A 72089-nucleotide genomic window follows, 5' to 3' on the forward strand; every position below is an offset into this window, starting at 1 on the left:
TATTTTTCTTTCCAAGTCTCAGATGCTTTATCTGTAGACTGGCGTAACAATCCTTATGCATTTATAGCATTTATAATCATGGCTGGCACATGACAAATGATAATCATTATTATTGTTAATTACTATTAATCATTATCTTGGACAAAGTTCTGCCATGTTTCCCTAGATATGGAGCTGAACTAGATGATATTTAAGGTACCTATAAGTTATAATCTTGGATTCTGGATGTATCTATTCAGATGGTTTGTAAATGAAAAGAAGATAGACTCATCAATGCATGCTGCTTTATAACTCCACATCCTAATTCTCTAAATACCCTTTGTAACTGAAAGCTGAATTAGCAGTTCTATCAATATAGGTGAAGTTCCTCTGTATCTCAGAAGCAGCTACAATATATAGGAAAACACTAGATATTGAATTAGAAAATGAGTCCAATTAAGGATGGAAGTTGACATTATTAGTTAAGATGGAGTCTGCTAGTTAACTTGGGTTGAAGTTGTGTTTCCGTGGTAGAGATGGTTTACCTTGACCCAGCCATGCAACCTTGAATGGACCCCATGGGGACAATTATGGTAGATGGAGGGCTGAGTGAGGGGTAAGAGTTGGGATGATGGAGATGAGCAGAGTGGGGCAGAGCAGAGTAGGGAAAAGAATCACCTTTAGCAGCCCTTGGCAATTCCATTCTAGCAGATAGAAATTGACTAGCATAGCTCCGGGGTTCTCCCTAATATGTGGTTAGCAGTTCAATTGCAGGATTAACCCTAGATTTCTCACCTGTAAAGTGAGGATAATAATTCCCAACTCCTGTAATTACTGAGCAACTTTAACAAGACCATACATTTTAAAAAGCTTTATAAATAAAAAAATGCTATTCAGATGTATTTTATTTATGAATATCTAAAATGGAAAACAGTGAGTAGTAAGTGGAGGTGGGGTTATCATGTTTATACAAAACATATACAAAGGTCAATGATGTGGTCCAATGCATGAGTGTGGCAGAAGAGAACCTTGCTTTCTACCATGTTTAGGAAATCTTGGGACCACTGGGACAAACCCTTTACTAACTCAGGAAATAGAAGATGAATAGGGGTCTAGATTCAGCAAGGCTGGTAACTAATCACAAACTTGCTTCTCTCAGATAAGAGCCTCTGTTAATTAACATTTTAAATTTTAATGTGTCAATAATTTAGGATCCAGTTGCTTGGGTTATGATTTTGTTTCTTTCTCCAATGAAGAATAATTTTGCAAGGGTAAAATCACTGGGCAGGACATTCCTGTAAAGTTCATTAGGAAGGAAAGTTGAGGTTAATTTGTCTCAGATGTCCATTGTTTTGTTGCAAAGGCTGGATTCTGATTTTTATTTTAATACTAGTGCTATATGATTCAGGGTGATGAATCTGATCCTCAAATTGCTTGAAATTGGTACTATCTCTGAAAACAGTAAAATGCAAATAAGAGGTTTCGCTGTTCAATTATTGCCCAGGTTAGTGCATTTAGATTGCACCTAAAATTAACCAGTGTAGTCATTTGGAAGGTGACAATATCAATGAGCTCTTTGTTTCATCTAGGTCGGTTAACTATAGCTCGTGAGCCAAATCCAGCCCTCTGCCTGTCTATAAATAAAAGTTTTATTGGAACAGATTTATGCCCTTTGTTTACTTGTTGTCTAAGGCTGCTTTTGCACTACAACAGCAAAGTTGAGTAATTGTGGCAAGACTGCACGACTCTCAAGCCCTAAAATATTTGCGGTCTGACCCTTTACAGAAAAAGTTTACCAACAGAAAACTTGAGATAATTTCAGGTGTTTTAAAGCAGTTTTATTTTTCGTAGTTATAGGTTTATCTTAATATATACTAGAAAAAAAGAGAAAACTGCCAAATATGTATTTTGGCATATTTTGTTGTTTTGGACAAACTAAAGAATAGAGAGAGAAAAAACTTCAAGTTAATATAAGGAAAAATACTAAATTAATAATACAATTAAAAAATTATGGTTATAGGTAAAATTCTGATATTTGAAAAACACAGACACAATAAGCACTAAAATTTTTTATTTGATTTTTATATTTCCCTGATTCTAAAAATTTGGCCTAAGAGAGATTTTTAACAAATACATTTTTAACATATACTGTACTTTAGTCTTAAAATAATTGGGGGCAGTAATTAAACAGGTAATAATAACGACTTTATACATATGAAGATGAGACATAGATGAACTCTTCATTTGTATTCACACAGTCATAAGCAAATCTCTTTTGGAGGGAAGAGACAGAATAGAGTTTTCTGGGGAAAAAAACCTTAATTCTATACTTCAGCTCATCAGAAAATGATCTTGACTTACTGGAAAGATCCATAAGGCCTGATATCAGAGAGTTCTTTAGCTCTGTCATGTGACCATGGACACAAGATTCAAACTGATCTGGCCTCACCACCTATGGTCAGATACAAAGGCTCAAATAAAAACCACAATGAGATCTCACCTCACACATGTCAGAATAGCTAAAATCAAAAACATAAGAAATAACAAGCATTGACAAGGATGTGGAGAAAAAGGTATGCTCATGCTCTGTTGGTAGAAATGCAAACTGGTGCAGGCACTGCCGAAAATAGTATGGAAGTTCCTCAAAAATTACAAATGGAATTACCACATCATCCAGTAATTCCACTACGGGTGTTTACCAAAAGAATATAAAAACACTAATTAGAAAACATATATGTACCCTTATGTTTATTGCAGCATTATTTGCAACGGCCAAAATATAGAAGCAACCCAAGCATCCATCAATACATATATGTGTGTGTGTGTATATATATATATATGTATATATAAATTATGTATAATGGAATATTACTCAGTCATAAAAAGAATGAGATCTTGCCATTTGCAACTACATGGATGGATCTAGAGAGTATAGTGCTAAACAAAATAAGCCAGTCAGAGAAAGACAAATATCTTTCAATTTTCACTCATATGTGGAATTTAGAATTTGTAGAGAACAAACTGGTGGTTTCCAGAGGGGAGGAGGGAAGGAAAATGAGTGAAATGGGTGAAGGGGACTGAGAGTACACTCATGAGGTGCCTGGGTGGCTCAGTTATATGTCTACCTTAGGCTTAGGTAGTGATCTCAGGGTCCTGGGATTGAGCCATGCATCAGACTTCCTGCTCAGGTGGGAGTCTGCTTCTCTCTCCACCCCTCCCCACTGCTTGTGCACTCTCTCTCCCTCTCTCTCTCTCAAATAAATAAACACAATCTTTAAAAAAAAGAGTATATTTATGGTGATGAGCCCTGAGTAATGTATAGAAGTGTTGAATCATTGTATTGTACACCTAAAAGTAATATAACACTGTATGTTAATTATACTGAAATTAAAAATAATAACACATTAATATTTCAATGTATACACTAGTATATATTTGTAGGGTTTGATTTTTTTAGTAATTTGGTGACCAAATAATCTTAAGAAAGAAAACTGATTTCAACAGATTTGAACCTGTTCAAATTTACTGCAGGATTTTTCAAGATCTGCATAGAAATGGAGGACACAACTTTGCTCAAACCTACCAGACCAAACAACTCTTTTCCCATGGAGTATTTTGAAAAATACCACTTTTAAGGATCTAGACAAAGGTGGTCATAATCAGAATGGACATCAATATGATTCAGAGTCTAGAATTTATTTCATTTTCATATTTTTTTGGAATTCCTCCCTTTTGGGTATATCAATTTAATGGAGACAAGTTTCATGATAGTGGCTGGTACAACTTAAAACCATGGAAGAACTTGTGTGAAAGAATATTTTGGAACTTTGGGATGCTCAGATGGCTCAGAGGTTCAGATGCCTTCCAACCAGGGCATGATCCTGGAGTCCTGGGATCGAGTCCCACGTTGGGCTCCCTGCATGGAGCCTGCTTCTCTCTCTGCCTATGTCTCTGCCTCTCTCTCTTTCTCTGTGTCTCTCATGAATAAATAAATTAAAATTTTTAAAAAAGAATCTTTTGGAACTTTGAAAAACAGTCTGTGCTAAAACTTATAGGAGGCTGATTAAAAATAAATACCAACATTCTTTAAAATGTACATTATCGGGATCCCTGGGTGGCGCAGCGGTTTGGCGCCTGCCTTTGGCCCAGGGCGCGATCCTGGAGACCCGGGATCGAATCCCACATCGGGCTCCCGGTGCATGGAGCCTGCTTCTCCCTCTGCCTTTGTTTCTGGCTCTCTCTGTCTCTCAGTCTTTCATGAATAAATAAATAAATAAAATCTTTAAAAAAAAAAAAAGATTTAAAAAAAAAAAAAAAAAAAAAAAAATAAAATGTACATTATCTTTTTGTAAGAAATTCTATTTTTACAAATTTATCCTTTGGAAAAATCAGAGATATGTGCATAAGGAATTTACTGAGAATGATTTATAATACTAAAAAATTGGAAACAATTTAAATGTTCAATAATAGAAGATTGTTAGGAGGGCTTAAATATATTGGAATATTAAGCAATAAAAATTATATTACAAAAGAGTACTTATTGACATAGTAAATTGTTCATGATATATATCTGAGAATAAAATACTATTAAATAGTATTCACAGTATCCTACTTTTATCTTTTATAAAATTATATAAATGAATATACATAAAGAACATTAAAAACACAGGAAGTATAAACAGTGGGATTATTTTGGGTGATGGAATTATAGAAGAAGCTTTCCTTCTTTGTGCTGAAATGTTTCCCAACTTCCCTGCACTGAGCTTATATAGGGGGAAAAAAGACTCAATTATAGCAGAAAATCCTATAGAAAACAGACAGCTTTCTCCTTATATAACTTTTTCCGAAAGAATTTATGACATGACACATTTTGCAAATACACTAAACCATGTATTGCTAGAAGCAGATAGGATTTTTTCCCAGGTGCAAGTTTGGTTAAGGATGATACCAGAACCCTGGAGACTTCAAGCACTCTTCTTATTTCATTCTGTTCAGAAACATGTCAATGTGAGGAATGGCTGTGCCAGCATCGCAAGAAATGACCTGTGGTTTATAATCCAGGTGAACAATTTCCCTGCAGCACATCAAAGCCTTGACTCAGCTTACCCTGTATATCTGTTCCACTTATATATAGTCAAGATCTCCATGGTCTTGTCACTTTCTTCCCCATCCCTGTTCCTTCTAACCCAATAATGCCAAAAGTAAAGTATCTGAGTCAGAGCTGATGGGGTAGGGAGTTCCTTAAACTGGAGAGTGTTCCAACCAGGACAGTTGCTTCTACATAAGGTAGTTAGCTCTTTCTTCACCTTCTTGAAAAGAATTAAACCAACATGCACAAATCTCTGTCCATGGAATATTTAAAAATTCTCCCAGTGTCACGTATTATATAAATTTGTGTTCCTGCTGCATGCCACTGTCCTAAGGTACTCTGCCATGAATTCACTGTGTGAACTTGGGTGGAAGTCTCCCAATTCTGGATCTCAATTCCCTTACCTATTTAATAAAGTGACCTTACTTACTCAACAAACATTTACTGCGTTTTCTACTCTGGGGTTAAAATCCATAAGCCAGATAGAGCCCTACTCTTCATGGAGCCTACAATTCGGTAAAATGGGCACGTTTATACATGCGTATGTCCCTTATACATATGTGGGATTTTTTCTAGCAAATCCAAAGGAATGTGGAAAGTATTTCAGAGGAGAAAGTATAGAGATTCTTCTGGATCCACAGAAGGGGTATCTAAGCCGGACTCATAAAGCTAAGGACAACTTCCTAGAGCTAGTGACATCTAAGAAAAGAGATCCAGAAGACATACCGAAATATGAGTAAGAGTTAGTGAAAGAGAAATAATGGAAGGAAGGAAGCCCACCCAAATCTCAACAACTAAAGGGTGAGTGAGTAATTCAAGAAATTAAAGGAAATTCATATGGCAAAAATGAGGGTGCAAGATGGAAAAAGAGCAAGATGGAGCAAGCCATGTTCAAGAATTTAGATCAGCACTGTCCAAGATACATAATGTTAGTTGTGAGCTGCCTATGTAATTTTAAATCTTTTAGTAGCTGCATTTTAAAAAGTAAAAAAGAGCTGAAGTTAAATTTAACAATATATTTTAGTTAACCCAATATATCTCAAATATTATTTCAATATGTAATCAATACAAAATTATTAATATAATATTTTATATCCTTTTTCCCTACTAAATCATTGTTGGTTTTTTAAAAGATTTTATTTATTTATTCATGGGAGACACAGAGAAAGTCATAGAGACATAGGCAGAGGGAAACGTAGGCTCCCTGCAGGGAGCCCAATCCAGGACTTGATCCTGGAACTCTGGGATCAAGACCTGAGACAAAGGCAGATGCTCAACTACTGAGCTACCCAGGTGCCCCACCTACTAAATCTTTGAAATATGATGTTTACATTTATAGCTCATTTCAATTCAAATTCATCACATCTCAACTGCTCAATAGACACGTGTGGCTGGTGACTATTATAATGGATTACACAGGTGTAGACTTTATCTTTATGCAAAGCCACCATGAAGCTATAATGAGGGATGGGATATGAAATCACCCAGGCTGTTCTGTGGATAATGGGAAAAAATGGAAAGTAGGGAAACCAGAAAGGAGGATATCATAGAATCTATAGGAGACATTAGGGTAATGGCAGGGAGAATAAATAGACCTCAGTGGAGTCATTTAGGAGATAAACTTAACCATTTGGACATACACATTAGCTTATGGAGCACATCTACTCAAGAGATACTTCACAAGGCATCAAGATGTATTCACTTTTTCTTCTCTGACCTCTTCAAGGTGGAAGCCCCAGACCTGTGTGAAAAGTCACGAAAGCCAAATGGGTTTCCTAGGAGTCATGCAAGGAATGGTTTGGGTGAATAGTTTGTACGCTGTTTCGACCCTTCTCTGTTCAGAGTGAGATAGAAGAATCATCTAGAAAGCTTGAGTGTCTTGAGTGTTGTTGCTCCCCCCCACCCCCATTGCCACTGTTGCTGACACACTAAATCTAGAGACAGAGGAGGAGAGGAAGAGACAGATGGAGAAAACTGCTTTTTAAGGGTGATTATAGTCAGAAAAGGGCTTGAAAAGACATTCTTGGGCCCCATATTTCTTTTGCCACCAGTAACTTCCAAATCAAATGAGCTCAAGCTGCAGATCAAAATGAGATTTTTCTTATTGACTTCCCTGAAAGCTTAGCAGGCTCTGCAAATCGAGTCATGTGTATCCTGCATCATCATCAACCATTGCCGATTGCAGGGATGTCGGAACTGGGCTGATGTTGGCAAATATGTCACTGATGCATGAGGCCAGGGAAAATCCAGCTCTTATTGGCCTGGCAGTGCTGACCTGGTTTGTCCATAAATGAAGAGCAAATGCAATTTGCAAAACACATAGAACTGATAAGGGGTTACAACAAGGTGGGGCTGAAGTCACATTTCTAAGAACAGGCATGCTTGAAAAGAAGACAAAGGATTTCAAGCTCAAAATTGGACAGGCAGTGTTTCTTAAAGTCTGTTCTGTATACCACCTTTCTTATAATCACCCGAGGAGTTTGTTAAAAATACACATACCTGGGTCTAACTCCAGGCCTGCTGAAAGAGAGTGTCTGGGGGCTGGGCCTGGGGCACTCCATGTTTAACAAGCTCCTGGAACATTCTTATTCTTGTTAAAGATTAAGAATTCCTTGAGGAAAGAAAATAGGACAAGAGTATTTCTATTTGTTTTTTGGAAAAAGCACTGAACTTAGAATCAGTCTACCTGGTCCCTCAACCAGACTCTGCTGCCAACTGGCTGGATGACATCATGGTAAGGGGAAAGAACACAGGATGTGAAATCAGAAGGGACACAAGCCTACCTCCTTTGCAAGAACTGTGTTATGATGGTTAATAGCTGAGCTAAGCCTCGCTGTCACCACTGGAAAATATAGACATGGGCTCAGGTGACCCTGAAAAATCAAGCTATGACATTCTAGCTCTGACATTCTATTTCTTTAAATCATCTAACCTCAATTTCTTCGTCTGTAAAATGGGCTCCATTAGGCTATGCTATTTTGGGAATCCAGTGAAACTCTGTTTATATGTACATATTTTTTAAATTTCAAAAAGTTGACACAAATATGAACTGGTAGTATGAACCCTTAATAGAATTATCTCTACTGAGAATTTTATTTGTCTTTAGATTATTTCTATACTGAAAACGTCCCCTTAAAAGCACAGTATTTTATTATTTTAACAAAGCATGAAACAAAGTACAAAAGGATAATTTTGCTTATTTTTAAAAAGATTTTATTTATTTATTTATTTATTCATGAGAGACACAAGGAGAGAGAGAGGCAGAGACACAGGCAGAGGGAGAAGCAGGCCCCATGCAGGGAGCCAGATGCAGGACCTGATCCCAGGATCCCAGGATCACGCCCTGAGCCAATGGCAGGCGCTAAACCACTAAGCCACCCAGGGATCCCCTAATTTTGCTTATTTATTATGAATTACACTAATATGAAATGGGCCAAATTAACCTCTGCTGATTGTCTCTTTAACACTACCACTAGCCTTGCAGAGGACAAAGGGACTCACCCCAAGATAGTTGAGGTTTTCTATGTATACAAAAAACACCCTCATTAATGGCTGTTCCTTAACTTGGCATTCAAGTTTACAAATAATTTGGCCACTATCTCTTTATATGTAGCCAACACTAGCAAAATTTGATTATTTGATGAAATGTCTTGTGCTTTTCTACTTTACAACTTTGCATTTATTTCATTCCATATCCCTGGATTAAAATGTCTCACTTCTCACCAAACATCCTCCTGTCAGACTCCTACCTATAAAAATATCATGGATTTATGCAAATATTTAACTTGAGATGTTGAGTTTGAGGCTGCATATAAAAGTAAAACAAGGGCAGCCCCGGTGGTGCAGCGGTTTGGTGCCTCCTGCAGCCTGGGGTGTGATCCTGGAGACCCGGGATCGAGTCCCACATCGGGCTTCCTGCATGGTGTCTGCTTCTGTCTCTGCCTGTGTCTCTGCCTTTCTCTCTCTCTGAGTAGATAAATAAATCTTTAAAAAAAAAAAACCATAAAAGTAGAACAAATACACAAAAACACAGTTGATGACCAAAATATCCAATGGTGAGGGATTGATTAAATAATAGAGTTATACTATAGGATACTATACACCAGTCATATACTGTTGTAAAAAATATTTAATTGCATTGAAGGATGGTCATGATATACGGTTAAGTGAAAGTACTATTTAAAAAACCATCAGTAGGTACAATATAGAACATATAAAGAGGACACACTGTGTTGGTCAGTCTCTAATTTTTTATCATATTATAGGAAATTTATTGTATAGCACATAAAGAAGAAAGGAAGAGCAAGAAAAATCTCAGCATTGACACAGCCAGACTTCATAGGGAACTGAACCCCCTACTGACTGTTTCAAAACTGTGATAATGTTCTGAAAGAGGTAGTCAGATAGTCCAGGGATTGATATAATGAATGCAGCTTCTCTCAGCCTCTGCTGATCTCTCAGTGTCTTTCTACTGTCATTTGTGTGTCTCAAATTCAAAACATGAATGGGAGGGTCTGACTCACTCACTTAGTCATCACCCAATATGGAGCCCATGCACTGGGAAGAGCTATCAGGTGAGGCCATTTCATGGCTAGTGGTCTGCTCAGCCAATAGACAGGTGCCTGTAGCCTTGATCCAATTATTCATGTGCAGGGTGGCATGATCACATAACACAAACCTGGAATGTACATGCCAGGTGCTGCTATGGCTGCGGTTCTCAGAAGCTTCTGAAAGCATGGAAGGCACTCAAAGACTCATGTCTCCCCTCCAGTACATCCATCAAATAATACTGGTTGCCTGAATAGTGAGGGAGAAATGAATCTGTTAGGATTAGATCTGGCTCCCTGTGACAGAAAACCAAAAATTACAATAATTTAAACATGTAGGGGTGCATTCATTCAAGTGGAAGAAATCAGGATTGGTATAATTCTCAAAGTCATTAGGAATTCAGGAGCATTCCAACTTTTCTACTCCTTATCTTAGCACATAGTACAGAAGTCATTATTTTTAGTTACTAATAGCCTTTTCTTCTATCATTTCAAGCACATGGTAGGATTGCACTTCCCTCCTCCTTTGAATTTTGGAGAGACACATAACTTGCTTTACAAATGAACTGTGAGGAGAAGTGGCATGTATTCCTTGCATGCAGAAGCTTTAAGGGCTAGTGCACAATTCTTTACATATGCCCTTCCACATACTGTTGTGATTTTTTAAAAGCACAAGTCAAGAGGAGGCTTCCTCCACCAGCCAGTGACAGCCCACTGTCAGCCCTTCAGTCTTTGCTGAAGTCTATTAGACATTTATGTGTGGAAGAAGTATAAAGCCACTGAGATTTGGGGATTGTTCTTATTGTAGCATAAACGAGTCTATTCTGACTAATATATATGGAAGTCCTCAAAGTGAATTCCTGGTCTACCTTGACTGCTGGAGATTTAACCATCACTTTTATATTCCAGGTGTCAAGAAAGAAAAATGGGTCAGGGCAAGAAGGCCTAATCTCCCAGTGAAGTCATTTCTCTTAAGGATCCTTCCTGGAGGTTCCACACCTTTTCACTTATATCTCATTGGCCAGAATTTAATTTCATGGATAATATGTCTGTCACAATTATTTCTGGGTAGTATAGTCTTTTTGGGGGGATACATTGCCACCTTGAATGTAATCAAGGCTATGTAATTAGAAGGAGAGAAAAGATATTGGGGTAATTGCATCTAACACAAAACATGACTCACTTTCTTCTTCTTTTATGATTTTATTTACTTATTTGAGAGAGAGAGATAAGGAGAAAGAGACAGAGCAAGGGGAAGGAGTAGAGAGTAAGGGACAGGGAAGGGGAAAGAATCTCTGGTAGACTCTGCACTGAGCACAGAGCCCAACGTGGGGCTCGATCTCACAATCCTGAGATCATGACCTGAGTCAAAACTAAGAGTCAGATGCTCAACAAAATGAGCCACACAGGCATATATATCTCACTTTCCTCTTTTATTTACATTTCCCTATTTTTTTTCTATAAGACCTGTGGTAATTTCGTATGAGAAAAAAAAAATATTGGCAACCTCTCATTTATCCATTAGTACAGCTCAAAAACCACCTGCTTCATGAAGGCATCCTTTATCAACCCAGTAGAAGCCCAGTCTCCCTCCCATGAGTTCTCCCTAAATCTAAATCTTGCTTGTGCTATCCCTCTTTTTTTCACATTTGCCTTCGTCTTCTTTTCTTTTAAGATTGTATTTTAATTGTTAGAGAGAGAGAGAGAGAGAGAGAGAGAGAGAGAGAACCAGTGAGCACAAGCAGGTGGAGTGGCAGGCAGAGGGAGAGGAAGAAGCAGACTTTCCACTGAGCAGGGAGCCTGATGTAAGGCTCCATCCCAGGACCCTGGGATCATGACGTGAGCCAAAGGCAAATGCCCACTTGACTGAGCTACCCAGGCATCTCTCACATTTGCCTTTGTATCATAGCTACCATCATGAGTGCATGCCAAATTCCCTACCTGATCATAGTTTCCTTGAGGGCGGGGTCCAGTTCTTATTCTCTTCCATCTTCCAAGATGTTTCATGGATGGTAGGTGTTCTATATTGGAAAACGTGGAAAAAAAGAAGGAAAGAAGGCTTGTCAAATACTATTTATTTTCTTTTAAATCCCAAATTGGAACAGAAATGAGCTAATCCTTTCTCCAGAGTAGCCTCATTAAGGAAGTACCTCAGTGCAAATCACCAAGTTCAAGTCAAAAAGAATTTAGACAGGAAGTGAACTCCACAGACATGCAAGAAGGAAAATGAACTGGTTGAATTTAGGTATGATCAAACTTAGGAAGCACATGGGTAGGTTGTGTTGACAGCTAAATGTCATACAGTATAGTACATGAATGTCCTCTAGAGGATCCTGTAGTTTCCCTCCACACTGCCCATGCCTCCTGGTCACTTTGCATGTGAAACCTTTTTATAATTAAGTGCATGGTATTTGTCAGTGACTAAAGACTCTGATATTTTACCTAAGTAAATGTTCATACAAAACTCTAATATACAACAAAGAGTACTGTGGGAAGAAGCTGATGTACTGGCATTATCATCTGGGCAAAAATGTTTTAAGGGATGCTCACAGATTAGAAGAAAAAATATTGTTAAAATGTCTATACTACCCAAAGCAATCCTCATATTTAATACAATTCCTATCAACATACCACTAGGAGGAATGCCTGGGTGGTTCAGTGGTTGAGCATCTACCTTCAGCTCAGGGCGTGATTCCAAAGTTACAGAATCAAGCCCTGCTTCAGACTCTCCACAGGGAGCCTGCTTCTCCCTCTGCCTTTGTCTCTGCCTCTCTCTTTCTGTATCTCTCAGGAATAAATAAATTAAAAAAGAATTCCACCAGCATTTTTCGCAAAGCTAGAACAAACAATCCTAAAATTCGTATGGAACCACAAAAGACCTCAAATAGCCAAAGCCATATTAAAAAAGAAAAGCAAAGCTGAAGGCACAATTCCAGACTTCAAGCTATTCCACAAAACTGTAGTCATCAAGACAGTATGGTTCTGGCACAAAAAAAGACACATAAATCAGTGGAACAGAACAGAGAACCCAGAAATAGACCCACAACTATATGGTCAACTAATCTTCGACAAAGCAGGAAAGAATATCCAATGGAAAAAAGACAGTCTCTTCAACAAATGGTGTTGGGAAAATCGAACAGTAACATAAAAAGAATGAAACTGGACCACTTTCTCATACCATGCACAAAATAAATTAAAATGGATGAAAGACATAAATGTGAGACAGGAAACCATCAAAATCCTAGAGGAGAACTTAGGCAGCAACCTCTTTGACCTCAGCTGTAGCAATTTCTTACTAGACATGTCTCCAGAGGCAAGGAAAACAAAAGCAAATATTAATTATTGGAACTTCATCAAGATAAAAGGCTTTGACACAGTGAAGGAAACAAGCAACAAAACTAAAAGGTAACTTTTGGAATAGGAGAAGATATTTGTGAATGACATATTTGATAAAGAGTTTCCAAAATCTCTAAAGAACTAATCAAACTCAACAGCCCCAAAATAAATAACTCAGTTAAGAAATGAGCAAAAGAATGAAAGGACATTTTTCCAATGAAGACATACAGATAGACAACAGACACATGAAAAGATGCTCAACATCACTCATCATTAGGGAAATACAAATCAAAACCATAAGACACCACCTCACACCTGTCAGAATGGCTAAAATTAACAACACAGGGAACTAGAATTGTTGGCCAGGATGTGGATAAAAGGGAACCCTCTTACATTGTTGGAATGCAAACTGGTACAGCCACTCTGGAAAACAGATGGACATTCCTCAGAAAGTTAAAAATAGCACTACCCTATGACCCAACAATTGCACTACTAGGTACTTACCCAAAGGATACAAAAATACTGATTCGAAGGAGCACGTGTACCCTGATGTTATAGTAGCAGCATCAACAATACCCAAATTATGGAAAGCACCCAAATATCCATCAACTGATAAATAGATAAATAAGTTGGGTATATATATACAAGGGAATGTTATTTAGGCATAAAAAAAAATTCTTGCCATTTGCAATGATGTGTATGAAACTAGAGGGTATTATGTTAAGTGAAATTACTTGGTAAATATTCAAAGTTTCTCAAGATCTCCAGTGTCCAAGTCCAAAGTTCTAAGTTTGTTTTTTTTTTATCTTTTTTTTAAGATTTTTATTTATTTATTCATGAGAGACACACAGAGAGAGAGAGAGAGAGAGAGAGAGGCAGAGACATAGGAAGAGGGAGAAGCAGGTTCCCTGCAGAGAACCTGAGGTGGGACTCCATCCCAGATCTCCAGGATCATGCCCTGGGAGGAAGGTGGCGCTAAACTGCTAAGCCACCCCGGCTGCCCTCTAAGTTCAGTTCTGAGGTTTCAATGAACAAGTCCAGGTCTCTGGACCCTGGTCTTCTTTATCATTTTTTTTCTCCAAATTTTTATTTAAATTCCAAATAGTTAACATACAGTATAATATTAGTTGGGAAATCAGAAACTTCTTTCCTGAGGACATGATACCTGAGTTGAGGCATGAACAATAAGGAGACCAAGAATTCTGTAGTGAGCAGTGAGCATAAGCAAAAGCATAAATGCAAGAAGCAGCAGGGTGTACAGGAGAACAAGGGGGTGGCTAGAGAACACAGGGAGGAAAACAGAGGAGCTAGAGATAAGCCTGGAAAGGCAAGTCAGGGAGATTATGGGAAGGGCCTAGAGACCATGCTGAGTCTGCCTGTGATGTGGAATCAGCAAGTGCTTAAGCAGAGATGTACAATTGTTTGGCCTTTGCCATCTCATGACTGGCACTAGTTAGTTGCTTAGGCCAAAAATCTGAGTCAACCTTATACTTTTCATTATTCATCATTGCTTGTATATCACATCCATTAAACAATCCTATAGATTCTACCTCTAATATCTGGCCACTTGTCTTCCCCATGCCTGCCTCCACCCTCCTCATAGCTCCCACCACCTGTCACCTGAGATGGTCTCCTAACAGCTCCCTGCTTCCAGTCTTACATATCATCTCTTCTCCCCACTGCAGAGCCATCTTTCCTAAACAAGAATCAAAATCTATCTCTTCTCTACTTCCAACTTTTTGAAACAATCCAAGCTCCTCATCATGCCCTACAATAATCTATGTGATCTGGCCTCTGCATACCCTTTGAGCTTATTTCCTTGTACTTTCTCCCGTGCCCACCTCAGCCTATCCATGCTAGAGGCCTTGCTGCTCTCTCAACAAGGAAAGCTTATGACTATCCCACCACTTTTGCCCTTGAGCTTTTCTCTCAGATTTTCCCATGATGCTCTCTCTTTCATTCAGATTTTCCTCAGATGACTCCCCCTCATAGAGTCTTTATCTAAAAGACCACTTTTCCCATTCCTCCTCCCCACAACTAATCTCTGTCTTCTTGTCTTGTGTCACTCTTTTTTAAAATACTTATCAAAATCTTGTTTCTGTGTTACTCTTATTCTCTATCTCTTCTTCTAGAATCTTACATTTATTTGTTACTCCCTCATTCTCTATCTACCTTTCTAGAATACTCTATTCAAAAGAGAGCAACAAATATGTCTGTCTAGTTCACTCTATCCCTATATCCTAGAACCACAATCTGAGCTCATAAGAGGAGTTAAAAAAATATTTGTGAAGCTAGAGGATACAGAAAATGAGCATGTTTGAGGCAAGATTATTTTGTAGACTGGTTGAGGTATCTAAGAATTGGTTTCCATAGCTGGATTCAATCTTTCCTTAATCTTCTGCACCCATGTTTCTCCCTCATCCCCATGTTTCCTCCCAGATCCTGAGACCACTTTCTAAGGTCTTTAAAAAGAAGAGCTTTACCTGTATGAATCCCACCTACAAAATAGGAGTATTGAGACTCCCTTAAAAATTAGTTGAAAAGATCAAATAAGAGAATGTAAGTGAAAACTACTACCTAGAACTTGATGACAAATTTAGACTCCAGGGAATAGATTATTACAAGAAGCTTGAATTCAATGCATACACAAATACTATTATATAATATTCTGATATGTAATATTTATTTAATTTCATGTTTAAAATTTTTCTGCTAGACTATAGAGACCAATTTCTATTCTTTCTTGTACTTCCCTAGACCCCCCACCCCAATGCCTAACACAGTATCTGCTGTCCATTGATTTCACAGAAAACAAACAGCTTTTGCTCCAGAATTAGGCACATCTGGAATTCTCTGCTTGCTAGAACAATGAACTACCAGGATACACTGATTCCCTAACTGAATGACCTCTAAGATCTGATTACTCCTCCCTATCTTGCTGGTCTTCTTTTCCCAGGCATCCCTTCTTGTGACTATAATAATTTTTTAAATCTTTCATCTTGTCTACTACTTTCTAGAATATATGATTGTAGGGGTATGCATGTCTAGCTATCCATACCCATGTTGACGCTTTCCTAGGCTGAAGTCAAATTCATGTACACTCTTATTTTCCAATGTACACACGTACATGAACCCTTTTTAAAAAGTTAGAACAAAATATCTGCATACAACGTGTGAATTGTTGATTTTTTAACTTCATAGAGCACATAAATTATTTTTTATCATGACTTATATACAGAAGACAATTTTTTCATAGTATGCTACCCCTGAATTTACTTAATAGGCCTTCTACCAATGTATTTTGGTTATTTCTAGATTCACTATTCAAAGATCAGGAGACTACATGTGTGTGGACATGACTGTTGAGTGACTTTGTACACAAAGACTGGCAAATGTATGCTACAAATTTTTATTTATGTTATCCAAAGTTGCACCAGTTTATATTCCAAGCAATTGCATATGCATATCTGTTTCCCTGGTGTTATCAAGTTTTTTATCTTCATGAATCTGTCAAGTGAAAAATGAAATCTAATTTTTGAAAATTTGTACTTCTTTAATTGTAAGGCTAAGCATTTTCTTAAATGCTAAAGACATTTATGTTTCTCTTTCTTTGAACCTATTGTTAATATTTTTGGTTCATTTTTCTTTTGATTGATGATTTTGTTTCTTTATTTGCAAACACTGAAGAATTAAGGAGATATAGTATAGTATTTTTTTCCATGTTGAATTTTAAACACTTTATGTGGTCAAATTTGTCAGTCTTTGTGTGTGTGTGTGTGTGTGTATGGTTTTGTGGATTTATTTCTTCTTTAGAAGTATCGTTTGCACTTCAAGATTACAAAAGCATTCCACTACATTTTCTTTTAGTTATTTGTATGTTTTATTTCTTTCCTTTTTATAATTAATCCATTAGTCCATATGGAACTGTGTTAGTTTTCCATTGCTGGATAACAAATTACCACAAACTTAGCAGCTTAAAACAACACACATTTATTATCTTACAGCTTCTGTGGATCAGGAGTTGGGCATTATTTAACTGGATTATTTGTTTAGAGTTTATAGCCTCTGATGAAGGTTTTGGCCAGAAACCAAAACCTGTGTTCTGTGTTCTCATCAGAAGCTCAACTGGGGAAAGATTCACTTGCAAGCCCCCTCAGACTATTGTCCAAATTCATTTCCTGATGCTATAGGATTCATGGCATCCTCTCTCATCAAAGTAAAAAAGAGAGAGACTCTAGCAAGAGGAGCATTACATCATTATGTAATTACACATTCGTGATCACATACAATCCATCTTTATCACATTCCAATGGTTAGAAGAAAGCCACTGATCCTTCCAAAGGGATTACCCAAAGGTATGAGTACCAAGAGACAAGGATCTTAAGGACCATTCCAATCTCTGTGCTCCACAAATTTATTTTGGTGAAAGGAGTGAGATAGGGATATACATTTCTTTACATGGTTACCCAAGGTCTTAATATCACTTATTAAATTATCTAACTTTCCCTTAACTAATTAGAAGTTTTACTTATTTCTGTTTTCCTCAACAGATAAAGTTTATATATCTCAAACTAGGTCATTTCTCCTTTTCTCATCTTATGTGCAGCATCTGCCATATAGGAAATACAGTTTGTCAATTCCACAATTAGTTTATTGAGCATAAAAAGAGCACATTTCAGGTTCTCTCCCCAAAGGCAGTCATCATTGTCAGTTTCTATGATGTTCTTTCATGTGTATGTAAAACTATATCTTTATTCATATTTATTTCCATATCCATGTCTATCTAGCTATATATAAAGATTAAAATAATAAAATGAAGAAAGTCCATTCATCATCCTCACAAGAGGTGCTTATTTGCAACAGAGCCCAGACAACCTCAAGCAAATCCAAGTATATGCTAGGAAACACTAAATCAGTTAGTAAAGCCAATAGCTGACACTAATCATGCTCATAAATGAGCCAAACTCAGGATCATGACAAGGAAGTGGGCATGACTGGGACATTTCTGAGGATATAAGCATATCCCAAAGAAGACTACATAGATAACAAAGAAGGAGAGAATGGTAGGAAAACCCAGCTGCTAGCAAGTTCCATGCACTTGAATTGCCATTGTATCCACTTGGTGCTTTGTGGATAAGATCCTATTGAGTTTGATAATAAAAATTAATAATTTCTGTGACTATGTTCTGTTTCATACTAAAATCTGTGACCATCCATTGAAGCCAACATAATTGTCCATCAGAAGCATGTGGTGGAAAGATGATGAAGCACCTACTAGCTACGGCATTTCCTAAAAATTGTCCACCCTCTTTACTATTATGACAACTCATTCCTACCCTACTACTACCTTTTTGGAAGAGGCAATTTCCTATGAATTAGAATTTGTTGTTGTTGTTGTTGTTGTTTTTGGGTTTTCTTAGATTTTATTATTTATTTATTTATTTATTTATTTATTTATTTATTTTTATTCATGAGAGAGAGAGAGAGGCAGAGACACAGGCAGAGGGAGAAATAGGCTTCAAGCAGGGACCCCAAGTTGGACTCGATCCCAGGTCTCCAGGATCATGCCCTGGACGGAAGACCCCACCAAACCACTGAGCCAGCGGGGCTGCCCAAGGTTTTATTTATTTACCCATGAGAAACAGAGAAAGAGAGAGAGGCAGAGACACAGGTGGAGGGAGAAGCAGGCTCCATGAAGGGAGCCAGACATGGGACTCGATCCAGGGTCTCCAGGATCATGCCCTGGCCCGAAGGTGGCACTAAACTTCTGAGCCACCCAAGCTGCCCAGTTGTTTTTTTAGAATTGCATTTATTTTGAATGGAAAATATATACATGTGGTAAAAAATTCAAATGTTACCAAATACACATGAAAGAAAAAGTACATTTCCCCCATTTCTGTCCTTAGTTCTCCAGGCTCCAGCTTCTTCCAAGAGAGAGTTGCCAATGTTAATTTTTCATTTCACATTCTTCCAGAGATTGTATCTTACATATCATTATATATTTTATTTAAATAGGGCATAATTTATATATCATATGTATTTATATGGTATGTATAGTATGTATATATCATGCTTTAAAAAATAAAACAGCAGCATGCTTTACACAATTTTCTGCACTCTTTTTTTTTACTTAATGATGTATTTTAGCATGTGTTTCATGTTAGTACTGTAGATAGAGTTCCCTCATTTTTAATAGCTACATAGTATTGTTTGGCTGTAATATAATTTATGTAGCCATCTCTTATTAGTAAATATCTAGTCTCCCATCTTTTGTTTTTAGAATAATTCTTTAATAAATAACTTCATACTTTATAATACCATTTTAATTCACAGTCCTTTTGAAGATCAGTAAGAGATTATTTATAACATAATTTACATTGTTTCTACCGTTGATCTCCATCTATCAAAAAGTTGTACTATAGTAGTTGTCAAACAGAGGTCTCTATTGATAGCCACTGGCTAAAAGTAACATAAAGACATGTCGTGTTTTTGTCCAGATGATAATTTTTCATAATGGAATGAATTTTCAGCACTAAAATTGTCAGAACTGGGATGTGATTTTGAGAAAAAACACCAAAATTGAGATTTAGGGTGCTTTTAAATAACTAAATATTTACGAAGCTGCCCTCACATTCTTGACCAACAATAGCTGGTCAGAGCTAAATAAAAGCTATTCAATTCAGTTGTGGCATGGACTTCTTCAGTCTACCATATAACCAAGATCAGAACCAAGATTGCTCCACATCTCTGAGGTTGCGCTAATTGTCATTTATCATCATACATTCTTTATTTTCCCTTCCAGAACAGAGTTAAGAAAAAAGTGAAACACTTTTTTATTCAAATGTCTTCTCATAGTTGTAAAAAAATAGACCCATAGTCACCCCTATTCCCTATTGCCTCACACCCAGATGCTCCCTCACTCATTTACATAACTACCATGGCCTCTCCAAAATATCTGAGTTTGCAATCCCGTGTTTAAAATAAACAGACTTTCCCCAGGGTCAAACATATTTTCAGAAACAGTCCAATAAAGATCTATTATCTATCTCTTCTTTTTATTTAAACCCTCCTTCCATTTGTCAACTTTTTGGACAGGTTTGACCTAGAAAGGATTATTTATTTTTTAATACCATTTCTTTAAAAAAAAAAAAAAAAAAACTCAGACTGTCCAATGGACTTTGCAGCTACAGTGGCCAATCCATTAATTCTGGAGGAAGAAGAGCAGCTGGCAAAACTAATCAGTGTTGGACATTTGCATTTTTTCCCTTTTTAATGGTCTCCCCTGGTGCTGGGAGATTGGTTTTCTGTGTTGGAAGAAGAGCATAGAGAGCAGCTGCTGCCTCCCAGTCTACTGCGTAGTAAAGGAAAGAGCGTGGTGCAGAATTCATCTACCAAATATCCCAACAGGTTAACCAGTTCTGGAGCGAGGAAGTCACAGCTTGCTTTTGAAGGTTCTTTGTATTGAGTATAAAAGATTTTATGTTTAAGGGAATAAGATGTCTCTCTTCAAATTCTCTCTCTGTATATATACTCTAGGCAGTAAGATGATGCTTCTAAGGCTTGAGAATCTTCTATTGATGAGAGGCTGCCAAAAAAAAAAATTAAATACAAGTAGGAACTTGAAAAAATAAGCATAAGCATGTTCCTAAAATCAGGCAGAAATGTGACGCTCACTGTAAATTATTGAGTGCTTCCTATTGAGTGCTTCCAGGCATTATCAATGCTGTACATGCATTATCTCATTTAATTTTCTCAATACTCAAAGACATGTGCTATTGTTAACCCTGTTTTATAGTTGGAGAAACTAAAAATCAAAAAAGCATAGGGGTTTTTACAAGGGCTCTAAACTTGTAAAAGGCAGACTTGATATTCATCTAGGTCTTTCTGACTTGTACCCTTAGCTAAACCCTTATTTGCTTCCTCCACAGAACAAGCAGTCTATAAGGCGGTTGGTGGAGTATTTTCAGTGAGGACCACCGAGTATATTCCCTTTGGAATCTATAATGCTGCTCTGGATAATCACTCAAGGAAGAACATTTTCATTCTACTCTTTATGGGATTTTTTTCCTTCCCTATCTTCTTCATAAGAATCAATCTGTCATTGGCCCCTTTCTCGTCAAACAATTCACAACTGAAGTAGCTACACTATGACCTCACTTCTATTCTGAAAGATTATTTCTTTTATTGGCCACTTCTCTTCCTGGCATTCCTAAGTGCTCCTTGATGCCCTAAAAAGTTAAATCACTATTTACTAGCTCTTGTTACTGACAGCAAACCACTCACTGCAACTACTTGGTCAAGCCATACCTAACCAAGGTCAGCTGTCCCCTAACCCATGAAACTTCAAGCTTCATACCCTGTTTCTCTCTAAATAGATCTGTAGTGATACTATTTTTTTCAAATAGTTACTTACAATTTGCATGCAATAAAATACACTCTTTGTGGTATATAGTACTATGTGTTTTAATAAAGCCATATAGGTGTATACCCACTACAACAATCAAGATAAAAGCACTTCCATCCTCCCCCCACAAATTCTCTCATGCCAACCCATTGTTGTCACCCACTCCTAACTCCTAAATTCTGACACAGATCATTCTCTGTTCCTATTAATTTACCTTTTTCTATAATGTCATATAAAATGCAATCATATCATGTGTATTCCTTCAAGTCTTCTTTCACTTAGCATAATGCATTTGAAATTCATCCATGTTTTTGTGTGTCTCACTAATACATTCTTTTTTTTCTGATGAATAATATTCTGTTGTAGAGATGTTCTACAGTTTGTTAATCCATTTACCAGCTGAGGGGCATTTGGATTGTTTCCAGTTTTTGATGACTATGAATAAAACTGCTATCAACCTTTGTGTACAGTACTTTTGTGAATACGGATTTTTATTTCAGTTATGTAAATACCTAGGAATAGAATTGCTGGGTCATACAGTAAATTTAATTTTATGAGAAACTGCCAAACTATTTTCCAATGTGACTGTAACATGTGCATTTTTGCTAGCAACATATGATAGTTCCAGCTATTCCACATCCTTGTCAGCACTTGATATTGTCCAGGTTTTTTGTTTGTTTTTAGCTATTCCAACAGGAGTGTAGCAGTGTGTACAAGGCAAGAATTGTGTATCTCATCATGGTTCTAATGTAATTCTCTGATGATTAATGTTGAATATCTTTTCATATGCTGAGTTGCCATCCAAATATCATCTCTGGTGAGATGTCTCTCAAAACTTCTATACATTTTAAAAATTAGGTTGTGTGGTTTTTGGTGATATTTTCATAACATAAAGATTAACTCATTTTATATTGATCTTCCTTTAAAACTTAAATATCCCAGAAAGGTAATACATTAAGTTTCTACAGATCACTGATACCTTAGTATAGATTAGTTCCATCCATTCACTCAAAGACATAAGCACTTACTTACAGGTCTTTATACTAGATACTGTGAATACAAAAATAAGCAAACTTAGTCAGCTTTCAAGGAGAATTGTTTAACCAGATTGCTATCCATGCAGCCAAATAAAACCAGCCTTGAGGTAAAGGGAATTTTATGGCATACAGTTGAAATTAGCATGGCAATTTTAGAGCAGGGGCTCTTGCAGTAATATCCCTATATCAACAGCATTAAAATTACCTGGAAATTTGTTAGAAATCTACTGAATCAGAAAGTCTGGGGAGGGACTTAATAATAAATGTATTAAAAGCACTCTAGGTTATTTTGATGTACATTCAAATTTGAGAGCAAGGAGAATTGCTGAAGATACGTAGAGGAGGAGATGGGTGGTGAAAATTTTTCTTCATGCTCATTTTATATCCATGTACTTTTGAGTAGTTTTGTCTTCTATTATACTATAGTGTTTAGACTTGAAAATTTGGTGGGTAAAAAATCCCCCATATACTTCAGAGTTAGCATCATACTCATCAGAGAGTTACTTCATCCTGTGTGTTAATTCTGAATGTACTCAGTTGGTCACTCTTAGAATGGTGAGCTCTCTCCTCACCATCTCTGTCATTTCTAGCTCTGGTCAACAGCAGCAAGAGGAAAAAAAAAAGCAGTGCATCCTGAGTGAACAAATACATAGCAGTAGGTCCAACCCAGTTTTAACAGATCAATCATTTTGCCACAACATTTCTCTCCTGATTCCAAGAAATTTTCCCTCTCTCTTTTTGTTGTTGACATTGCTTCTCTTTTAGAAAATTTTGAGCACGAGGAAGTTCTTCAAGGAGTTACTAATTCTTGCCTTGTACACACTGCTACAGAAAGGTTTCAAGGGAATAAACTCTTTTCAGAAGAAAAAAGTAAGTCAAAGGCAGGTTATCTTTTTGAAACACATAACCTAATTCCAGTTTTACTTATTCTCTACTATATAAATTTGCTATTTTCCCAAATGATAGCTATTCACTCAACCTGTGCTGTATGAAAAACTTCCAAAATATGTCAACCAAAATCTTGTATATACGTATTCATGGAAGCATTATACAAATAGTCAAAAAGTGAAATCACCAAGTGATAGATGAATAAAACCAAGTAGTGTAACTATTTAATGAAATATTTGGCCTGGAAAATGGGTAACGTACTGACACATGCTACAATGTGGATGAATCTTAAAAACTTACTAAGCAAAAGAAGTCAGATACAAAAAGCCACAGACTGTATGATTCCGTCTATGTAAATGTCCAGAATAGGCACATTTTTAGAAGCAGAGAGCAGATTAGTGGTTGCCAGGAGTCAGAGGGAGAGGGGAACAAGGAGGTATTGGAGTTTCTTTTCATAGTAATAAAAATGAAAATGTTCTTTAGATAGTGATGATGGCTGCATGACTCTATGAATGTACTTAAAACCACAAAAGTATATACTCTAAAAGGGTGACATTTTTGGTTTTTGAATTATACCTCAATAACACTGTAATTTTTTTAACAAAAGAAAAAAGTTGAGAGATTGAGTCTCTTCTTATAGAACAATTTCTCAGGTTGGGTAAGTTCTGTGCAGTAGAGTGGGAGATCATGACGGATCTTGAATGATCGTATAGAGAGAACTAAACAACTACAGGATTAGACCTGCATTTATGATTTATTCTAGAGGTAGGAAGACTTATGTAGAAACTAGTTTACAGGTTGCAGTATGTTAGAAGACCACTAAAGACATTATGCAGCCTTTAGTGTTTTAAATTAAGACATTCTTAAAATGTCCACATTCTGTGAGAATCTTAAAAAGTAACCTCCTTTTTACCATCCTCTGACAAAGTATAAATAAAATTCTACCACAGAGTAGAATTTTTAGCCAATCTCTCTATCCTCACTTACCATCTTACTTGCTTTTGGTTTTTTAACTGAATTGATCAATAGCTTTGATATTATTAGAAATGGATACACTTTTATTTTATTTTATTTAAAGATTTCGTTTATTTATTCATGAGAGACACACAGAGAGAGAGGCAGAGACATAGGCAGAGGGAGAGGCAGGCTCCTCAGGGAGCCTGATATAGGACTCCATCCCAGGATCCCGGCATCACTCCCTGAGCTGAAGGCAGGCACTCAATCACTGAGCCACCCAGGCATCCCAGATATGGATACATTTTAAATAGAAGTTTGCTTTCTAAATTATTCCTCTGGTAAAGGGACCAAGCTGCATATATGTACTTCATAAGAGACAACACAGAGGGAAAATTTGGTGAAGAGGTCATAGGGATAAAATATTAAAGAAAAACATTAGAAGAAGATCAGCTAAAAATTTCACCCCAGATTAAAAGTAAAGCATATTTAGGGATGCCTGGGTGGCTCAGCAGTTGAGCATCTGCCTTCAGCTCAGGGTGTGATCCCAGGGTTCTGGGATCAAGTCCTGCATCGGGCTCCCTGAGGGGCCTGCCTCTCCCTCTGCTTATGTTTCTGCTTCTGCCTCTCTCTGTGTATCTTTCATGAATAAATAAATAAAATCTTTAAAATAAATAAATAAAAGTATAGCATATTTAAATTACGATTTAGAGTAAAAGCACAACCTGAAAGTTCAAAAACAGGACAATGGTTTTAAAAATTATGGTATATTCATGTGGAGATTATAAAGATATTAAAAATAAAACTTCATATTTAATAACATAAATGACTATAATCCCAAAGAAGTTCAATTATTAATATAATGTGATCCTAAGTATGTATATGTATATGCATATATATAAAATCTTCTTATATAATTTTCATATACACATCTGTATTAAACATATAGTTTTTGACATAAAATACAGATATACATATATAAACATATTTTCTATTATATATGAAATAAAGTTTTACACATTTATGTTTATAAAATATACTTAAAATAATAATTTTATATATATATCATTAAAATGTTAATAGGGATAAGATTATGGGTCATTTTTATTCTTTTTATTATAAGTCCTGAGGAGCTAGCATGATGGATATGCCAATAGCTTGGAAATTCGAGCAACAAAACTGCCCTCTGATGTAGTCACTTTGGAAAATATGTTGGATGCTTCTTAAGAAGTTAAATGTAAATTTACCATATAACCCAGCAATTCCACTCATTGGTATCTGCCCAAGAGAAATGGCAACATGTGGCCACACAAAGACCTACCATAAATGTTCACAGCAGCATTATTCATAATAGCTAAAAAATGGAAACAACTCAAATATCCATCAACAAAATATGGCATATCCATACAATAGAACATATAAAAAGGAATGCATAATGATACATGCTACAAAATGGATAGATCTCCAAAACATTATTGTAACCTCTAAAAGAAGCCAGACACAAAAGACCATAATACTATAGGATTTTATTTATTTGAAATGGGGATGGGAACAGAGATTATGTAAACAGGCATTATGGACCTTATTGAGCTGATGAATGTGTTATGACAAGCACAACCTCGTAAACTTCCTAAAATTCTCTCACCTGTACACTTAAAATGAGTAAGTTTTATGATATGTAAAGTATACATCAATAATTTTTTTAAAAAATAGAGCCCTTTGAAAGATGAGCTTTAAGTGAGCAGTTAGCAGACCTGGGCAGAGATCTACAAAACCACTTTTAGAAGATAGAATGGCTCCCAATCCAACACGACTTGACTATAACCTAACAGTGTAGTAAGAAATCTACATAAGGATGTGTCATGAAATGGAGGGTAGGAAGTAATGGGACTATTGATAAAGGGGAGAGATGGCCTTGGCTTAGTGTATCAGTGTATTAGGGTTTCCATTACTCTTATAATGAGGGATGTAGAGAGGAGAGGAAAGGGGTAGTACTGAAAAGATAGCTCAGTTAGTTAAATGAGTTCCCCTGCACTGATTCCAGGCACCTAGTCCAAGAAAACAGTTGTTGGTTAGCTTGTCCTGCAGCCTTACTACAAGGTAAGAATGAACTGAAAGGTGAGTACAACTCCTTCTAGACTGTGGCCTTGCTCTTGTAAGCTAACAATCTTAATATCCTGGGTACCATAGCAGTTACTACAAATCCAATTAATGTTAATTCATTCCTATAAAAACAGGCCTCTGAGCGTATAAAGCAGAGAGCCTGAGTTTGGAGGGTAGTGAGTTTTCCAGAATAAATGTCTCCCAGGAGAACTGGTCTGAGTGACTGGAGACCTCCTGAGTTGGTAGCCTCTATCTTGATGTATATGCCTAGCCCAAGTGCCTAGCACTTGAGACAGCCCAGCGCAAGACAGTAGAGCATATGATAAGAACATAGACTTTGGAATCAGACTGCCTTGGTTCAAAGTCTGTGCTAACTCCTTAGCAGACTTTGGAAAAGCTACTTAACTTAAATCTTTCAATTTTCTCATCTACAAAACACAGATAACAACAGTATCTTCTTAACATGATTGTTAAAATGAATAAATGCAATCATATACATAGAGCATTTAGCACAGAGCTTGTCACCTGGTAAACACTCAAACGTTATTACTCCTTAGTTGGCATACTTTTTACATTTTTCTGTTTTTAATCATTTTCTTAAATGAATATATGTCATTTCAGTTCATAATCAGAAAATGATGTTATTCAAAAACTTGAAATGAATGTAATTTCTGTTCAACCAGAAAAAAAGAAAAAAGAAAAAAAGAAGAGTAAAGAACAGAGATGGAGGAAGGAAGAAGAAAAGAAAGAAACATCCAGAAATGCTAATGAGGGACATTTTAGAAGGACATAATACTGAAATCCAGGCCTTTCTGTCTAATACAAGCCATCTGGTAACTGCATCTGACTAAGCCTTACCAAGATTTTTCTTATGAGAATTCATTTGCCACTGTTTATTCCACACTTGATCTCTGAGGGCAAATAGGTAGATTTACTCCTCACAGAGCAGGGATAAACAGTGGAAGGAGATAAGAAGGAACAACGCAGTGACAAAAGTAAGGAGTGATTAAAGGTGAGAGGCAGCAAAGACCCCTTCCCCACATTCCTCTCAATTCTCTCAGAGTTAGAATCTAAGTCTGTGGTTTTAGACAAAGCTCACACACAATTTAAACCACAGATGTAGTTCCCTTCCCTAGTCCCAAAGGCTCCCAATCAGCCCTCGGCCTTGTGTAGGGAGCTGCTAAACTCCTACCCACTACTTAATTAATTTTCTGAAAAAATGATTGGCTGACATGACAGCAATAAACATCAAATTCCATTAATTAATACTGAGACATCAGTGTCTGTGTTGTTTCTCAATTACACATTCAGATGCAGCCCCCTTTGTGCTGGTACTATTTAGTCATGAAGCCCCAGAAAAGTCCATTACAATGGAAGGGCGACCAAAGGTGTGTGGGAGATGGCATCCACATACACCAAAATAATCAATTTGGAGGAATTCATACTCCAAAGTGCACTCGCCAGAGAAAGGTTTTTGGGACCGGATGAAAGGATTTAAATGTGGTTAGGTGAGGCATTTTCATTTTGCTGATGGCCTGGAAGGGAACTATCAGCTTGATGAACACAGAGCTTCCCCTGGGTTCTAAGACACACTCTTTACACTGGCTTTCCCAGTCTTCTTCCCTGGCTCCTTTCCTCATTGTTCTCTCTCTCATTCCTTTTTTTTTTTTCCCCTAACTACAGTCATCTTCAATTTCATGTTAATTCAGAAGAGAGTCAAAGGGGAACAAAAAGCAATCTTTGCTTCTTCTACTCAAGTCAAAGCCCTAAAGGGACCATGGCTCCCATTGAGGCACATGCCTTAGGGCCTGGAGACAAAGCAAACTGTTCTCATGAACACTCAGAGGTTAGATCCTGGAGATAAAGCAATGTGATTAAATCTTGATAGATTTTTGTTTTAAGAACAGAAGAAGGAGGGGGGAGCTCTTGTTTGCCTGGTTACAAAGAGTGCCGTTGGCAATCCCTGCTTAATCAGGATCTTGATGAGCATATTTTCCCTCCCAGGACTGAGACACCAAGGAAGAGTCTATTTGAAGCAGCCTCCGGCCCATTCCCATGTGGTTGCTCCATCCCTGCCACTTCACTGGACCCTTCCCTGAGAAACAGCTGTTTCATTATTCTAGCAATCTTATGAAAATTGTTTGTGACTTCAGTTTGAAGATTATGAAAATAAAGCCTGAGCCCCACCCAGCCCCGGAGGGCAACATGCAAAGTTGATCATTGCTAAATGTCTTCCATACCTTTATAGGAAAGTATTATTCCCTTATTAATAAATTAATAATCTTTAATAATCTTTCCACTTTAAGAATAGAGAAACAAAAACCCAAAAAGTGAAGACATCTGCCCAAGATCACTCCCCAAATGGGTTACAGGTCCCTAACATATACACAGTGTTCAGAACTGGGAGATAATGGCATGGGATTGGCTAAAGGGACAGCATCCTTGCTGGATGCTTGGTATGGGCCTCAAGAGTCCAGATTTTGAGGTTGGTAATGTTAAGATAGGGAGGATTTATTATTATTATTTATCTCATGTAACCATATTTCAAAAGGTTGGAAAGAAGGTGAGTGCTCAGGACTAAAAAGTACAGAGGTGCACAGACAGAAATTAAATAGTAGAGATCACAATGGCATGATTTCAGGGGTGCCTGGGTGGCTCAATCAGCTAAAACATTCAACTCCTGTTCAGCTCAGTTCATGATCCCAGGGTTGTGAGATCAAGCCCTGCATTGGGCTCTGAGCTCAGTGGGAAGTCTGCTTAAGATTCTCTCTCTCCTTCTGCCCCTCCCCACCCCTTTAAAACAAAAGCCAAAACAAAAACAATGGTATGATTTCAGGTTCAGATGTACTCTAGATACAAAAAAGAAAAAGAAAAGAAAAGCTTTTAATCTGATATAAAAGATTGGAATTAATGCTGAGGAAGGAGTCAAAATATTTAATTCTATTCCCAGGTCCCATCATCACCTTGCACAGTAATCTTGATGGTTTCATTTAACCTGTCTGGTCCGTATTTCTTTCATTCATTTTAAGTGCTTGGTTATACCTGCTCTACTGTCAGGGTTGGCATGATTAGGAACGAAATAGCATTTGTCTAGCAGAAGGTTCCAAACAAACTTCAAATGGACCCAGATATGTGGTAGCAGCTGGATGCCTACCAGAGAATAATGGCTAACCTTAATAAGCTTTTTTAAAGATTTTATTCATTTACTTATTTGAGAAAGAGAGAGAGAGTGAGCACAAGTCAGGGGGAGGGAGAGAAAGAGAAGCAGACTCCCCACTGAGCAAGAGGCTCTATCCCAGAACCCTGGGGTCATGACCTGAGCTAAAGGCAGATACTTAACTGACTAAAGCACCCAGGCACCCCTAAAGCTAATAAGTTTTTAGTACATCTCAGGCACTAGATTACCTTGCAAACTATCCCCATTCAATTTTCAAATACTGTGTGAATTAAATACTAGCATTGCTCTAGTTTAAAAGATGATGAAGCTAAGGCTCAGAGATGTTAAGATACTTGCCTGAGGGCCACACAATTAGTAGATGGCAAAGCCAAGATTCAAAGCTAAATTTGTCTAATTTCAGAGCTTGAGCATTCACATGCTCAGCAATTAATTCTATATGGCAAAAGTACTTTAGTATAATTCAGAAAAGCTGTAGCATACCTCCATCGAACACAACATAAAAAACATGAAGTTGGAACACATTCATGCAAAAGGAATAGAATTTCTAGTCCTGAAAACCCCTATCAGAATGGGCTCAGTGGCAGATGGAAAGGCTTGTCCAACAAGGCAGGACTTGGGGTAGACACAGTCCTGAAACAGCCTTCCTGCTCCACAAATCAGTAGTGGCTCCCTCCACTTAAGTTCATTCCAAACAAATCCATTAAAAGCTTCATATTAATGAATATTTTATACAGTTATGACATAGCGAGTCCCATTCAGAAGAGGCTCTTACTAAAGGCTGACACGATGAACAACTAAAATAGCCAACTAATCATCAAGGCCAACGGAAATCTGGTCAAGGGACACAATAATTTTATACAAAGAAAAAAATAAAAGTCGTATAGTCCCTTCTTGCTGATTTAAGAAGACTTTTTGAGAAATTCTACTTACCATGTTCAAATATCGCCATCCATCAGCAAAAGACATCTATTTGGATAATTAATTTGTTTTTCTTCATAGTTTCTGAGGAAAGCCAATGTAGTATTTGTTTGTTTCTTTTAAATTAGGTCTCTTTCTGGATCCTTAGCAAACATACAAGCAAACATATATACATGCACACACACAAAAATACATGAATAAGTCTTAAACTACTTCCTTTAGAGATAGAAAGTGAAGAGAATCCTAAGTGAAAAACTCAGTGGCTTCTCATGTTACTATGCACTCCTCCAAGTCTTGCACCTCTCTCAGGAAAACACTGCTCAAAGATTTTGGAGGAAAAAGAGCAGAACCTATAACAGAGAAAGCAAACCAGTGGCCTGTGTGTACAATACAACTTGCAGATGTGTTCTCTTTGCTTTGCCAGTATTGGCTTGCCTACTGTTTTTAAGAAATCTGAATTCATTGTGAACATTTAAAAATCTGGATATTTCACAAGTGTTTCTGAGTTTCTGACTTCTCTTGAACAATTAGGAGATCTGGCATGATAGGACCTACATTCCTGTACAGTGACAGCCAGCTGGAGCTGAGTTGTAACTCATAGAGGGGCCAGTCACTCCAGTTCCCAGAATCCTTCATGTTTCCGTGTCAGAAAGACAAGTATTTTGCCATTTGTTATTATCCTTGTGGATTTTTTCCCCTTAGATTTGACCAGAACAACAGAAGGCACATAGACCAGTGGAACAGAAGACAGAGTCCAGATATAACCCATGCATATATGTTCAACTGATTATTGACAAGGGCATCAAAAACACACAATGTGGGGGGCACCTGGGTGGCTCAGTAGTTGAGTGTCTGCCTTTGGCTCAGGTCATGATTCCAGAGTCCTGGGATAGAGTCCCTGCAGGGAGCCTGCTTCTTCCTTTGCCTATGTCTCTGCCTCTCTCTATGCATCTCTCATGAATAAATAAATAAACTTTTTTTAAAAAAAGAACACACAATGGGGAAAGGACAGTCTCTTCAATAAATGGTGTTGTGAAAACCAGATATCCATACACAAAATAAGGAACTGGACCACTATCTTTTACCACTCACAAAAATTACTTGAAATTGGTAAAAGACTGAACTGTGAGACCTGAAACTATAAGACTCCAAGAAGAAAACATAGGGGAAAAGATTATTGACATTGGTATTGTCAATGATTTCTTAGATAAGACACCAAACTAAAATAAACAAGTGAGATTACATTAAACTAAAAGGCTTCTGCACAGCAAAGGACAATTAATAAATTGAAATGGCAACCTATGGAATGAGAGGAAATATTCACAGACCAAATATCTGATATAGGTTTCATATCCAAAATATACAAAGAAGTAGTACAATTCAATAGCAAAAAAGTTAATAATACAATTTAAAAATAGGCAAAGGACCTAAATAGGCATTTTACCAAAGAAGACATACAAATGGCCAATAGATATATGAAAAAATGTTCAACATCACTAATCAGAGAAATGTAAATCAAAACCACAATATCACCTCACATCTGTTAGAGTGACATCTATCAAAGACAAGAGAGAACAAATGTTGGCAAGGATATAGAGAAAAGGGAACCCTTATACAATGTTGTGGGAATGTAAAATGGTAGAAGCATTATAGAAGACAGTATGGCACTACCTCAAAAAATTACAAATTGAACTACCATATGATCCAACAATCTTACTTCCTGGTACATATCTGAAGGAACTGAAATCAATATCCTAAAGAAATATCTATACACCCATGTTCATTATAGTGTTATTCACATTTACAAGATAATGAAAATGACCTAAGTATCTGTCAACAGATAAATTGATAAAAAAGATGCAGTAAATATAAATAAATAAATATATATATATATATATATACACAAAATGGAACAATACTCCTTGAGAAAGAAGGACGTTCCTCCATTTGCAACAACATGGATAGACTTTGAGGGTATTTTGCTAAGTAAGACAGAGAAAGACAAATACTATATGTTATCACTTACATGTGGATCTTATAAAATATAAAATATATATAAAAATATAAAAATAAAACATATGTCAAACTTGTAAAAACAAAGTAGAATGGTGTTTAGGTGTTGGGGGTAGGAAAACTTGGGAGACGTTGCTTAAGAATAGAAACTTGCATCTAGTAGATAAATAAATTCTATAGATTTAATATACAGCATAGTGATTATAGTCAACAATGCTGTATAATAAACTCCAAACTTGCTAAGAGCCTAGATCTTAATTGTTCCCACCACAAAAAAGAAATAATTATGTGATGTGATAGAGGTGTTAGCTAACACTAATGCTAGTGTAATTATACTGCAGTATGCAAATGTATCAAACCAATATGCTGCTTACCTTATACCTTTACAATGTTATGTGTCAATTACATCTTAATTAAAAATTCAATTAGTTAATTTAAAAATAAAAGGAAGTCATACCCATATCTCTGTCTAAAGTAGGAAAATGAATGGCAGACTGAGATAGCTGCATATTGGAAGAAAAATGGAAGAAAACTTAAAGCCTAGCTCTTTGTAGGAGTGAAGGCTATGCATTTTTTGATACACAAAAAACAGGCTGGTTTAACTGAGGGTTCTTACTGGCTCCTGTAGTCATTTGAGCTTGACATCATTGCTGAAAGTCACTGAAGATCTCTGGAAATAGGTCTTTCCCCTGGTTATTTTCATTCCCATAGCTCCAGCTGCCTTCCTTAGTAGTTGGCACAGTGCCAGGCATTTTGTAGGTGCCGAAAAATAAAATGTACTATGAACTAAAATTACATTGCATTCTTTTCCCCTTTCCTATTAGTTTTCTGTGTACCAACTCCCCCACACCACCACCACCATCCTCTCTTCTTGCTGATTTAAGAATCCTTTTAGAGCCCTCTTTGCTCTAAAACTTTATTTCAGGACCAATCATACCAAAGGACCTGGTAATGGAATCTCATAGAGACTTTAGTGATTATTTGATAAAGTATTCACTTGGGGACCAGCCAAACTTAGATTCAAACTCCACCTTTACCACTTACCGCCTTAGCTTGGGTTTTCCAATAGCAGAGCTTGAACTGAAGATGTATGTGTAGATAATTTATTGGAGAATGTGACCCCCTAAATGAGAGGCAGAGAAGTCAACAGGGAAGGAGGGAAAACCAATACAAGAAACCATTAACTGCCGTAGGCAAGTGCTTACTTCAAGCAGGACCTTCGGAGGAATTTTATGGAATGTGCATCAAAACTGTCAGACAGAGACAAAGGCCTTTATTCATTGACTCCTGCCCCCATTAGTGGAGGGTTGCCCCATGATGTGTTAATATCCCCAAGCCACCAAAGGAAGTCAGGGAGAAGTGTATGAGGTAAAGTGGTAGCCTTGGTTGGTATCAGTGGCAAAGCCAAGAAGATGTAAGATGGTGTATACAGGGTATCCTATATAATGACTGTGGTCAACTACCTCATTTCTGGAAACTTCAGTTTCCCCTTCTATAAAGTAGGCCAACATTAGTGCTTCCCTTTTAGGAATGTAGAGGAAGTATAATGAAATAATCCCTGTAAAGCTCATAGCAAAATGTCCAGCATGTACATGCTAATGAATGGCCATTTCTAATATAAACTATTACCTCCAGAACTGTGCAGCATGGAAGACCTTTATCTGACAGCTCTGTAGCAACAATCAATGAAACCAAACAATGATAGTTGCAATCTCAGTATTCACTTAGTGAGGGACTAAAATTGGTTGCTGCTCAGCCAATTCCATCCCATAAACATGTATTCTTTTGCCCTCTACCTTACCCACATGACAAATATATATTTACATTTATATTCAACAGAAATGGAGACCCACATTTAAAAATCAGAAAAATTCATATAAAATTCAGATTTCCAGCTCACTCTTGAAAAATAGAAAAATCTGACCCTACTGAGTGGGCAGCATTGTCACTGTCAGCTGAAGCTGAGTAGTGATGACCCTTTCAAATGGGTCATGTTTTCTCCAATTTGCCACTATCCTCTCCAAGTCCATTTCACTTTTCACAACCTGCTACCCCTGTGGACATTTGCATTTGAAACTCCTGGACTGATACTTAACCTAGAAAGGTGGGGTTCCTGGAAACCCTGCTAGGACCCAAGGATGAAAAGTGCCAGAAATGACAAGGCCTTTGTTTTTCAGTGAGACAGCTGAGGAGCCACCCCCGAGGTTGTAGAACTCCATGTCTCTGTGATGGAGAGCTAAGTGAATCCTGCTGAGGTGAGAGTGTGTGGTTGCAGTGAGTCTGGCTATTACCAACCTGAGGCTGAGGTCACCCCAGCTGCTCCCAGCGCCTGCAACTCTGTTTATTTCATTCTGGTTCATACCAGAGATTTATTTTTATGAACAGTGAACATTTTTTGCAACATTCCCTCATTTAACCTTCATTATCAAAGTCTCTGCCCAAAGCCCATATAAGCACCATTATTGCCCATATAACATTTTCCAACATAAACCATTTAAGGCATTTTTTTCCCATTTTTATTTATTTCTCTTCCGTTACATTTCATTTGAAATGTGCATGGAGGAGAATGTGTCTTGTTTTTATGTTGTCTCATATAGACCATAAGCCCTAATGGTGGGGGCTGCCTATTTTGGAGGTTAATAAGCAATGGGGACATTCATCATATGGAACAAACAACCAGGATATGCTGGCCTCTTAAAAAAGTACTAGAAAGGAGTTTTGTGTGACTGAGGAAATTGAAAGGAAAATAAGCCAGCTTCTTTGTCTTTTCTGAAAGTCAAGAAAAGAAGAAACATGATGGCTCCAAAAAAGGAAGCCAAGAAGATTAAAAGAACAGTGTTATTATATTACTCTTCAAATCACCCATTAATATGCAAATTCTATGTGGAGAGTGATAGTATGTGTATCCTTGAGTCTCCAGTACTGGCCAGGGTCTGGTTCAAAGTGGGTAATTTAGCAAAAGTTTGCACTTGATTCTAAGAAACTCAACTGACTTAAGCAAAAATGGTAATATATTAACTTATAGAGTTGAAAACTTCAAGATCTGTAGACACTTTTGCATCCAAAGACTAAGCATCTTTAGGATTCAGCTCCTACCACCCACCCACCTCCCATCCTCTCTAAACACTCAATCTACCTCCCCTCTATTGATTTTACCATAAGCAGGCTCTCTTCTGTTGATAGTCAGCTGTTCACCGGAAACTTTAGGCCTAATTAAACTTATAAGCTCTGTAACTCTGGTAATAAGAAAAAGAGAGAGAGAGAGAAGAAAGAAAGAAGGAAGGAAAGAGGGAAAGAAGGAAAAGTAGGAAGGAAGTGAAGAAGAGGGAGGGAAGGAAAAGATAGAGAGGGAAAGAAGGCAAAGAAGAAAAGAGAAAACAAAGTAAGGAGAATGAAAAAACAAGCCTCTCTTCCCCAGAAGTTCCATCAGTTTGGATCTCTGAGCAAATCACTATGGTCAGAGGTAAGAATTACCTAGATCAGAGGTCCTATCCTTGAGGACTGAGATTGGCCAAGGTAGCATGCATGCTGGGTGAGCATAAACAGTAAATGTCCACCACAGAAGGCATGGGTGATGTTGCAATGGAGAGAACCACAGGAGTCAGGAGCCCTGGCCACTTCCTTCCAGCTCTGGAATAACCAGTGGGGAAGTCTTGCATTTGCAATTTAATTCATAGCCATGAACCTATACTGCATTTTACTACCTGTGGAGACTATGCTAAAGCATGAGAAAGCAAAGTTGAAAAGCTATTGGCAATCATCAACAATCTACTAACTGGTGGGACCTACAGCTACAAAAACAAATCATTAGGAAACCTTGTGTTAGAAAAAAAGAAGTAGAAGTATGTGCAAAGTGCAGAGGTTTATCTTTGAATTCCCCTGGAAGCAGAACCTGAGATTAGGATCTCAGTGCAAATGACGGACATTTGGAAGGCAATCTAGAAAGCCAGGGTAGAGTGATGGGGAAGTGATCTGATAAAGAAAATATGCCAGTATAGGGGGGATTATTATACTATATTATATATAATATCACCTATAATAAATATGTATAATATCACCTATAATAAATAATACATTAGAGTTACCACCTATTATATAATAATATATATTATATGTATAGGTGGTAACTTGGAGGGTTACCACATCCATTGTGAGCAAGTGGAACATAATTAGCTGGAAACCCTGAAGGTGAGTATAGGTATGAACACATACCTCAGAATTATTTAATAAGCAAGGTGGGAGCTGATGGTGAAGAAACTAGGGTACTTATTTATGAAAGCCTGTCTACTACAGGCAAAGATTGCTGGAGTATGGGGCAGTAATTCCCCCAGGCATTTCTGGCCTGTCGTATGAGTGGACAGAGTGAGCTTCGAAGGCCAGGGAAAGCCCTCAGGTAAAGGAGTGCATCCTGGGTTGGCAGTTAGGTCAACAGCACTGAGATGGTGGGACTGGAGGCTACAGGTGTAGCAGGGGCAATATCCCATCTTTGGGTAGAAGTCATTTTGCTGCTCTTTCCTAAAATAAGGAAATTGAACCAGAAAATCTCCGAGGGCCTAATCAGCTCTAAAATCCTAAGATACAAGAGTTAGTCTAACAATCTTCTATTTTGTACTTCTATGTCAGCATATCTTAGGCTGGTTTTAGGCTTTTTTTTTTTTTTTTGTAATATTTCATTTATTTATTCATGAGAGACACACACAGAGAAAGAGAAAGGCAGAGATACAGGCAGAGGGAGAAGCAGGCTCCAAGCAGGGAGCCCAATGTGAGACTTGATCCCAGGACTCCAGGATCAAGCCCTGGGCCAAAGCCAGGCTCTAAACAGCTAAGCCACCCAGGGATCCGCTCAGGCTGGTTTTAAAACAATTTAAAAATGGGGAAAATTAACAAGGCAGGAAACAACAAATGTTGGAGAGGATGCGGAGAAAAGGGAACCCTCTTACACTGTTGGTGGGAATGTGAACTGGTGCACCCACTCTGGAAAACTGTGTGGAGGTTCCTCAAAGAGTTAAAAATAGACCTGCCCTACGACCCAGCAATTGCACTGCTGGGGATTTATCCCAAAGATTCAGATGCAATGAAACGCCGGGACACCTGCACCCCGATGTTTCTAGCAGCAATGTCCACAATAGCCAAACTGTGGAAGGAGCCTCGGTGTCCATCGAAAGATGAGTGGATAAAGAAGATGTGGTTTATGTATACAATGGAATACTACTCAGCCATTAGAAACGACAAATACCCACCATTTGCTTCAACGTGGATGGAACTGGAGGGTATTATGCTGAGTGAAGTAAGTCAGTCGGAGAAGGACAAACATTATATGTTCTCATTCATTTGGGGAATATAAATAATAGTGAAAGGGAATATAAGGGAAGGGAGAAGAAATGTGAGGGAAATATCAGAAAGGGAGACAGAACATAAAGACTGCTAACTCTGGGAAACGAACTAGGGGTGATGGAAGGGGAAGAGGGCGGGGAGGGTGGGAGTAAATGGGTGACGGGCACTGAGGGGGGACTTGATGGGATGAGCACTGGGTGTTATTCTGTATGTTGGTAAATTGAACACCAATAAAAAATAAATTTATTATTAAAAAAATAATTTAAAAAATGTATGGGAAATGGGTGGGTTGGTAGGAGGTGGAGGAACCTGGGAGAGTGATAAAGTTAATAATCTCATTGTCAAAAAGTCTAGGACTTCACATAAGAATGTAGTCCTCAAAATAGCTTAACTTGCTTAGAGAAGATTTGCTTACATTGAACGCTGCGATCTTGCCCCTGTACTTTCAAGGTAGGATCACAGATTGCAGGCCATCATAAGAGGACTCTCAAAGCTGTGGATTCATAGAGAAGATAAGTTGAGATCAAAGTGTGGTTATGAACTCCTGGTTCTTCAGGCTTGTAAGTGCTCTTCCCTCTGCATGGACAGAGACAAGAACCAAGAAGCAGATGTAGCAAACAAGGCTTTATAAAAGAAATGTTTTTTTTCTATGTCCAGAGTCTTAGATTGTATACCACATTCACATTTCCAAAGCTTGTTCCTAACCCAGGGAGATTGGTGATATTTGTTTATTATTTCTGGCATTTCTTGCCCTTGGAAGTGTTTTAGTGGCTGTTATGTCACAGAGCCCCCAAACACTTTTGCAATAGGTCCGTGGCTCTGTGGCTCTCCGTTCTAACAAAACCGTTTCCCAGAAATCTGTCTGTAAAACCCAAACCCCTGTGAACCTACACTGGGCCCTGTATTGGAGCATGCGAGTTCCAAGACACAGGTTTATCTTCGCATTTCTTAAGATGTGCTCTGGTAAATTAGATCCCTTCTCCATTTTTTCCCTCCTTTTCTTTTTCCATTCCATAGAACACCACTATTGTTGCTTTTAAATGAAGCTTAAGAATTGCATTTGATTGCGAAGGATGGAGCATTTAAAGTGGTAAGTGTGGGGATGGAAAAAATGAAAATCACATAATCCAATAAACCACGACAATGGAGGGGAAACTCTTCCTGAAGCACTCTTGACAATAAATGTTTCTAAATGCCTATGTGATCAACTCAGAAAGAATCGCATTTCTCTCTTGGTCCTCAGTATGCACACAATAGTGGATAGCTCACAGTTGTTTTCCTCCCTCCATTTAGGTAATTTTCTTTGGAAAGGATTTAATTTAGCAGATTTGGGGAGTGACTTGAGCATTGCTGAGCACTGTATATTTTATTGGGAATAGAGAAAGGACACTCTTTTCTTATAGGGAAAATGCTATTAATATTCCTATTTTCCAGATTAGGAAACTGATCATATCTTCTTCTTTTCTTATATCCTAGGAAAGAAATACTAAAAACTGTGACCCTAATTACTACTTCCACTATTATTAATAATGACAAGTACTCATAACGCACCAGTTCACTTAATTTAATTTCACTAGTTAATAAGTATTATAAGTATTATTGAACATCCTAAGTTTAACATAGTGCTAGACATTACTGATAAAAATAAGAGAAACAAGAAATTACATTTAAATATACCCAAATAGTGTAAAGGCTCAAGATAAAACCTTGGGAGCAATTATATACAGTGAGTTTCCTTAAACAAAATACTATTGTTTCCCAACACGATATCTGGAAGGAAAAACAGAGAATAAACTCTATGGTATTCTTAACAGAGTTTTTACCCAATCTTGACATGCTTTTAAAACTAAAATGTTTGAATAAAATTCTTAATGGACTCAGAATAAAAGTAGCACATATGTATAAAACATCTGTTAATAGAGGTTCATAAGAAAGAGATGCTTTTTTAAAACCAAACGAATAAAAATAAAAAAAATTGAACAAAATTGAGCAAAAGAATTTTTTTCTTTGATTTCTTTTAATTAGGAATAAGTTCTAATTTGGTGATATTTCATGCTGATATTGCAAATAAACTTTATAAAATAAACATGCACACACATAGACACACAATTATTTTCCAGAACTTACAGACATATTGATGCTTTCCTGATTCATGTTTTAAATGATGTCATGATATTAATTTAGCTATATGAAATATAAAAATTTCTTCATGGAAAAGGCATTGTTTTTTTGACATGTAAAGAGTTTTCATAAACCACTAAGAACAAGCTTAATAAACAACACAACAAGAAGAACAATAAAGCAATCTAATATAAATAACACACAACCCAATAGAAAATGGGCAGGAGATAAAACAAAAAGTCCACAATAAAAGAAATACTTTGCTCAACTTATACCAAACAATAAGACACCAATTTGGCCTCTCAGTTAAAATTTGGAAGACACTATCAAGGAATATATATTTCATTGGCCCCCAGATCACAATAAACATTGGAGGTAGTTCAAATGTTGGTCTCAATGCTCTTTATAAAGAGTGCAATTGTTTTTTCCCTTTATTCTTCTTTTATCCCCAGGCTGTGACTTTCTTTACTTTGTCCTCTTCATATTTTCCCTCCAGCAACAATTTTGGTTATGTCTGCACAGAATTCCTAATCCAAATAGTTGAATCAAAAATTGTTATAGAAAAAAAAAATTGTTTTAGATTGTGTATATAACAATAGAGAAGAAAAGTTCCATGCATCTAGATTCCTATGTAGAGAAAGTTACAACTGGCAGTCTCATAAGGGTATTCCTTATTAAGACCTTAGGTTTTTTGGTTTTTTTAAAGACTTATTTATTTGAAAGAGAGACAGCACACACGTGCAAGTGGGGGGAGGAACATAGGGAGAGAATCTTCAAGCAGATTTACTGCTGAGCCCAGAGCCCTGCACCAGTGGCTCCATTTCACAACCCATGAGATCATGACCCATAAGATCATTACCTGAGCCAAAACCAAGAGTTAGATGCTCAAGGGACTGAGTCACCCAGGTGCCCCTAAACCTTAGGTTTTAAATACAGTATTTCCATAGTTATTGACATTCTTTGAAAAGAGCTGTCCAGAGGAGATTAAGAACACTATCTTTTCCTTCTAAACACCAGCCAATAGGGAACAAAAAGAGAAGAGGGAGGCTATTTAATGAATTTGATTTCCAACTTAGATAAATTTCAATTTTTTTATTTTGAAATAAAAAAGTGAGTTAGCTAATCTATGAAATTTTCAATACAATAACCTTTTTTAAAAATTTAATGTAAAATTTTTAAATATAAATAATAATTCTCTTTAATGATCCTTTACATAACTTATCGCATTTAATTCTCAGAATAATCCTATGACATAGTGCTATTACTATTTCCAGTGTACAGATGAAGAGGCTGATATTTAGAGATTAAAGAACTTGTCCAAAATCATATTAGGAGTAATGGCAGAGCTTTGATTCAAACCCAGGCAGTCTCTTTCTAAAATCTGGATTCTTTAACACTGTAATTTTTTAAGATTTTATTTATTTATTTATTCATGAGAGACACAGAGGGAGGGGCAGAGACATAGGCAGAGGGGGAAGCAGGTTTCCTGCAGGGAGCTTGATATGGGACTTGAACCCAGGACCCGCGGGATCACGACCTGAGCAAAGGCAGACCCTCAGCCACTGAACCACACAGTGGCTTAAACTCTGTCACTCTATCTATAAACTATTGCTGCATCTAGAAAATAATTTTGTTTGCCCTCAGGGTATGGATCAGAATACATTTCCATAAAGATGAATTTTTTTTTCTTAGACTCTACTGCTCCTTTGGGTGATCCTGGTATTCAGTTATGTTTTAGAGAGGGCAAAGGGCATCTGCTCTGTGCTTTCCTCACCTCTAAGTTCTCCCAGTAGATTAGCTCCAAATGCTTCTTTGGTTGGATGTGCTCCAAAATGTTCTCTTTCATCTCTGCTTTAGAATGCTAATCAGCCTGAATCATCAAGCAGAATTCCCTATTAAAACAAAACAAAATAAAACAACAACAACAAAAAAAAACACAAAAGTAGACTAAGTCCAGTGATACATCAGAGGTTTGGCTAAGACCACAAGGAAAGAACCAAAAGTCTACCATGTGCCATGATCTCTTCACAGATATTCTCTATCTAGCCTAAGAATATACAATAAAATCGGTGGGGAAATTTTTCAGAGAGAGTGATTTTAGCTTTATCTGGACTAAGCTTTTGACAATTGGAGTTCCCTCAGGAAGAAGTGAGAGCCCTTGTCACTGGACATATGCAGTAGAGGATGAATAATTAGTGAATAAAGTGTAAAGGGGAAGTGTAAAGGGCAGAAGTGTAAAGGGGTCTCAAAACTCAGATGAAGAATTAAACCAGTTCAGAAGTCTTCAACTTTGCATTCTCATACATTGCTAAGACCACAACTATGCATATGGTACATCACAGGTAATGTGCTACTACTAATATAGAAAAATATTTGTAATTTATTTTTTAAATACATAAATTAAAGTGTCTCTGTGTCTGTTTCTTGATAATAAGCAATCAAAACTATTAGACAGCTATAGAATAGCTAAGATATTGGAAAAAAGAATTGCACATACCCACAAACCAAATTATCTTTGTAGTGAGTAAACTTGATGGACCTACATCAATGGGAGATTCTTATCCTGTTCACATTGTTCTTCCCATTATTGTGACAGAATGGAAGTAGAAAATCATTATATGCTTGGCCTTTAATATTTCCTTCAAGCTTAGACACTATGATTCTGCGATTCTAAAGGACAAGGGAATAATAGCACAGAGCAGAACTTTTCTAGCCTCAGATCTAAATTGGGTTGTTAAAGGGCACAATTAACAGGTCATATTGCTAAGACTAAGTCTCTGCAACTTATGGCACTAGAATGGTAGGCTGGAACACTTGGTTCTCTCTGAGGTGTTGCATGGGGTAAGACAATAGAGGTATATCACTTCTCAAAGAAGTCAGGCCACCTGTATGAGACTCAAGCAGAAAAATACAGAGGGAGTGGGGGACGGGGGTTACTCTCCTAGCATTGATAGCTGGGGATGAAGTAAGGATCTATCTGAGGAAATTGTCTTAAACAACCACAAGGTTATGAGTATATATGTGTATTGGAGGAAGGAGTAGAGAGATCTAGATAAACTTGAAAAAATGAAGTGCCTGGCCATGAGGCTAGGGTCCTGGGCTCATGCAATTACTATGGCATCTGGGGCCTGGGGCACAGCACATTTACTGTAGCATTGGCACCAAAATCTGAGGTGTAGGCATGTGTAGATCACTCCCAAAACTAGGATCTGGGTCTCTGAGGCTCACCATGGTGACTTGAGGGTGGGGGAGACAGGATGCAGCAATGGGTATGTGCCCAGGGATGACAGGGAGTACTACTAGCCTGGGTCCAGGGAGTGTGTCACAGCAACAGCCTAACCCCCTGGGGATAGCAGGTCTAAGTCCCAGTTCAGGCCCCAGGGGACAGAGTGTAGAGCAGCAGCAGCCCAGCTCTTCTGACGGTGGGTCACATCTGTGACTTCGGACCCATGGGGCAGAGTTCAGAGCACCAGCTGCACAGCCTCAGTGGTGGAGGTCACTAGGCAGGGTGTAGAACAATGGCAACTCTAATTCTGTAGATGGCAGGCACTATGGTACCCCAGTCAAGAAGAGTAGACCGCAGCAACAACTTGTGCCATTTGGGGCAGGTGTCAGCACAGAAACACCTCCAGCCACAGGAAAGAAATGTAATGGCAGGGACTCCAAGCAGTTCTATCAGTTAAGTTCAGCATCAGTGAAGACTGCAGGGGTCCTTAGTAGCAAAGGATGCAGATGTTCAGGAAGGTGACAGGGATTTCTGGGATCCCCTTGTTTGCCTTTTCCTATGGGGTGAATTCCCTCTGAAGGGATCTTAACACTCAGCTGCTCTAGACTGGGAGTTGCCATAATGTAAGTAAGTACTTCCTATACCCCTCTATACCACAATGCTCAGTTTTCATATTTTCTAGAATTTCTGCTGTTTTTTCACTGTAGTCCAGAGCTCTCCCAGAGCTATTTTTGTCAGTTTCTAGTTATTTCTTATTTTAGTTGTATTCACGGGAGAGAATTTGAACCTTCCGGTCCACCACCTTGCTGACATCTCGCCTTGCAAAATTTCAAATGTATACAATTTTTAAATGTCAATTATATCTCACAGAGTTGAAGGAAAAAATATTTTCTTTAGGCAGAAAAGCATATCAGAGTACAACTTGGAATTACACAAAGAAATGATGAATATGGGAAATGGGATAAATGAAGGTAAAATTGAATTCATTTTTTCTTACTTTTAATTGTTCTAAAAGATAACTGATAAAGAAAAAATAGTAGCAGTACACTGTGCAATTATAGTGTACATAAAAGTAAAAGCACAAGTGATGGGAAGGAGAAATATTGGAATATATTGTTACAAAATTCTTACACTGGGACGCCTGAGTGGCTCAGTGGTTGAGCATCTGCCTTTGGCTCAGGGCATGATCCCAGGATACTGGGATCAAGTCCCATATCACGCTCCCCTCATGGAGCCTAATTCTCCCTCTGCCTATGTCTCTGCCTCTCTCGATCTGTCTCCCATGAATAAATAAATAAAATCTTTTTAAAAAATCCTTACACTACACATGAAGTGATATATTATTTGAAGCTAGACTCTAAGTAAATATGTATATTTTAAGCCAAAGAGCATCCACTAAAATTATTTTAAGAGGGAGGCATTATACACAAGTCAATAGAAAAGATAAAATGAAATAATTTTAAAATGTTTTATTAACAACAGAAAAGATATTAAGTGGGGAGGGACAAAGAACTAAAGAATAGAAAACAGGCTAACAAGATGATAGGTTTTAATGCAGTCTTACACATATCATCTAAACACAACAAGTAAAAGACAAGAATTGTCACACTGGGTAAAAAAAACAAAGGTCTTTTTTTATATAAGAAATTCTCTTTAAATATAAAGGCACAGAGGGGTGCCTGGGTGACTCCATTGGTTAAGAATCTGCCTTCTTGAGCCCTGCATCAGCAGAGGGAGAAGCAGGCTCCCTGCAGGGAGCCTGATGTGCGACTTGATCCCAGGACTCCAGGATCACTCCCTGAGCCAAAGATGCTCAACTGCTGAGCCACCCAGGCACCTCCTAAAATATTTTAAACTGTATCAAATACAAAACAACATATTAAAATTTGTGAGATGCAGCTAAATAGTGCCAATGGGCAATTAATAGTATTTAATGCTTTTTGAAGAAAAGAATCAAATCATTCAAGTCACTACCTTAAGAAACTAGAAAAAGAACAAACTTAAAGTAAACCAAAAGAAGGAACTAAATATAAGAGCAAAAATCAATGAAATCAAGTAGAGGAAAACAGTAGAAAAAAAATCAATAAAACCAAAAGGTGGTCTTTTCAAAAACTCAATAAAAATTCATACGTCTTTAGCCAAACTAACCTAAATAAAACACAAATTATCAATATCAGGAACAAAAGAGGGATTATCACAGTCTAACCTACAGACATAAAAAAGTAAAGAGATACTTGTGATGAGCATTGGGTGTTGCCTGTAAGTGCTAAATCACTAAATTCTACACCTGAAACTAATATTACACTGTATGTTAACTAAGTGGAATTTAAACAAAAACTTAATTTAAACCAAAAAGCAAGTTAATACTACAAACAATTCCATATCCATAAATTTCAAATGAATCTATTCCTTGAAAGATATAAATCATCAAAACAGAAAGAAAATGATAACCTGAAAAGTCCTATATCTATTCAAGAAATTGAATTCATAATTCTAATTCTTCCAAAAAAGAAAACTGGGCCCAGATCGTTGCACTGTCAACTTCTACCAAATACTTAAAGAAAAAATATAGAAAATATTAACTGACTAGAAAAAGAAAATATTGTTTCAATGTCAATTCTCCTCCAATTTTATCTTTAGATTCATTGCAATCCCTATAAAAATCCAAGCAGTTTTTTTTTTCAGAAATACTTTTAAAATGATAGCTAATTCTAAAATCTAAGAATGTATATAACAAGCAATGAACTAAAACAAGCAAAATATTTTTAAGAAATAAGAATAAAGTTGGAGGACTCACATTACCCATTTTTGAAGTACAAATCTACTGTAAATCAAGATTATATAATATTGGTGGATGATAGAACAAAAATCAATGAACATAACAGAGAGCCCAGAAACAAACCCACAGATATAGAATCAAGTGACTTTTAATAAAGTTGCAAAGGCAGTTATAAAGTTAGGATAGTCTTTTCAACAAATGATTCTTAAATAATTGTATGTCCAAAAAAAAGTGAACTCTGACCTTTACATCATACCTTATACAAAAATTAACTCAAAATGTATCATGTTCCTAAATGTAAAATGTAAAACTTTGAAATTTCTATTAAAAAGTAGAAGAAAATATGTGTGATACTGGGGTAGGCAAAAGTGTTTAGGTATAACAACATAAGCATAATCCATAAAAGAAAAAAATAAGTTGAACTTTATTAAAATTTACTCTTGCTATGTGAAAGAAACTTAAGAGAATGAAAAAACAGGCCAAAGACTACACATGTCTGCAGCTCACATTTCTGACAAAGGACTTGGAACCAGAATATATAAAGAACTCCTAAGATTCAATAATAAGAAATAATCAATCTAATTTAAAATATGGGTGATAGATCTGAGCAGACACTTCAGTGCAGGAGATAGATGGTAAATAAGCACAGTAAAAATTGTCTGACATCACTAACTATTAAGGAAGTACAAACTAAAACCACAATGAGATTTAATAATTCAAATACTTAGTAGAATGGCTAAAACAAACAAGCAACAACAACAAATACAATACCAAGTTTAGGCAATGATGTGGAGCAACTAGAACTCTCATATATTGTTGGTGGGAATACAAAATGTAAAAGGCATTTGGGAAAGTTTCTTAAGTTTGGAGTTTTCTTACAAAGTTTGGAGGTTTCTTACAAAGGTAAACATAAAACTACCATACTTCATGTAAATGTAAAAGAAAAAAAAAAAAAAAAAACCCAGGATGTGGCAGGAAAGATGGAACTCAGTCTGAGGCAAATAAATTTAAATGGATTTCAAATGAATCACATAACCACACTGAAGTGTTTGGAGACAAATGTAGCTGGCCTAAGTAACTCTAGAAAACAACGTTTTAAGAAGGTAGTATTATTAGGCTAAAGACAGAAAGAATTATACACGAATACTATAATTTAGCCACAAATTTATATAGGACAGGAACAAAGGTAGAAATTCTGAATCGCTGTATTTGTGTATAAGGTTGAACAAATATATACATGGTGTAAGTAATGAGAGTCAAGTTTCTTACTGTCATAGAAAGTAGTTAAAAATAAGGAAAGAGGGAAGACATAGAATGAACCCTACAGGGCTGGATTAAAGTTGAAGATATCAATATGGAATAGATAGATAAATAACTATAGGTCTGTATGTACACATGAATTAGTACACATACATATATTTCCTAACTCCATCTACTGAGAGAACCTAGAAAGAGTGAGACTTCAGTAGCAATAATCATACCTAGCACCCAGGCCCTCTATACATTCTCCAATAAAAGGAACCAGGCTTCTTGGAGACCTGGTTGGTTTCTGGGCTGAAGTAGAGAAATACGCACCATAGACTTTGAGTATCTTATGGTGCCAGAAAGTAGGAGAGCACTTCAATGGTGCTCAAAACAAGTGCTCAAAAACAAAACAAACAACAACAATAAAAATCCAAATGATAGCATATGGAAATAACACAGAAGCCAATCTGGAAATGCTGCCAATGACCAAAATTCAAACCATAAAGCAACAAAATAAATAATACTGGATTATAATCCAAGTAACAAAAATGTACACAAGCATATTAAATAAATAAATGCATGAAGGAGAAGTGAAAACTTTTCCTTACAGAAGAATTCCAACTGATGCATATAAAAGGAATGAGATATTTGAAATAAAAAATCACCATTGAAGGGATCCCTGGGTGGCGCAGCGGTTTGGCGCCTGCCTTTGGCCCAGGGCGCGATCCTGGAGACCCGGGATCAAATCCCACGTCGGGCTCCCGGTGCATGGACCCTGCTTCTCCCTCTGCCTGTATCTCTGCCTCATTCTCTCTCTCTCTCTGTGAGTATCACAAATAAATAAAAATTTTAAAAAAAGAAAAAAAAAAAAAAAAGAAAATCACCATTGAAGTATCACAGTAATAATTGCTGCAGGCAAGGTCCACCAATGGATGCTTATATCGGTGAGTAGAAATTTAGGCAGAAACAGAATATCTGTATAATCCCAAAGTATCTCTTCAAAAATATTTAGTAACTTCAAAAGGGAAAATATTAGGTTTACAGTGGAAAGTTCAGCCAGCCAGCCAGACAACAGATGTTAGCTAAGCACTCAAGGTTAACATCACCAATAACACACATTAATACCATGTATCCCTAATATGTGCCTGGAATAGGGCACTTCACCTCTGCTGTATTCTTCCCAATAATATCTAATTTCAATATAATCAAGAGAAAACATTAGACAAATTCAAATTGTAGAATATTCTACAAAATAATTTGCAAGTACTCTTCAAATGTGTCAAGGTTATGAAAGTCTAGGAAAGATAGAGGAACAGTTACAGATTGGAAATGACTAAGGAAACCTAAAGCTAAATGCAGTGTGAAATCCTGGGACAGAAAAAGGACATTGGTGAAAAAACTAGTAAAATCTAAATAAGTTCCGCACTTTGGTTAATAGTATTGTACCAAAATTAGTTTCTTGGTTACGTTAGCTGTTAGTGTAAGTGTACACTGCATGAAAGCTATAGGTACTATTCTTTGCAGCTCTTCTACAAATCTAAAATCATTTCAAATTAAAAATAATTTTCCAAAAGTAAACAAGTGTTTATTTATATGGTTACAAAACTAACTTTTATATCTAGAAGCAAAGCCCTGTTCTCTGCTTTCCAGGTTACTAGAAATTCACACCAAATTCATCTTTCACACCAAAAGCTTGTCATTAAAAGTGAAAAAAAAAAGTTGTCCCCTATAACAATTGTTTCCTATTCATTCTCTTTCACAGGTTGTTATGATTTTATCCTTGTTCATGAATCATAAGGACAAAAAATCAAGGGAGAAAGAAATCATTAAGAGGGTGAGGGTAAGTGAGGAAAATTCTGTTTGCTGGAAAAATTCCAAGCTGGTAAAGCCCTATTTTTAATGTTTGTTATTACTCACTTACATATGTATGTTTGTATGTACATACAGTCACCTGAGCCTGATGAGAGCCATGGATCACTGGATTAAATATTGCTTGCTCTCACTGCTTTTGGACTCTCTCTGATATCTGTGATCAATGCACTGCTGCACTTGGACCTTTTTCAAATTCCCACTCATTTTAACTGTTTCCCTGTGCCAAGGGAGGAAAATTTGAGGGAATAATGGAAATAACTTCACATGGTTTCCTCAATGGGTTTCAAGAACAGACCCAGCCCGAGCTTCCAAATGGAGAAGGCAGGCCAAGGCATGTTGAGCTCCATGGAATCAAACGATTTTTGGGAGCTATAGGGGCCCATATCAGGTCACCTATCTTCCTAAAGGGCTTGCCCTTCTATAAATTTTTCTCCTTGAACAGTATCAGTATCAACATCCCATCAATTAAATTTGGAGAAATAGCGTGTTTTGGAGGGTAAGGGAAGAGATGCTTTTTATCATCAGGTTGCCTTATAAAGTAGAATTTGGCAGTTACCTGGGAGGACATGATTCTGACACTGTTTCCTTGGCTACAAAAAGGGAGAGAAAGCTGCCCTCCTCCATATCTTAGACTTGTTGTAAGGAAACAATGGAATAACTAAAACTAAAATGACACGAAAAAAATGTAGACCAGTTTTCATTGAAATGTTGGGATTCTCTCTTTCCATTCTCATTGCCCTTAGGGTAAAATGAATATTCTTTGAAAGTGTTTAACAAAGCCCTTCATATCTAACTCCATCCCTCCCCATTTCTCTAGACTCTCCTCTCTTCATATTCCTTATCTAGTCACACAGGACAGAGCCCCATTCTCTTACCTACATTATTGCCTTTAACTTCTCCTCCTTCCTGGAATGGTTCTCTTTGTTCTTATCCATTCCTGACTCCACTTCTACTGAGTAATTATTACTTATCTTTCAGGTTTCAACTTAGATAGTTATTTCTTCCAGAAAGCCATTGCCCAAATCCCATTCTCCTCTCAAATACCCAGAACCTAGTCCAATTAGTCTGTTTTAATATATATATCCCCTACCAATACATAAATTCCTAGAATGAAAGAATTTTCCTTTTTTACTATTACGTGTCTCCTAATAGGGTCTAGCACACGGTAGCTTCTCAATAAATGCTTGTTTAATGACATAAATTCCTAGAATGAAAGAATTTTCCTTTTTTACTATTACATGTCTCCTAATAGGGTCTAGCACACGGTAGCTTCTCAATAAATGCCTGTTTAATGAATGGATGAATGAATGAATGAATAAATGAATAATTGACAAATAAATGCATGCTTTCAATACAAATTCTTTGACATAGGTCCTATTTGGGGGACTGAGATGTTGGGGAAAGCTTCCCAAAAACTAAACTAATGGAATAATTAATGAATATGTAAGAGAAAATTGTGTAGTGGAAATAGTCCTTTTAAACAAGGAAGACTCTAAAACTTAAATCTTGGGCTTACTATTATTATTGTTATTATTTTAGATATAATAGTATAGTAGCTTACATTTATTTACTCTAACCACATGCTCTGCAATTGGCTAAGTGCTTTGTACATATTACCATTTTTAATCTCCCCCATAATCGTATGAAGTCAATATAGGTTTTAGCCCCTTTTGCAGATAAGAAAACAAAATCAGAGAGGTTAGGTTGCTTATCCAAAGAGAGCAGAGTCAAAATTTATATCCAAGAATGCTGGAACCCAGAGCCTGAATTGTTAGAAGCTACATTCTCTCAACTCACCAAGTACCTGTCCTACCTCCCTCCCCAGACAACCAATCTCCAAGGTTTTTAGGTCCCCAAAGTACAGCAAAACTAGTTTAACTCCAATCCTGGCTGAATTCTTGAGTTGGGGCTCGGCATTATTCCCCATCATCTTCTCACTTACTAATAAGTCTACCCTATCTAGTGGTTCTGATTGCAGTTTCTCTCTGCTCAAACCCGGGGCAACTATTTCTCTCACGGATCCCTATCTGAACTGCTAAGTTTATGCTCTAATACAATTATGTAGCTCTCACTCCCCTACAGATCCTCTTTTTTCTTCATTTGCTTCCAATAAAGAGACATTATTTGTTTGGGAGCTTTCCAGAGTAACATGAATCCATCTTTTGAAAACTAGGCCCTGCATCTGGAAAATCGAATGATGCTTTGGTGTTGGTTTAGCAAGAAAGTCGGTCTGTGGAAACAGCATTGTTATTTTATTATCTTTAATGCTTTTAAGCCATATTAAGCAGATTTAATTTCCAAAGATGTCTTTTGTTGCCACCACCCCTTTTTTTAGACAAGTCAGTTTCTACTTTCAAACTGGTTGCTTTCAAATATGCTACTGAGCATTGATTTGGCCACTTAGCTGAATTAGCCAAATGGTCCATCTGTACCTTCCTGCCCTTCCCCAGCAAAACAGGTGTTGCCTTTAACATAATGAGAAGGATTTTTCTTATCAGACTACTTCTTATCATAAAATTAAATACAGGCACATCTCAGAAACTCAAATCCATCATATAAATAAAAAAGCATACTCCCTCTGTCCACAAACCGCAGTTCTCTTAAGAAAGAGATGTCTGACACCTCCTAATCCATGAACCAGAGAGATTTTGATCACCCTAGCCTTCCCAGTATGGTTCTTTATTCTTTGCATCAATACATGCTCTAACTGGAGAGGCTCACAGTGCCAGCATGTGATAGTTTCAGTAATTATTTCATCTGCAGACCAAGAGACTGCTCTGTTTCTTCACACCCCAGGTAAGATTCTGAATCTTGGAAAAGCTGAAAACAGCTGGTGGCTGGTTATTCACTTGTGTTTCCTATCCTTGAATAAATCAAATAAGAAAACACTGCAAAGATAAGACTTCTTTATTTTAAAGAAGAAAATTAAAAAGAATTTATTCTTATATTTAAAATTCATATACTAAGATACCAAATCAGACAGTGAAGGACATCACCATGATTATAGAGCTAAATAACAATGGAGTGAAGGGCAGACTAAAAAGACTGCCATGAATTTCCTCACCTCAATTGAATTTGTTAATCAAAAACTAAATTTGCTTGCAGAATGTGTCCTTTAGCATAAACATAAAGTTAATTGTTTAAAAAATAATCAACAAGGATTTATGGAACTGAGAGTAAACTCTGCCCATTCTATTAAGTTGACTGTAGATCATAAAAGGGGATTATAAGGACACCTGGGTGGCTCAGTCGGCTGGGCCTCCAACTCTTGGTTTCAGCTCAGGTCATGATTTTGGGGTCCTGGAATCAAGCCCTGTGAGGGGCTCCCCACTCAGTGGGAAGTCTTCTTGTCTCCCTCTCCCTCTGCCCTTCCCCCTGCTCACATGCTCCCTCTCTGAAATACATAAATAAATCTTTTTAAAAATTTTTAAAAAGAGGATTTTAAAATATAAAGAACCTAAGGTCTGATGCTAGAAATGATCCACTATTATTTCATGTCATTTGTCAACTAGCTGGAAGATGAGATCTGTCTTTTTCATTAAATTATACAAACGTCTGCAGTGGGATCTTAATATAGAAGAACTCCTCACCCAGTGCTGATGAGGATGATCTATAGGGTTAAAAGAAAGAGCTTCAGTTTTACTTTTTCTCTTTTTCTTCTATTATAATCCATTCTACTCAAGAATTCAATTGTTCAATCATTGCACACCAGCAAATGACAGTGTTAGATGTGCATAAAAGGACCCCAAGCAGCTTCAAATAACAAAGCTTTCCATTTATTTGTATGTTAACTAAACACATATTTATTACCAATAGCAAAAGCACCACACAGTTATTAAATCTACCATGTGTAAATATATTCAGGGAAAACTCTTTTTTTTTTTTAATTTTTTCCTTCATACCTGATTATGTTTAACACTATTATTTCAGTATTTGCTCCTGGTTGGAGATTTGAGACATGGTCCCTGACTTTGAGAACCATCTAGCATCCCTACTTGGAAACTCCTGCAAATATCTAGCCAAGAAAAATCCAAATGGTTTAAGGACAAATAATAAAAAAGGAATAAGTACAGCATTGATGCAAGTATACTGTGGGGAAAAAAGTGAAGACGGGCAGCAAAATTCACCAATAGATAAAAACACTCACTGGAAAAGTGTTTTAAAAAAAACAGATTTTGTTTAAAGTGACTAGAGTTCATTTCATGAATTTAAAAACAATAATGAGGCAATCATGCCTACAAAGGAATACTACAAAGCAGAGACACAGAATGCCAGATGATGGGTGATAAGACTATAGAAGATGAAACATGAACTGGGAAAGTTCAATAAGAAATACAAAGAAAAATTAGACTAAAATCCATCTACCATTGAACAAGCAAATGGGAGAAAAGACACTGCAGGATGTTCAGTAAGGGAAATAATAGATAGCAACAAGAAGGACACACAATATAGAATAGAGTTTAAAAGGATTAATGATTAAAGATAGATTTTAAAAAAGATAAGAAAATGCAGCAATCATGTAATTGGAGTCCATAGTCAATAAAACAAAAGCAATGGACCAGAACACATATGGAAAATAAGATCTAAGAAAACTTTATTTTTTAGAGGTGATTGAATTTACCCACTGAAAGATGGTAGCATGTACCAGAAAAAATTGATACGAGAAGATAAACAATGATAATATCTGAGAAATTCTTGAATTTTAAAGACAAAGAAAGAATCCTCTGGAGTCAGTAAAACACATTAAATCACTTATAAGGTGGAGAAAAATACTCTCAGATTTTTCTACTTCACTATTCAGTAGCAAGAGACAATGAGAAATACCTATATCATTGTTTGCAAACTTTACCTCAAAAAAAAAAAAAGGTAAACAAATATTGAACTCTGGTTAATAATATGCATGCTGAAGTATTTGGGGGACAGTTTGTACTGATATTACTTATTTTTAAATGCATGGAAAAATAAAATGGATTGAAGAATGAACATAGTGATGGATAGATGGCTAAGTATGTGATAAAGCAAATACAATAAAATAGTAATTGTAAAATTCAGATGGTGAGAATAAAATATTTATTGTAAAGCCCTTTAGCTTTTCTCAAAATTTGAGTTGTGAATCCTTAGCCTCAAATACTTCTATCAATAAGAAAAAGAATGAAAACAAAAGAATTTTACGTGATTTTAAGTTATAAATAAAACAATAAACCAAAAGCAAACAGCACGAGAAGCTAAGACAAATGAAACTAGAAAGTAATGAGTTATATAACAAAAGAATAGGATAACTAATGACAAAGGCAAAAGCAAGTTATTTTTTAACTTTGAATTTTGCAATACTTTTTGGTATGCAGAAAAATTACAAAATCAGTACATAGAGATCCTGTATGCCTATTATTCCACTTCCCCAATGTTAACATATTGCATAACTGTAATGCAACTATTGAAACCAGACAATTAAACAAATGCAATACCATTAACTAATCTACATACTTTATTCAAACTTGTCAGTTTTCCCACAAATATCTTTTTTCTGGCCCAGGATGCATTCCACAATTTCACATTGCATTTAGTTGTTTAGTCTCCTCCAATATGTGATAATTCCTAGTCTTTTCTTAACTTCATGACCTTGACATTTTTGATGAGTATTTGTTAGCTATTTTCTGGAACATCCTCCAATTTGGGTTTCTCTGGTATTTTCTCATAATTAGATTCAAGTTTGTATCTTTGGCAAGAATATACCCGATGTCTGTATGTCTCATTACTGATGATGTTAACTTGGTAAGGAGGTATATGCTATGTTTCTGCATTGTAAAGCTACTATTTTTTTCCCTTTGTAGCTAATAAATATCTTGTGGGGAAACACTTTGAGACCATGTAAATATCTTATTTCTCATAATACTTTCACTGATTAATTTCAGTACCCATTGATGGTTCTTGACTATAATTATTGTAGTCTCTGGCTAATAGTGCTTTCTATTTTTATCATTCCTTCTATATTTATTGATACAATACTACTATAAGGAAGAGCTGTGCCTCTCCCTAATTTATTCATTCAATCATCTACTTATATCAAAAGGGACCCATGGATAATTTATTCTATTTTACAGATTATATGCAATCTATCATTATTAATTTTCTTGTCCAAATTGTCTCGGTTTTGGACACTGGGAGCTTCTTCAAGTTGTTTCCAGTGTCCTTTCAAATGTGTCTCCATCAATTAAAAATATTTCCTTACTTCTGGAGCCACAATTTTCCCTAGGCTTATCTTGTATATTTTCTATGCTACATCCTTGAAATCTTCTATTTCTTAAAGAAGCTCTGGTTCCCACTGTTGGAGAATGTTCTGTGGAAAGCACAGCTGAAGTGCTAGGTGTGCTCATTGCTTCTGGAGTGTCTAGCTCCTCTCTGTGGACACACCTAGGAAATATATGTACGTATACTAACACTTGCGTACACACACATATCTATGCTTACTTCTGTATCTACCTATCTGTATATATTAAAAACTATTAGTTCAAATTGATATCTCTAATTTTAACCTAGCACCACATGGCCTTCTCCCTTTCCTTATTTTAACTTGTTTTTCTGGAATTCTTTCATTATCTATACTATATGTACTAATTTGTTCAATTCTAGTACACACATAGTTTCAGGCTTGCTCACCATATCCCAATGAGAACCACATTTAGTGCCTAGCATACAGTATTTGTGTACAGTTCTTTTTGCCTTTAGCCTTACAGTGTAAACATACTGTTTCCAAAGTTTCTTAGGTTTGTTCTTTTCTTCCCCATGCCCCTCAGTGTGGTTGTTATTCATATGTAATACAGTTAGTTTCATTTGTGATTTTTATATTCTATTTTGGATTCTACCCATATTCTGGTGGATACAATTTTTTTTCAGTATGTTAAGTATTACAATGTTTCTAAGCATCAGAGCTATACAAAAACATTCTTAGTAATGTATTGTTCCCACTCAGCTCTCTTACCCCATTGTCATTGCCTCATTCTTTTCCCTCCATTACTACCTATCCCTGTGGATAACCAATCTTAGCTTAGCTTTATGGTGGGCCCTTCTTGTATTTCTTCTGCCCAGATAAAAAGACACATGTATTTTAAAATATCCTTTCCTTTCTTACCTGAAGAGTATACGTATTCTTTTGACCTTTCAAAACCTGGTTATTTTGAAACTAAAATAAAAGATAAACCACCTAGCCTAAACAAGAAAAAGAGAAAAACAAATTTTTAAATAAAATTATAAAAGGTAATAATTACAAAATAAAAGTAAGAAACATTTGCTTTGGGTGCCTGGGTGGCTCAGTGGTTGAGCATCTGCCTTTGGCTCAGGTTGTGATCTTGGGGTCCTAGGATCAAGTCCCACCTCAGGCTCCCTGTGGGGAGCCTGCTTCTCCCTCTGCCTATGTCTCTGCCTCTCTCTGTGTCTCTTATGAATAAATAAAATCTTTATTTAAAAAAAATTTTGCTCAAATCTATGTCAAAAAAAGTTTGAAAACATATATGAAATAGATAATATTCTTGGAACATATATTTTACTAAAGCAGACTCTAGAAAGGATAGAGAAATGTAAACTCTGATTTTCAAAGAAGACATAGAGAAATTAGTTTGGTTATAATCATTCTCCACTCCTGCATCTCTATATGTCTAAATGATTTCACAGGGGAATTCTTCTGATCTTAAAAAAGTAAATAATTCTAACACTACCTAAAATGAAACGAAAACCTGGCAAATATTAAGCATGTGCACCTATAGACACACATACACATACGCAAATAAGAAAACTATAGGCCAAACTCACTTATTAATATTGAAGTTTATTAAACAAATATTAACAAACACAATCTAATAGCATATTAAAAAAATACACCTGACCAAGTGGGGTTTATTCTAATAATAACAGGAATTTTCAATATTAAGATATCTATTGGGATACCTGCATGCCCCAGTCAGTTAAGCATTCATCTCTTGATTTTGGCTCAGCATGCTCTCAGGACTATGAGATTGAGCCCTGCATCAGGCTCCATGCCCAGTGTGGAGCCTGCTTAAGATTCTCTCTCTCTCCCTCTCCTCTACCTCCCCTCCCTAAGAAAATGATATCTATTAATATGATCTATCATATTAACATAGATTAAAGTATACAAATCTTTTGTGATCATCTCAATGGATGCTGAAATGTCATTCAAAAACTTTGATCATTCTTAACAAAAATATCCAATAGGATTAAAAAAATCTTTCCTCAAGCCAATGATCACTGGAAAGCATGAGAGTCATTTTGCTCAACAAATGTTCTATTGACATTTTACCCCTGAGTCACTCACATACTAAATTCCAGAAGCAACTTTCCTGAATTATTATAGAAACAAAATATATACCAACATTCCCTAAGGTAATTCTACATTCCCAAAGGTCCCTCTCCGGAATTCATATTACCCTAATGTGAGAACCACTGAACAGTAAGTATTTCCACTACAATGTCAGTCAAGACAAGCATACAGTACCATTACACTATTCTTTAATATTGTATAGGAAGTACCAGAAAACACAGTTACAAAAGAGAAAGAAAATAAATGTATGAAAATTAGAACTGAGATTAATCTACTACTTTTTTTAAGTTAACACTTGTATACCTGAAAAGACCTAAGAAAATTATTAAAAATGACTATAAAATAACCATTGAGTGAAATAATAAGATTGAAAATTTGTGTAGAGAAATCAATAGTCTATATGTATAACCATATGCATAAACAAAAACCAGTTAAAATATACGATGAGAAAAGAGCATATTTATACTGGCACAACATAAATAAAATTATTGGGGATAAATTAACTAAAAAATATGACACTAAGTAAAAAGAAACTTTAAAACAGAGATGAAGGGTACAAAATAACATTTAAATAAATTAAAACACCATATTATTGGGCAGAAAGACTCAAATAATAAAGATAACAATTCTTCTTTGTTAATTTATAAATGTACTGTAATCCCAATTTTTTTAAAAAGGGTTTTTTTATAGGGGTAGTTTGGTAGCTCCCCCTTGCCCTCTCTCTATATGTATGTGTGTGTATACATAAGATGACGGGTAAAAGTTTGGAGGAAAAGGAAGGGTAGAACCTTTCAAGAGCAATGAGAAGATTCTATCCTTATCAAATATTAAAATATAAATACTCCGTCTCAGCATAGTGCTATTTAAGTGCTGAAAGAAGAAAATCACCAATCTAGAACTCTGTAGCCAACATAATTATCCTTCAAAAGTGAAGAAATAAAAACTTTTTCAAACAAACAAAAATTGAGGGAATTAAACCTGGCTTGCAAAAAACATCAAAAGAAGTTCTTTAGGAAAAATAAATATGATATGAAACTCTGATGAACATTTAAAAAGGAGCATTAGAGAAGAAATAAAGAAGGTAAAATAAAATCTTTTATTTGTTCTTAATTCATCTAATAGATAATAATTTGTTCAAAATAATAATAGCAATATATATTCAATGATTCTAATTTGTAGATAAATGAAATAAATGACAACAATGTCATAAGGTATAAGAGGGAAGAATTGAGAATACTGTGTTATAAAGGAACCTTATTACCCATGAAGCAACATATTTAATTTTTATATATGTAGCATATAAAAAAGATATATATATGTCCATGACATAGTGTCTATATATAAATAAACTTCAATATATTATGTATTGCAAACTTAGGGAAACCACTAAAAGAATTTTAAAAGCAAGTATGATGGATATACTAAGAAAGCAAAGAAAATGAAATTATATGAAATGATAAAAACAGTGAAGAAAAGGAGTGGAAAACAAAAAAGATACAAATATATCAATAATCACTTTATATCATTAAAGATTTTTTTGTATTTATTATTTTTGAGAGAGCACATGTGCGCACAAATGAGGAGAGGGACAGAGGAGAAAGGAGAGAGAGAATCTCAAGCAGATTTCACACTAAGCACAGAGCCCAACACAGGGCTCGATCTCATGATCCTGAGATCATAACCTGAGCTGAAATCAGGGGTCAGATGCTTAACAGACTGAGCCACTCAGGTGCCCCTCAATAATCACTTTAAATGTGAATGGTATAAATACACCCAAAAAAAGACAAAGACTGTTGGAGAAGAGTTTAAAGAAAAAAAAAAAAAAACAGGACCCAATTATATGCTGTCTACGAGAAATCTACACTAAGCATAAGACATAGATAAACCAAGGGATAAAGAAAGACAAAACATGTTAATACTAATCAAGGGAAAGCTAGGGTAACTATATTAATTTCAGAAAGTAGACTTCAGAGCAAGGAATATTATCAGTGATAAAGAAGGTATCAGATAATGATAAAGAGGTCAATGCTCCAGGAAGACATAACAATCCTTACTGCATATGTGCCTAAAAATAGTGTCAAAATATAATATGTAAAAAGTGATAGACCTGCAAGAAGAAATAGACATATCTGCTATCATATCTGAAGACTTCAACACCCCTCTCAGTAATTGACAGATCCAGCAGGTAGAGTATCTGTGAACGTATAGTTGAACTGAATAGGACCATCATTCAACTGGGATCAAAACTGTCTTTGTTTCCCGATGCCCTGAATATTTATGTAGAAAACCTCAAAGAATCATTGGAAAAAAATCTGGTCCTAGTAAGTGATTACAACAAGGTTGCAGGATACAAAGTTAATATACAAAAGTCAACCACTTTCCTATATTCCAGCGATGAATAATTGGAATTTAAAATTTAAAACACAGCACCATTTACATTAGCACCCCATTAAAATGAAATGTTTAGGTATAAATACAACAAAATATATACAAGATCTATATAAGGAAAATTCCAAAACTGATGAAAGAAATTAAATATCTAAGTAAATAGATATTCCACATTCATATATAGAAAGACTCGACATTATTAAGATGTCAATTCTTCTCAAATTGATCTAGAAATTCATTGCAATCCCAATAAAATCCTAGTAAATTACTTTGTGTATATCAACAAAGTTTTTTTAAATTTTATATAAAAAAGGTAAAAGACCCAGAATAGCCAACCCAACACTGAAGAATAATAGTCAGAGGAGTAACTCTACCTCAATTTAAAACTTAATTACAAAGTTAGAGTAATTAAGACAGTGTGGTATTGGCAAAAAATAAGTAGATCATAGAAAATAATAGAGATCCCAGAAAGAGACTCATACAAATATAGTCAACTGATCATGATAAAAGAGGAAAGGTTAATTCAATAATGAAAGAATTATTTTTTAAAACAAATCATGTTGGAACAAATGGATATTCACACACGAAGAAATAGGTCTGGTCCTTGTACTTTTCATACAAATTAACTCAAAATGGATCATCTTAGACCTAAATGTAAATTACAAAACTATAAAATTTCTAGGTGAAAACAGGAAAAAAATCTAGGTGACTTTGGGTTCAGTGATGAGTTTTTAGATATAACACAAAAAATACAATCCATGAAAGAAAAAGTGTAAGTTAGACTTCATTAAGATTAAATCTTCTGCTCTGCAAAAGACTTTCATGAAAATGAAATGGCAAGTTACAGAGAAAATATTTGCTAAACATATTCAATAAAAAAATTGTATGCAAAATACAAAAAAAAAAAAAAAAAAAAAAACCCTCCGTGTATCTGGGTGGCTCAGTCAATTAAATGTCTGACTCTTGATTTTGGCTCCGGTCATGATCTCAGGGTCCTGAGACTGAGCCTCACATCACATACTGGTTCATTAATTTTAATAAATGTAATACCCTAATGTATAATGTTAATAATAGGGAAATGTGGGGGAGAACAGAGGGAGCATATGGGGACTCTGTGCTCTCTGTATCTCAGTAGTTTGACTCAAATTTTCTATCAACCGAAAGCCATTCTAAAAATAAAGTCTATTAACTAAATTTTTAAAAGTAATGATGAAGCTAAGCTCTCTGTATATTTATATGAAAAGACTTATCAAAAAAAAAAAAACAAAACGAAAAGACTTATCAGATGCATGAGTGAGAGAAAATAGCAAGAGCAGAATAGTGTATGAAATACGTTACCTTTAATGTAAAAGATAAGGGAAGAAATGAGAAAATACATTCATATTTGTTTATGTGTAAAAAGCTTCAGAAGAATATCTATGAGATTAACACCTGTAATTACCTGTGGTTTACAGCTGAGTTGAAGGCTAGTATTAAGACAGCAACATTTAGATCTGTCACATGACGGTAGCATTTTTTAATTTTTTTAAATATGATTTAAAAAAATGAACCTCTCTGAAGGTTTATCTCTGCTCTACAGGAAACCTAAACGTGAACATCCCAGAACAAATACAGTATTTTCATTCAAAACTCTGAATAACCCTCTAGAATTTACCCTAAAGAGACTTTCACGTCTGCATAGTACACTCAAAGAAACTACAAAGATATTTATCACAGCATTATTTGTAATAGCCAAAATTTTGGATACATCTAAATATACATTGACAAGAGGAATTGGTTAAGAGAAGTATAGCAGAGACGTATTGGAAATTGCAAAGGACCAATTAAAAAGAATAAAGTAGACTTACATGCACTGATGTGGAAAATGTCCTTGACATATTGTTAAGGTACGAATAAAGATGCATAAAAATGTGGACAGAAATTTTTCAAATAAAATTTTGTTTGTAAATGCAATAAATAAAAATCTGGAAGGATATACAACCAACTGAAAACAGTGCTTACCTCAGGGGAAGTATGTGCGATTTTAAAGGTAAAAAGGGAAAGGTTTACTTTTTACTCTTTCTACTTCCTATTGTTTGACTTTTTTCCCCATGTATTGCTTTTTATACATGAATAAAAATATAAAGATTTTTAAAAACCCAGTGGAGTGTTCATGTCCAGCAGCAGCAGCCATCTCAGGGGCTGTTTGCCATTACTCTGTTCATTTCTTTTATACCAGGAAGGGCTAAAGGAACCTCAGTGTTCTCCATAGCATTGTTAACCGGGGCACTGAATCTAACTTGCTATATACCCTGTAATTGGATCCTTCCAGTAAAGCTGCCTCAATAAAATGTCCCAAGTGCTGCAGCCAAGTGTTTAGGAGGCACATAGGACCCTGGTGGCAGCTTTGGGGGTGGAGAAGGGGGCCTGGGTCTGGGGCCTGAGTCTAAAATGCTGTAGGAGGCATGCATTAATGTCCCAGCAAGCTTAACTAGCAACAGAAGAGCACGTCTGCATTTTCCATGCAGGCTTAGGGAGCCTTGTTTGCAAGGTTCAGGATCCCTGGTGAGCAGTTTTCTATGGCTTCAGTTACAGCACAATTGCAAAAATATTAATGCAATGAGACTTTTGTATAACTACCTTAGGAAAGGGAAAAATTAGCTCTGTGGTTTCTCCAGCAGGCATTCATAACTGCTAATAATGAACATATTTCAAGAAGGAAGGGATTGTTGAGAATTGTCCCCTAAATCTCACCTTGCACAATACCTACAATGATGGACAGAGAAAGGCCTACAACTTCCTGTCTCCTTGGTCCAGAATCATGATGTAGGTTTCATCCACATGATCTTCCCTTTTATTCTTTCATCTCCAGGAGCCACAAATTCCCTTATGATCTAAGGAATAAGTTCTACACCTTGGTCATTTTTGTTTTAGGGCTTCAAAGTCTCATAGCTGAATCCAGATGTGGCCTTTTAAATCATGCCAGCTTAGAGTCCCAGAGTGATGTGCTTAACATTTGTCTGCCTCACTCCCCCTTGTTCACACAAAGGGAATAGAGGTCTTCAAGGATGAAGGATCAGACACAAAGTTAGCACTGAATTCAGGTCTCTGGAATTTTATTTCCAGATTTCTGAGGTCATGAGTTCATTCCTTCATACTTTCATTCATTTCTTCATTCAGTAAACACTTATTGAACAAATATTATGCACAGAAGAAAGATAACATTATAGTTAAAAGTGCCAACTTTGGAACCATATGGTGTTGGTTGTCACCTGAGCTCCAATACTTTTTAGCTGTATGACCTTTATTTATTTTTTTAAAAGATTTTATTTATTTATTTATTTATTCATGAGAGACCCAGAGAGTGAGAGAGGCAGAGGCACAGGCAGAGGGAGAAGCAGGTTCCATGCAGGGAGCACGATGTGGGACTCCATCCCGGGACCGTGGGATCACACCCTGAGCCGAAGGCAGATGCTCAACCACTGAGCCACCCAGGCATCCTTGTGTGACCTTTATTAAGTCATATAGCCTCTTTGTATCTGCTTCCCCATATTTAAGTGGGAATAATGGTGGAACCTCACAAGATTGTTGAGAACACATGTAGGGGGCTTAAAATAACTTCTAGAATAAAAATGGTAGCTACTACTTGTATTGTTACTATAACTCCTATTCTTACCACTTTTATCATTATGTACCAAGCATTGTACTGTGAACTTTGGACATAATGATAAAAAAAAAACCAATATGGGATTTGCTTTCTCAAAATTTACAGATTAGTGGTGGCCTAAACATCCTTCATATATAGGGAACCACAAAACAAACTGTGAGATTGCCATTGTGACTGGTGCTTCCAATGAGATATGCTAGGGTGTGGTGCCTGGGACCAGGGACAGGAGAGAGTGGAGGGGAAGAGAGCTTGGATTTAACCTAGTCAGAATAATCAGATAAAGCTTATCCAGGGAAACAGTGTAGTTCTGAAGTGTAAAGAAGGATTTTACTAGGCAAAATGGGAAAAGAAGAGTCTGAGTAAAGGAAAAGAATGTGCAAAGGCCCTCTGGCAGCTATCTGGAACTACAAAAATGCACACGTGGTTGGAGCATAGATATCAAAGATGGGACAAGATGAAGTTGAATCCTTATAAGCATCACATCTCCTGGGGCCTGGTAAGCACTTTAATGGTTTCATTATTATCCTACATACAATAGGAAGCTACTGAAGAGTTTTCAGCCTGGGAGTGCCATGATTTCCATTTTGAAAAAATCACTCTACCTGCTAAATAAAGAATGGTTTGAAGGAATGATCCTTCTTGAGTATCTATTGTCTGTCTTTGTTGGCACTCATTTCACTGTATATAAATGGAGAAGAGTGTGCATCCCAGAGACAAAGTCAGTGATCTTTATAAAAGTGGAAACCAGAGAGATATCTAGAGAGGTTGAGTGTAGAAAGTGGGATAGGAGAATGCAAATTTAGCCCGCTTGACAACTTAGGGAACTGCACACCTCCTTCTCTAAATGGTCACCACATCAAACAGGGATGGGAGTAATTTGTTGAAAGCAATGGAAACTGGTTCTGGACACCTATAGCAAAAAAGGGATTTGTTGGAAGGTGTAGAGGTATTCTAGAATCAAAGGAAGGTTGCAAAACCAGGCTCAAAACAACTAGAACCCAAGTGGCTTAAAGCATCTTGGTAGAGGAGCCAATGGAGAAGAAATTTCCACCTCTTTCTCTCTCCAAAAAGAAATTGGAATGGATGCTAAACAGCCAAAAAATAACAGACACCCACTAGAGTATTGGTTCATGGAAGGATCTTCATCTCCCACACCTAATCATCTCTACCAGGCTCCCTTCCATGAATCCCCTCAAACATGCTTTTACCACCCCATCAGATTCCATGCCATCTGATCCACCTTCCTAAATGATACCGTGAAGGAATGCCTCCATACTCCACCCTCCAGTCATGGGCTCCCACCTGGTCTCCAAATTTCCATGTTTGCTGCTTGCTGATGAACAACCTTCTCTATCTTGGATTTTTAAAGACAGTAATTTGTTTGCTGGCTACTTTCAGGGATATGTAGTAGAGTAAGAGAAAGAGCACTGGGTTTGAATACAAAGAACAGGATGCGGCCTTCTGCTCACCGTGTGATCTTAAATAAATTGCTTTCCCTCTGTGAACCTCAATTCCTTCATCCCCGAAATGGGGGCAGTAACAACAACTACCTCACAGATTCTGAGACAATCAAAAGAAATAGTTAATGTGAAAACATTTTAAAACCAGTGGTTCTCAACCCTTACTACACTTCAGAATCTCCTGTTGTTTGTTTCTTGAAAGACAGATACTTTTCCCAGATCTGCTGTATCAGAATATTCAGGGATAGATCCTAGGTAGCTGTATTTCTAAGAAGTTTCAAACGTGGTTCAAATGTGCAGCCAAGGTTGAAAAATATTATGAATACACATTTTAAGACATACACACTCCTGTCCAACAACACTGACACTTCTGTAGTCTGGCCACAATGCTCTAATCCTTCTCCCTGCTTTTATTCTTAGGCCTCTCCCCATCACCCTGCACTGAAACTGTTCCAGGACCCTTCAATCATTGTCGATGAGACATCAATATTTTCTCTTCAATACTCCCAAGTGCCTCTCATTGCTCTTAGGTTAAGAAATAGACTCTTGAACATGAATGACCAAAGGCCCTACATGATTTGCTCTGTTGACCTCTGCCCTCAACCCTTTCCTCTCTCCCTTCTCTCACTAAACTCTGGCCCACAGTTCTTCCTGGTTCTCTAACACACCAAGTTCCATTTCCATGGGGTCCTTTGCACTTGCTCATCCTCCTGTCCAGAATGTTTTCGCCTTTGATTGGCTGGCTTTTTCTTAACATTCAGGGCACAGGGAGAGCTTCCAGACTAACCAAGTTCAATTACTCCTTCTCCATCTGCCACCCTCCATCAAAGCACTTGATTGGTGTTCTTCAAGTCACTTACCATTCTCTGAAATTATTAATTTATTTGTTTTCTTAATTTTATCCATGTTCCCTAGCTAGACTCTATAAGGGAGAACTATTGTAAGTCAAGGTGACTGTTTTATCCCTAGTGCTAAAGGATTGCCTGGTACATAGTAGGTACTCAGTAAATTAGTTCAGTGAATGAATAAATAAATGTACATTATCTCAGGCAAAGGGGGCTCATGCTTTGTCATCCTCAATACTTTATCAGAGGTGTGAAATGACCAGAATTTTTGCTGTAGTTCATCTCCCAATTGCTGAATTGCAATTCCCAAAATTCACAACCAAGTAGTACCAGGTGACCATAGACTCAAAAAGGTATCATAAATTGCTTAATACGTTTTCTTCTGGGGCTTAGGCAATGAACTCGATATTTACTGTTTGGCAAAGCCTCTCTGTTTTTCTTTGTTGGTAGGTGTAAGTTGATTTTTGCAGCCAAAAACACCTCTTTCTGGCTGGCTTCCCCATTTTTCTCCCTTTTACTAGCATACCCTGGAGTAGTATAACCAAGCTGAGGTGAGTTATGTGCAGGGAAATGGGCCTTAATGAATAGAAAATCCATGGAATTCATTTGATGTTAGCACATTAACACTCTCTTTGCCAAGTCTTCCAAATTTCAGCTTTGTCTCACAAAAAAATAAAATAAAATAAAATAAAATAAAATAAAATAAAATAAAATAAAAATAGTGGAGAAGGGAATATCTCTTTCAAAGACCATGATCTTTGGAATTACATAAGCAATTCTATACATTTTTTAAAAAATGAAATGTGCTACAAAAGCAATGATCATCAACAAACTCCAGATTTAAATATCAACAAACCCCATTGGTACAATATATCAGTTAGGAGCTTCGGTGATGACATTAGTCTTACTTGGTGCTATGGCTTACTGGCTGTGAATCTGGAGCAAGGAACTTAACCTCCCTAAGTCTCAGATTCCTCATCTGTAAAATAAGGGCAACAACAGCACTTAAATCATATTGTTAACCAACCGTTGCTGAATGAGAGGAGATAGATATATGTCAAGTGCCTAGCACAGCACAGGCACAGAGTCACCATTCTATGCACATTCACTAAAAACTACATAAATCAATGCCATTCCACCCTCCCCATGTTTTAGTCTCCACTTCCCACAGTGTCCTTTAAAGCTATGCTCCCCTTTAGGAATGCTGAGTAATGGGATCGATTTGCACAAAATGATGGGTGTGGTTGTGGTTGTTCTTCAGTTTTCCTAAGTCCATTCTCCTGGAAAATGATAAACACCTCTGTATTAGAAATGCCCTGATAAACTCTAGGTCACAGTCTCTTGCCCATCAAAAAGAGATAATAGGCTGAATGTGGAGTGCAAACATTCTTGAGAGTCTGGTCCTTTGCCATATCCTTCACACAGGTAGGTCCTGGACATATTACACTAAATAAGCCATGAACGCTGCCTCCATGGGTCTCACAGGCTCACTTCAAGTGTCAACTCTACCACTCACTAGCAAAAACACAAGCAAGTTACTTGCCTTGCTCAACTTAAGCTTTCTTCTTTATAAAATGTAGAAAGTGGTATCTGGAATCCCATACTGTCAGTACTAAATGAGACTTAACCAAGATAAGGTTTCTCTAACGGTCAGAAATCAACTCTGGCTAACTTAAGTGGAAATGTACTTTTACAAAGGTGTCAGGTGACTCAAAGTATCAGCATCAAACTCAAAAACGAAGAAAACAAGCTATATCCAAGAGATCTACAGCTGCTTTCAAAAGAAACACCCCATGGAGAATACAACCACTGCTAGAAATCAGTGCCATCACTACAGAAAGTTGCAGCTGTTGCCACTAGATCCACCACTATGAATAATTCTATCTAAATTACATACCCAGCTCACAAGCCAAAGGGCCAGGCAGGAACATCCAGTTGGCTGAATCTAGATCATCAGCCCTCTGCTTAGTTGCCAAGTGTTGCTGAGAAAGGAACTAGATCCTATCAGCTTCCAACTTGGGAGGCAGAGCACTACCTTTCTCCAGGAGTAGGAAAGATCTCTACAGAGGAGAGATATTTGGGTGCTGAGCATTCTTCCAAATGGTGAATACCCCCTTGAAGACTATAAAAGTACTGTGTACACAATTGACGGTTATATCTCTGAATCATGCTGACTGGACAGAGTTCAACTGCCTGTGAGTGGGGTTGATTAGGACTTATAGACCTAAGGAGCACATTCATTGTGTTTTTAGAGAAAGAAGGATGAATTATCCATATATGAAAGAGATTTACTGTAAGAGCCCATGGGCATTTCCTAGAAAAATTCCAATAGTTTCATGCTGCTAGGACAAGTCATTTGTGTAACTTCTACAGGGGAAATGGCTTATTGCTTTATTCACTAATATCAACCTGTCATCTCGTTACTATTGATTAGCACTGAATGGCCGACGGCATGTTGGCAGAGAGCTGGTTCCTCCAAAATTGGCCCTGACCTGCAAATCCTCCCACCCAGCGCCAGGTACTTTCTGAAAGCCCTAAAAAATTCTCCAGCCAGTGGTTTCTTCCCCTATTTCCTCCTCTGCCTCAGGAAAAGAAAGGAAGGAAAGAAAGGAAGGAAAGAAAGGAGGGAAAGAAGAAAAGTAGGGAGAGAGGCAGGGAGGAATGAACAATATATATAAATTAAGGGAGAAAAGTATTTTAACATTTCTGTGACCTGTCTTAAAGGCTACCTTCACTCAGTAAATATATTTATTATGCAATTCTGGAAATTTTTAGAGAGAGGACAGGAGAGGGGAGAAATAATATCTAGCTTTGGAGCCTGGGTTTTGCTTGGAGTCCCCCACCACCCTGGCACTCTCCCAAAAGCACGTTTCCTCCCCACCATCTCAATCTTCCCACCTACCCCTATATCCCTTTATAATAAGCAGCCTAGAGTGCTGTCATTTAATACACATACACAGGGCTCCCCAGAGCTTGGAAACTCTCGTGCAACTGTCTCCTTGATAGGCATCTAAGAAACAAATGAGGAGAAAGGATGTCTAAAGGCTCCATTAACATTGTTAGGTTAGAAACGTTGACAATAAGTCGATTCTTTTTGACATGACTGTCCTGGTAATGAAGGGACATTTCTCATGACTCTTCCTAATGTAAGATAAGATATGGATGGCCTCTGATTTTTTTGACACATGTCCAGTGTATCAAAGGGGTAAGAACTGGTATAAAAAAAAATAGGTTGCTTCAGTGGCACATTAATAGGAGTGCTGGTTGGGAGATTAATGATAATACTACCTTGCGCCTGAGTGTTCTGGCAAGCTTACCTGGGAATGAAAGCTAGGATTCGGACAAGAGAGGCTAGAAAACCCAGGGACCTCCATCTAACATCCAGATGGAGTTCCCTCATTTGTTCATAATCCTAGAAAAACCACCAAGAGGAGAGAAATTGCTCATGCTCTAGAACATCATTTTTCATCTGCCTCTGGCTGGGTTCTGAGTAGGAATAACTGTATGGGCCTGGTTCTGACTTGTTAAAAAAAAAAAAAAAGGATCTGCAGGGATTGGTAGTAGACAAGAATTAAGCTATGTATGTGAGATAGGCTGCTAGCACAGGAAAATCTGACCCCTCAGAAGGCAACAGAATGGAGAAACAGTCAAGGGTGGTGGAAAGATAGCTCTTTCAGCATCTAGTTATCTCCAGATACTCAGTCCTGCCTAGAGAGCTCAATGAGGTCTTAGGAGGGTCACATTTGATTGAAAAGAAAACAAAATAAAATCCAACCTCTGTGCTCCCAATTCTCCTTACCCTACTTTTTTTTCTTTCTCCATGGCACTTACCAACTTCTGACATATCATTTACTATTATGTTATCTTAGGCTTAGCTCTGCCTCACAGCATGGATCTTTGTTTTGTGTGTTTCAAATGACCATAACAGTATTGACACATGGTGGGGACTCAGTAAATACTTGTTGAATAAATGATGGTTTCAAGAACATTGCCAAAAGTCAAATATTTCTGTTCTTAAAAAAGATCGCATAGTCCAGATATCTTGGTTAGTAGAGCATTAGACTATTAAAAAAAAAATCAAACAAATGAAAAACCACAGCACCTCTATAAAATAAAACTAGTCAATTCAATTTTGGCAACTTAATCATGCTGTTTGAGAGAATGCATCATTATTATTATTACTAAATAAATAAATAATTATCAAAAAGATTCAAGGGGATAAGCAAGTACTTTGGAAAAGGTGAGCATTCCATAGAAGGCTACTAAAATCAAAAGGTTGATTTCTGAAAAGGTGCTTATTCACTCTCATGCATGTATTCCCCTTTTGATAATAATACAAACAGTTCTAGTACTAGTAAAAATAATAACCACCAGTGTTTATCAAGACCTGACAATGTCCCAATCATGGGACACAACTATTTTGATCCATTATTGCACTTAATTACTGTAGCAACATACTGGAGCACATGACAAGATTATCATTCCTGTTTCACAGAGAGATTGAATAACTCTCAAGATCATACAGTTCATGTATGGCAATGCTAGGCATTAAACCCAACTGTTTCTCATTCTGAGCTGCAACTTTAGGCCTGTGTCATACTGTCATTTTTTTTCTTTTCCTTTTATTCACTCCCTTTTCCTCTAGCCCATACCAGTAAAAGGAAAAAATAAGGAAGGGGAAGGAATAATTTTTTTTCTAGGAATGGGGAAAGCAGAGAAAGTGGATACATTATAGAGAATCCAAATATATACTTTCAGTCAATCTTCCCTAGAATACAAGATATTATAGATGCGGTTAGGAGATTTATATGAACTCAAATATGCTTATGTGATTCGCCCTTTCTTTAATCAGTTTAATCTCAGAGGATTAACAAGACACTTCTTACCAAATAGCATGTCCCACCTATGACCTGTGTACCTCATCTACCTCCCTTCTCATGCTGGCTTTTAGTTCAGTCAGAGTCCCACCTACAGCCTCACAGGGCAGATGGTGCCAGATGGTTAACTTACAAGTTCTGCCACTGAACTGCTGAGCTATTGCCAAACTACCCTCCTTTGAGACTTTGAGGAACTCATATTTGAGAGTTACTCAAAGATGCCTCAGGTGTCCCCAGGGAATAGGCTTCGATGGGGCAGGGTACCTTTACCCACAAGGCCTCTGCTTTGTTTATAGAGATTCATCAGTAATAACAGAGAAAAGTATGAAATCACAAGATAGAGAAGCACAATTTACTAGAAAGAGCCCTTGGCTAACAGTTAAGGAAATCAGGTCCTGGTTCTCCTCTTGCTATGGCAAGGGACAAATCATTTAACCCTCTGGGACTCAGTTTCCTTGTCTGCAAAATAAGAAGACTTTGTATTAATATTGGTTAATTAGTGTGACAAATGTACAATAGTAATGTCAACAATAGGGAAAACTTGGGATCCCTGGGTGGCGCAGCGGTTTAGCGCCTGCCTTTGGCCCAGGGCACGATCCTGGAGACCTGGAATCGAATCTCACATCGGGCTCCCGGTGCATGGAGCCTGCTTCTCCCTCTGCCTATGTCTCTGCCTCTCTCTCTCTGTGTGTGACTATCATAAAAAAAAAAAAAAAAAAAAAACAATAGGGAAAACTATGGACCGATTGTATAGGAACTCTGTAATTCCTGCAACTTCTATATAAATGTAAAATTCTAAGTTTATTAAATAAGTTTAAATAGAATTTATAAGATCTCCTCCAGCTTAAAAAATTGCACTTGATATTATGCTTTAAAGAAAGCTACTTTGGTAATTTATCATTTATGGACTTTCAACTCCACCTAGAAATTCAGAGGAAAACTCTAATTTCTGAAACAGTTTCAAATATTGGTTTATCTTATAAAATTAAGTTCATCTGGATCCTGGGGTTTCCTACTCTGGGTTTCTTCAGCCACCTTCCTTTCCTGGTCCTCCTTCTCCACACTGGTCTTCTAGCTGTCTTCCCAGTTTCAATTCCTTCAGTACTACATCAAAAATAAACCATTTTCTATGTACCTACCACTGGTTCATGATATGAACCACAACTATGTACGGTTAGATAGAGAGTTATAGACAAAGATGTACATATAAAGAGATGCAGATACCTCTATAGATAAATACATGTATAGATACATAGATCTTTACCTTCATTGTCCTAATGCTATTCCCTTAAAGTCCTGCTGGTACCAAAATGAAGCAGATAGTTGGAAGACTTGACTCAGTTTAATAAGAGAAGTCTCAAATAAATAAATAAATAAATAAATAAATAAATAAATAAGACAAGTCTCAGTTATCAAAAATAAACTTCTCCCTATCAAATTTCAGCCATTGGATTTTACTGTCATCTTTTGTGTTCTTTCCGAATCCCCCATCAGCGTGCAACCGGATTTTGTTGGTTC

At 36.8% G+C, this 72089-nt stretch overlaps 1 long non-coding RNA gene across 1 annotated transcript; it reads right to left on the bottom strand.

Annotated features, from left to right (window-relative positions):
* Positions 1-9179: 9179 nt before the first annotated feature.
* Positions 9180-30744, bottom strand: LOC112651631 (uncharacterized). The gene is made up of 3 exons (XR_003130937.3): positions 30446-30744; positions 11557-11636; positions 9180-9865 (listed from the first exon to the last, which is right to left on the bottom strand). It is a non-coding gene; the product is annotated as an uncharacterized LOC112651631 (long non-coding RNA).
* Positions 30745-72089: the final 41345 nt, after the last annotated feature.

The sequence above is a fragment of the Canis lupus genome, chromosome 4, assembly GCF_003254725.2.
Source record: "Canis lupus dingo isolate Sandy chromosome 4, ASM325472v2, whole genome shotgun sequence".
Classification (NCBI taxonomy): Eukaryota; Metazoa; Chordata; class Mammalia; order Carnivora; family Canidae; genus Canis; species Canis lupus.